At 40.1% G+C, this 68,171-nt stretch overlaps 2 protein-coding genes across 2 annotated transcripts; both read left to right on the top strand.

Annotated features, from left to right (window-relative positions):
* Nucleotides 1-17,350: 17,350 nt before the first annotated feature.
* HSPB3 (heat shock protein family B (small) member 3) lies at nucleotides 17,351-21,439 on the top strand. The gene has a single exon (XM_071802008.1). The coding sequence runs from the start codon at nucleotides 20,684-20,686 to the stop codon at nucleotides 21,125-21,127; it is 444 nt and encodes a 147-aa protein (XP_071658109.1). The 5' UTR covers nucleotides 17,351-20,683; the 3' UTR covers nucleotides 21,128-21,439.
* A 12,526-nt stretch (nucleotides 21,440-33,965) lies between these two features.
* Nucleotides 33,966-55,084, top strand: SNX18 (sorting nexin 18). The gene is made up of 2 exons (XM_065861450.2): nucleotides 33,966-35,750; nucleotides 52,672-55,084. The coding sequence occupies exons 1-2, from the start codon at nucleotides 34,193-34,195 to the stop codon at nucleotides 52,923-52,925; spliced, it is 1,812 nt and encodes a 603-aa protein (XP_065717522.1). The 5' UTR covers nucleotides 33,966-34,192; the 3' UTR covers nucleotides 52,926-55,084.
* Nucleotides 55,085-68,171: the final 13,087 nt, after the last annotated feature.

The raw sequence follows: 68,171 nt of genomic DNA, 5'->3' as shown, positions 1-68,171 counted from the left end.
GATTTTTCTCCTGGTCTCCCTTTTATTGTTTCCTGACATGTTTGTCTGCCCTTTAGGTAACCTTACTGGCAAAATAACAACAGGCACTCCAAAAGCAAAGACTAATGGTAAGGGTATTATAGAAACCAGTTTCTGACTGTAGTTACACTGGTACAAAGCTAGTATAATTTTAATGAATGATTAATTTAAATCTATGGGATATGAATAAAGTAATTGTAATATTAAAGTTGATTTTATATTTTGTACATCAAAAATTTACTGTTGGTAAAGTAATGCAAGAAGATTTGCATCAAGGAATTTAATTAGTCAATAGATTATATTGCTAAGCAGACTGGAAATCACAAATTTTTTCATTTCTATGTCATACTAATGAAAGTTGGTGGTGCTGTGGACTCATTTTTGATTTCATGACTCTTTATTGGAAGGTTATGAAATAGTCCTACAGCAATAAAAACAGTAGTTAAGAGCCTTAGTCCTAACAGATAGGGAATGTCCCTTTGTCGCAGGGGGAGAAACTCTGGAATTTGGAAGCCTTAGATTTAGGGCTTTAGGGTTTCTTCTCAGATACACTTAACAAAGCATTTGACATTTCTCTGCTTGGTTTCTTTTTTGTGAAATGTAGAGAATAGTGTTTTCCTATGGCAAGGTGTTGGGAAGATGTAGGCAGGAGGGAAAGAAAGTACATTTGCGATCTGCCCTCTACTGCTTGGGGCACTGGAACTACCTTCAAGAGATGGATTAGAAGTTGTACCTTCATGTCGCTGCTGAGAATCAAGGAGGAGGCAAACACTAAGAAATCTAAAAATCTAGTCCCATTCCACTTAATATCTGCCTTCCTGGGATGAGCTGAACCTTTGGATTTTTGTGACTTCACTGTGGTACATTTTATGAAGACTACAATTCCTATTCAAGTTTGTAAGACATTTGTTTCTAGTGTGAGTATTGTTACCAGAATATTCAAATATTTGTCTGATGTTCAGACTGCTTTGCCTTTTACTGAATAAATAAATAGAAGCAATACAGTTATACTGTGGTCTTTGTTCTAGTGTTAACATGCAAATACATGTTTTCATCTGTAGACTTTTCCTTTGTTCTTGGCCACATAATGGGAACTCTGTTAGGCCAGAATTATACTTGTGTTCAAAATTTACCCATAAAAGCATTAGATAATATTCTATATAAAATTAGCTGGATTTGGATCCAGTTCTTAAAGCCTTCCACCTTCTCATTTGGTCTTAGAAGAGTCTTCATGTTTTCAAAACTTCTCAAATCATAGTCTTGTGAAGATGTGAAAAAAATGTTGTTGCATTAGTAAAGGACAGTATATCTTACGACCTTCATAATACCTCTGTTGTGTTTGGAGATTAACAATGCTGTCCTATAGGTCTGCCTGTCCAAATGAGAGGAAGGTGGTGCCTCCAGTGCAGCTGTGCTGAGACCTGGAACATGGGTCTGGCTGTTGCCAGCATCAATCCTTCTCTTCACTCTAAAAATGCAACATTCAATAAAGGCATGTGGGAATTGGTGAGAAGAAATATGAAGTCTCAAAGCAAATGAAAGAACAGATAATTCAGAAACAAAAGAAATTACATTTTGCTTATGGTCTTTTATTTTGTGTTTGTGTTCTACATATTAATCCATTTTACATACTTCAGCTTTATATTGTCCTTAATGGTCACCTGTACAACTAAACTTTGCCTATAGTCCAAACATAGCATATATTGCAAATGTGCTCAGCAAAGCATTGCAGCTGTCAGTAGAAATTACTATTTCAGCTCTCTCTGGAAATAATGAACACCAGATACAAAGTGTAAGTGGTTGAAGTTTTTCTACATTTTTAACTTGTTTCTGAATCTTAAATTAAAATCAAAAGGGCTTTTAGCAAAAAGGATTAAATAAATATTCAAAATGAGTAATAAATAATTAGTTGGTATGGTTATACCTTTATTGTAGGAATGACGCCAAGTTTTATCCTGATCTAGGTAGTACATTAAGATAAAGGACAGAGTAGTAACACGTGCCTTAGAGTTTGAACTCGAGTTACAGGTTCACACAGAAGTAATTATTTTACTTTTGTTAATGTTAGCTAATTTAAGCTATGCAGGCATGTGAACACAAGTTATAATTAAACCTACGTTTTGCTATGTAGCTTATCCTTAAGAGCTCCTTTTTTTTCTTTAAAGCACATCCTAAAGTCCAGCTCACTAAGCTGTGCTTGCATGCTTTGCTGCATATTCCTGATGAATTAAAGTATGTACATAACGATAAGGCACGTATATTAACACACTGCTCAAACAGAATTAAAAAGTAATATCGGAGCATAAGACTCTGGAAGCAAATCTGAAGTATGGATATCAGTGCCTCAAGAAATCATAACAAACGTTGAACAATGCCAGCCCAGACAGAGAATCCTATGTCAGTCAGACATGTTTAGCGAAAGGCTTGTGGTTCAGTCGCTTTTTGAAGACAAGGAATAGGGAAAAGGTTATATCAACTGCAGATCATTTTAAGGGTTCCCACTTAGTTGAAAAGCAGGAAATAAGCGCCAATGCACTAATTCTTGAGGGGGAAAAAAAAATCGATGTAGTAAGAAAGAAGAAAAATAGATGTACTAAGTAAGGAGATACTATGAAGTGAAAACAACAAGGTAATTAGAAGTCTTGGAAACAAATCACATCCCTCCAAAGGGTTTGTTTCAATTTTAACTGTTCCTGAGGCATTTTGTGACATTTCTGTGGGTACAGTTCTGTAGTATGAAGCAATGATAAACCCAAAGAATCCACATAAATCAACCACATGCTCCCCCACTAGGGCAGCAGATGTACTTTTAAGATGGAAACTTAATTAAATAGTGCTACACTGGAATATGTGCCTGGAAGAAGGAAAACAAATATGTGTAACGCTGTTGTTTCTTTTTGAGCTCCACTGATCTCTCTGTACAGTGGCTACTAAGTAAATAACTTGTGTTTTTGAATCAGTCAACTGCCTCCTTGGTTTCCAAAAGCAATTCACATGCACAAATCGTAATGAGATCTCTATGGTAGGAACAACGTGAGCTGAAGGTAATGTAAATGTTTTTGAAGCACCGTGCCTTCTAGGTTCTGGAGCTTCCGCTTAAATATCTGTATAACCACTGCCACCTTTGCATAAACTGCTCTTGGAATGTTAACGCATGAAATGTAACACTGGACGTATTCGGGACCTGTTGTATTGCTTTCTCCATACAGTGATTTGGTGGACTGCTGGCCACTCTACAAATGCTGTTATTTAAACAAAGTGATTTCAGTACTGGACCACTTAAGTGGGAAAGGTGGAATAGTTTATCTCAAAACAAGTTTACTTTTGTTTGTTTGTTTGTTTGTTTGTTTTTACGGTTATGAGGAGTAACTAAGTTTAAACACAACAGGCTGTTAAATATACCACTTTAGAAAAGTTTATTTAACAGATCCTTGAGTATGTGCTTCACTTAGTAGTTCAGAAGACCTTAGTTCAAATGTTTATAGAAGTAGAGTAGTAAGTAGGTTCTTCTTAATTTTAAGTTTTTTCTTAATTCAACTTCCTCTTGGAAATCCACAGGTCAAATCTTGCTATTTATTTAATATCACAGCTTTTTAAGAAACTGTTCTGATCATGTGAGTGGAAATGAGAAAGGATCCTCCTGCAAAATGGATTATCTTCATAATGAGCATGGTTGCCCATGCTGAAATCACAGGCAGAAAGTTACTTAAAAACATAAACAGTATTTGCATCTTCTGCAGAATCATAATGTATTATAGCAATAATGAGAACATCTTCTCTTTTGAAAGTGGACTTTCTGTCTCAGGAAAAGCTGATCCTATCTCCCTCTTTACAAAGATCCGGGTGCTTGATTTGAAGACCCGATTCTTGTTCTCAAAAACACTGCTTTCTGTAGGAGCAAGACGCTGCCTATCTGATTTTCACATAAAGAGTTTTGTTCAGAGGTTTTCCCAGTAGTTGAACTGGATTTTCCATTGGCCTTATGCCCTCATTTTTACAGCTAGGCAGACTTGAAGGAAAAATATGTTTCTTGAACTCCTGGCTGTCCAGAATGTGGACAACCTGAGTGTTCTGAGTCACACTGTGTCATTTGTGTGCTCTCGGGTGGTGTATACCCTGTCCATGGCCAAGCGGGAAATGTACAGCCAGCAAGTGAACTAGCTTAGATGTTTTGATCCAATCAAAACTAAACTGCGAGAGGAAATTAGGTGATAGAATTACATGTCACATAACTAGCACATCAATCAAAAGATTGCACATTGAAGCTGACCATGTAGTCTGTGTATTTTATCTTGGAACTTAGGCTAAAATAGCATGACAAGATCTGTGACACTGTTATGCTCTGCATGGAAGATTTTTTAATGAGAGAAAACAAAACATCTGCTGCTGGGAGACAGGCAGCTGACCCTGAAATGCTGTCACACTGACAGTTCTCTTTACTGTATCTTGTTCCCTGCCCAGAAGATCCTTCCAGCAACACTGTTCCAGAATGACTAGAAGCCACTGTCCAAGAGTGAGAACAGATTATAACAGCTTCATCCTTTAAACATGGGAGAATGGCAGCAGATAGGTATTTGGATAAAATGTGATATAACATACTGGGATTCCACTTCTTTAAATCAATTGACTTATAGAATTCCTTAGTAGGAATACAGCTAATATTTTAGCTGTCAGGCCAGACTAGCCACTTGCAGGGAGCCAAAGAGAGGATTTAATAAAATCTCAGAAGCTCAAGACTGATCAGCAATAAATGAAAAAAATCAATATCAGGTTCTGCTGTGGTGAAGAAGTGTCAGCCCTCAGCAAGTGTGTTTGAGGAGCTTGTTCCTTAGAATGGATTGCAAGGAAGAGGAACTGGGAGTGAGTTTAGGGTGTTCTAATGGGAAGGATGACTGGGAAAAGTCATGTCTATGGAAAAGAAGGGGATTATAGAAAAAGGAAGGAAGGACAAAGATGAGAGAAGTTCTGTGGAGTCTCTCCACACTCACTAGACCTCATGCCTTCATATGACAGGATACAGGACATGTCCTTCTGCCTCTCCCACTTCCCAGTAGCCTCTCCTCCCTCCACAGTCCACTCCCATCTTAAAACTTTTAGGCCTCTTCTTCATTCTTCTTCCTCCCATTGAAGGGCTCTCAGGTCCCACCATCTCCAGAGGAAGCATTCACCTGACCGCACAGACAGGGCAGGGAAGGGGTGGCCAACAATAAGTGGATAGGTTGTTGCCAGGTCTCACTCTACAGCTCCCCAACCAGCAAGACATTGCAAAACAGGTAGCAAGGTCACATACTGTTGTTTACTTTGGCTGGTTTTGGAAGTTAAACTTGCCTATTGCCACTGGTACTGGTGAGAAAAGCTTCCAAAGATTTCAGCTGATTTCCACAAGTGAGAACTGAATTATTTGTTACCAAGCCCCTTTTTTTGCCCAGGTTTTTGGAGGAAGGTTAAGGAAGTCTTTATTGCCATTCTTACTTTTTGCAGAACTATTTGGATGGTGGTGGTATTTGTACAGCAGTTTTAAGATGCCTTCATCGCCTGCTAGAACATATAACAGCATATACATTTTTTATGTTATTCTTTATTGCTCCCTGCAGAATAACATTTTTGAGAAATTTTGCTTTCCCTCCCAAACAAAGCAAAATAATAGGGTAAACCATACATAGTCTTTTGGGAAAAAATATGGCATAGCAAGAGTTAAGGACATTATTAACTGAACCAGCTGTACAGCATTACGCTATTTAAATAACTTAATTCTGCTTATGTGCGCTGTGTAAAATTAGGTGTAGAAAACAGCTAGAGGCAAAGCCTGTTGTAACTCCCTAGTATATTAACTATGACATTTAGACTTTTTAAGGGTGTGAAACATCTATAATGATTTGTTCGTACAAAGGCAGGGACTAAGGCTTGCTGCCATTTAACAAATAAACAACTGCTTCTTTGCCCTGGAGAACAGAAGATGGTCACTGGCAGGGAAGGATTTAGTCTAGAAAGAACAGTGTGCTCTGCTGTCATTGACTTGTTTTTACTGGGAAAATGTACCAAATTACTAGAAATGTTAATTGACAATTACATTAAATGCAAACTTGGCCTGACTACGGCCAAGGGAAGATCCGTGTTAACTGCTTTTGTCTGAGATGATCACAATTAATCACCGTATTTAAAAACACAGTGTATTACTACCCTAAAAAATTCATTTGGTATTTTCTAACCAAAGGGATTCAAAGGGACAATGGAGGTACCAAAGAGCTGATTTTAAATATGAGCAAGGAACCCTAAAAAAAATGTTCTGTTGGTGGATGCAAACAAGTTGCCTTGAATCAGGGCATCTTGCAGCATTCCTCACCACTGCTTCTCACTTTTTAGGCTCTGTTAACCTGCTTTGGGAGCCAGGATGCGGAAACATGTGACTAGACTTCAGTCAGGATAAGGCTCCCTCCTGTCCAACTTTCTGCAGGACGTCTGCACCGCTAAATATGCCTTAAGACTTGCAAACACTCAAGAATCAGACCAATTCCATACAGTGTTGCGGTTCACCCTGCAACATAGGTGTCCTGGTTCAGGAACGGCACAGCAACCACCCTCAGGTCGCTCGGTCCATCAGCTCGCAGACACCAATGTGGTGGACGGCAAATGGCATTTATTGGTAGGTAATAAAGCAATATATACCTTGAGTTTTACAACGTCACATCCATCTGCTTAGATAACACACGAAACACTACACCTATCAGGGGAGGGGCCACTATCTTCCGGTACAGCGCGAGATCTTCCAAATGCAAGACCCTAACTACCAACAATACACTTTATAATATAACATAATTACAAACTAAGAATAGGCAGTATGCTTATTTCTTTCATAGTCTCCTTATTTTATACAAACCATCAATGACTAGCCACTACTCTGTGTTATTATTTACAGGAAATTGTATATAATATATAGTTAAGAGAGAAAATAATGGGTTCTACACGAACTATACTTACAGTAATCCTGGATAAAGCACGCTTATTTGTTTTTCACTCTTCAGACTGTGGTCACACTCTGTCTTAGCTGAATTTCCCTGTAAGCCAGATACTACTTAAGTTGTTGTACCTAATTATACACACTGAGCAGTCCTGTTGTTCAGTTAAAGACTGAAATGAAGAAGGACTTTTGCTAACACTTATTCTCAATGCTGTTTTATTGTATAAAGACTTGTTCTTATATGTAAATATCTGAAGTTTTCATAAAGCTAATTAAAATCATAGATCTAGATTTTTAACAAACTTTTGTTGTCTTACCCAGGTCTGGTATCATATAATGTAAATTTCTTCAGGTGATAGTGAGGAGTGTAAAAATCTCTGTCTAGAAGCTGATACTATAAGAAGCACACCCATTGCCTGCCAAAGTACACTATAGGAGTTTTTACTTTAATTTGTGTGAAAATTGTGTATTCCCAGTTGCCTCTTCTGGTTCCCTTGTGTGTCATCCAGAAAAACATCTGGGCAACCTGAAAATTTACAAGAAGGAAGGAAGGAACCTGGCTTTTAAGCATACTCTTTGGAGAGATTGCAATATTAAAAGGTAGTAAATTTTTTACCCTTTGATCCAAAAACATAAGCAGACTCCTATGACTTTAACCTTGAATGAAGTCGTAACTCCTGTAACTTCTTATTGGTTAATGAGGTAGAGTTAGGGATTTTCTAGTACTTGCAGTCTGCTTTATAAATAGGAGCCTGCCTGAACCAAGAGAGAATCTATGCTCCGAATCCCAGTTTTCAATAACTCATAAATTAATTATATTTTAAAGATATTTTTAGTTCTGGATTCTATTTTAAATGAACAAGCAAAACCCCAAACAAACAGACCAAGAACACCCTACCAGCAAGTGAATTCTTACAGTCATCAAGTATATTCTGGGAGATAAACAAGGCTTTTAAACATCTCCCTCTTTCAGTGCAATGGAAACAACTTGAGTGGAACAGGAAAAGCTTCGTATCTCCTGTGACAGAAAACCAGCCAAAAAATGCATAGACTCAAGAAAAAGACAAAAATTTAGATGTAAGGAAAGTGATGTAAGATCTGGTCAGTGAACTACTCACTAACACCAAGGTTTGTTTGGTCAGGATTCTTATTTGAAGTCCACCTTACATGAGTTTTTGTCAGAAACCACAGCCGAAGCTCCTTTTTTATTACTCAAGTGGTAATCCTCACATTCATAGTAATATCTGGGCGTGCTTCATACAAATAGCTTTGAATTTTCTTTCAATCTGTACTCAGAAACTCTCATGTCTGGGATTTACTTTAAAAATCTTGTCTATTTTACTATCATCTATCATGGATGTTTAAGTTATAATATCTATAGAGTGAGCAGCACCTGTACAATATGCACTGTATGAGATTTTATTGCTTCTAACAGTATTTATTGCACCTCAGCCACACAGGGCAGCAATGCCTAACATCTGACATTCTAACATGGTTTAAAGAAAATTTAACTCCATAATTAAATTTACTGCTGTGATTTTGCACTTGCAATTATCCACAAATATTCACTGCCTTTTTCACGTATGCAGTTTAGCACATTAGCACATACAGCCACTTAGCTCACTTATTATCACTGCAACATTTTTTCATATTAATGTGCAACAAGTCTCTGAGGCTTATTTTTTTTACTTTATCTACAGTAAAGGTACTATCAAAATAAACATGTAATAATTTTGTCCCTTTGCCCCTTTTCTGTTCTTACACATGGAAAATTATATTTCAATATGAACTTTGCCCAAGAAAGGTCTCAAAGGTGAGCCTGCAATCGTTAATTTTAAATGGAACTCAAGCAATTTCATCCAGTAAAAGCTCTTTGTAGACAAAATCCATTAATAGTACTATAGTGCAATAAGCCTAGAATAGGCACTCTTTTGTGTTTTCTTTGCAGACTAATATTCTACTGGTGAATAAAAAAAAAAAAAATTAAAAAAGCATCAGCCATACAAACAGGACAGCAATACAATTACTTTACCAAGAGCAGCAAGAGGTACATCTACTGAAAATATCTTGCTTTCTATTGAATATGCACCCATTAGACAAACTTTGATTGCTACCTGCTTTCTGATTTTCTGTATACTTCAGTTGCTGTACCCTGTATTTTCAGTTGCATTATTATGATGCCTCAGCCTGTAGCACTAGATGCAGTCACCCACTGCTATGCTGTCATGTCCTAAGAAGCAAATTACATACTCAATGCCATAATAGAGGAGGTGGGAAGGCTTATCCCTTGCAGTAAATCCAACTCAGTCAGCAAGCTGTTCTTTGGTTTCATCAAGAATATTAAAGGTGTATCCATATTAAGCTCAGTTTCGTCTTTGTCACTAGTGATACACCTTCATACACCTTCATACATTACAATTCTTATGATCCTTGTTCGCTTTGGTCTTTTTCCTCTGAAGGCTTCACATGTTACCTTGTCTCTGTGTATTTGTATACATGCATCAGAAGATACTGTCTCTTCTGAAAAGCTCAATAACCTAAATAGCGCTAGGATCCTGATCCCTCTTCCCCCATTCTTTGAAAGTGGAACAGGAAGATCATGGTTTGCCAGAAGTCAGAGAGAAATGCCTGCGGGAGAGCTAAGAACCAAGACTGGATTTCTCACCTCCCGAGTCAGTGCCATAGCCCCAAGTCCACTCACCTTTCTTGCTGACGTCTTGGCAGCTGGATTATAAACCTATTTTATGAGTAATAAAACCAGTTAGTGATGATCATCTGAACAACACAAACCCAGTAACACTGCAGATGTGCTAGGGAGCAGCTGAGAAGGTCAGCTGCATAGCAATCAAGGGTGTAGGACTGAATAAAACCAAGGGCTTGCACACTTAGAAATGCATTTCCACTCAGGCAGTTTACTGTATGGGTGGGAACTTTACATTAGCTCTGTCCCCAATTTCCCACTCTTCCTACATGTTTTCAGGGTCCTGGTCTAACAACAGCATGTGAACTCAGTCACTTCGGTGTATATTTCAGCTATCCTACATGCAATTACAGCTCCAAAGATGTAGGAAAGCAAGGGTGTGAATATTCTGAGTCCATCTTGAAGAGTTCTTGGTTACGAATAGACTGCATTTGTCCTTTGAGCATCCTTCACATAGTCCTGAAGACGAGAAAAACCAGCAAGTAGCTGGTCCATGAAGGGAAAGGGGAATTACAATTTCAAAGACATTGACAGAGCTCTCAGTCAAACTAAATCTCAGATCAGGAAAAGAGGTCACAATTGTCAGGTTTTTTAAAAGCTCATTATGATTTAGGTGTTCTGTGTGGCAACTGTATAGATTTCAGTTGTGGGAGCAAGTCCAAAGCATGCTTTACAGGGTCCTTTGACTCTTGTTAAAGTGTTTTTCTGTTTTCCCTTGAATGAGAGGCCAGTAGCCTAAGTTTAGGCTTCTTAACCCATCCGAAGAATATGTGAGGATGAATGTCTCTTTTATTTTATTTCTGTTTTATTTCAGCAGAAAGGATGGATGGATGGATGCATGGATGGATGGATGCATGGATGGATAGATAGATAGATAGATAGATAGATAGATAGATAGATAGATAGATAGATAGATAGATTTGGGTCATATCTCATTTTTGTAATCCTGGCTAAATAATAAGCTTTCTGTTTAACTAACATTAAATTTGATGACTTGCTTCTACGTGTAGGGTTTAAGAAGAAAAGGAAGGTGAGTCTGTTAATTCATCAACATGTAACTCTGTTAATACTGAGGTAATTATGGCTAAATATTAGTATTACTCTGAACACATGAAAAGTCATAGGTAGTGGTACTAAAACAACGAGAAACTGGGAGGATCTTTCAAGTAAACTTCTATATATATTGTGAGGAGAAAAAAAAGCACAGGACATTTGTCTTCATGGCAAGTTTTCCTCATTAGTATTGATTAGTATTGATTACTAATTCTTAATTTTCATCCTGTTCAGCAGTTTGGCATGCATATTTAATACACTGTCTCAGAGCCTTGAGCAAAGGTAATGGTTTTTACATTTTCACTGTTTGATATCTAGCTTGCAGAGTTCTAAGACATATTACTTCATGCAAACAGATATTGGTAAAATTCCCAATAATTTCAATTGGACACAAATAGACCCTTCCAACAGAGGCATTTTAACCTAGATCCTACCAGGTCCTGCCTGCCTTTCCTGATATAGTTCCTGCTGCAGATGGTCAAGTTCTGGTTTATCTCTGCTGGGACAGTGAGAAGAACATACCTCACTCGTAATTCTCATGGAGAGGGAGTAGATGGAAGTCACAGTATGGTCATAACTAACTTCATTTTAGGAAACTTTTTTACTATCTGAATTATTTCCCAAATGTGATTCTATCTTTCTGCATATCCCAGATCCTCACAGAGAATTACATATCATGCTGGAAAACAAGGAGAGGAGTAGAAACCTAACAATTGTGGCTATAGTACAGCAAATCTTCAAAATTTTATCAGAGTATGCAAAGTGATTTCAAAGACTAAAGAAATTGAACATCTACTGAGAAGAAATACCAACTTTGTGTCTTTACATAAACAAGAATGCAGAACTGTAGCAGCAGAATAATTAAAAAACACTTTTCCAGCTTGCTGAATGGTCCAGTGTCTTTTTAGAGTACAGTCAGGATGCATCATTGACTCTGGGAACAAGTAAAATAAGAACAACAGGAAACTGAATTTGATCTCTCAAAATAGCAGAGTCCTCTTGCACTATTTAAGTAAGTAACCTTAGAGGGTACTGCTTTTCTATGGTGCTAGACTAGACCTAGGATTACAGAATTATCAGCTGTTTTTATGTTGGTCCCAAATCTCTATCACTGTGCAGTCTGTGCACACTTGTCCTCTCAGAATTATGGCTCACAGAAGAGTTCACTGGTATTGTTTGCTCACTGATTACTAATGGATCTCCATGGCTTCCTACGCTCAGGAAGAATGAAGCATGGCTTGGCAACTGAGGTCCTAACTCTTGTTTCTGAGCAGAAAAGGGGCCTCTCTCCAAATTAGACAGATTCAGGTGGGAGAATTAAACCAAAACCAACATACAAACTGTATCAAAGTGGACCCTTACTTCCCAGGCAGGAACTAGAAAGCATCCCCTCCTCAAGCTGGGTCGTGTGCTTAATGCTAAAATGTTGTACATAAAAAACAAAACCATTGGTGGGACGGGGCGGGAGGGGGGAAGAAAGAAAAGAAATCTAACATTGCACCAGTGGAAAATATGCCACAGACTGTAAACCACTGGTATGTGACTTAATAGTCTGTCATTGTTCTTAATCCTGTTATTGTTTTATTTGCTATTTGTTTCCACAGCAGAATTCCAGCAGTGATAGAAAATGAATAACAGTGATGTAGAATGGAGTCCATCTGAAGCTGTCTGGTGGTTCTTTCTCTCCTAGATCATTGCTATAATGAGGTTTAATCCTGCAGCCTTTCTGTCTCCAGTATCCCCACTGAATGCTATGGGAATAGCAATGCGAGTAGGGAGCTGGCTAATTGGACAGAAGATCACTCGTTATTCAACATCCAGCTACCTTCCGCTGCTGTCACTCAGTATATTTTTCTGAGAGGGAGCTTGCTTGTACACTAGTAATCAAATTCCCTCTGTTTTAGAACATTATCTCTATCCATTTTGTCTTTCACTCTCATTCTTTTCTTCTAACTTATTTATCCATCCATCAGTCATTCTCCATGTAACCAAATATATTTTGAATTGATATAAAATGCCAACAGCACTAACTCCTTTGACTGTATGTCAAAGGCTGCCCTGTGGGTTGTGGTTCTGCTTGTGGTTAAGTCTTCTGAAAGATTTTCCTGTGGTTCTGTTCATCCCTAGCACAAAGAAGCCCCACCGCACTTTGTAAATAACAGAGTCCAGACTCTTTGGCCATCTGTAAGTAGCTTTGACTGGCCCAAAAGAACACTACAATCTATATGGAATAGCTAACACACTTAAAAATGCCCAGTAGAGATCTGAATTATTTTTTAAAACTTCTTTCCAGTAACAGGTAATTGCTTAAAAGTCCAGTATCACAAATATCAATACAGATCTATACTATTAGACTGCACAGATCTAATTTACCTACTCAGTAAAGCAAAAATTCACAGGGAAAAGAGGCTCAACTGTGACTCTAGAGCAGTTTCTATAACATGGCAGTTAAATCTACCCTTATAAACATTATTGCTCTCTCATGGTCTCTCTACAAATATTTTATTTCTTGCACAACATGCTATCTAAACATAAACATTAGCACAGTAAAGTTTAATTAAGGATTGTCTGACCTTCAGTAAAACAACATACAAGCAAGAGATTTTAGACAGCAATTCCACTCTATATTATTATAAAAATAGCTGTATTGATAAACATTTATTGGGAGCAAAGCATTGTAGTAATGGAAAGTGCTACCTTACCTACTAACCAGGTATGTGGTCATACGTTATAAACATTTACATGTACAGAGATCATTGCTTAGAGTGTAAAGACTGAAGGAGATTCCATCAGTGTTATATGATACAATTGTTTTTTAAGAAGAAAAGCAAGTCTCCCATTGTTCTTTCCCAGCCTATGTGGCATGGAATCTTTGAATATAGGCAAGTGCACAAAGCAGGCCAGAAAATATGTTTTCAGATTTTGCAATTATTAACATGTATGAGCAGAAGCTTAAATAAGAGAGAGTAGAAATCAGTTTTAAGTTTCAGGCATAACATTTCATTAAAGCACCCGCTACTTATGTCTGTGGAATATTGTAACTGTCCAAGTCTTGTAAATTAAGATTCACAGTAAACTTTATCTGTGATCTTAAAGAAAAGCCAGGCTAAATGGTGTCTTCTGAGCTGAACCTGTACTATGAAAGACCATGTAATTTCAGAACAAGCGTGGATGATAATGTTAAGTTTAAGCATGTAAATTCTGCACTGATATACACTATGTGTAACTCAAATGAAGATAAAAGGATTATGTGGTTTATATATCAGCATTTGATCCTCAGATTTAACTGAAAACTCTAGCTACACAAAAGGATTTCTAACATTAGGTTTTACGTCTCCAGTCTTTCCGGCATCCCAAAAGTCAGAAAATTAGGACAATATGAGAATATTGTTCTAAATCCAACACCGAAGGAAACAACAATTATGACATTGGAGCCAGATTTTGTTTGACTTTCTTCATGTGGACAGGCAAGGGGAGGCAGTTTTTTTGCCAATAAGTTACTTGCTTTGCTTCTTAGACTGGAAACCCGAGGGAGAGGCTGGCTTTGTGACAAAAATAGGTGGCCCACAGAATGGAGACATGGCTACCAACGAATTTCACATTATCCACTAAGTCAGCATATGGTGACTGTATCAAACTCCTATTAGTCACCCTAAACTTAAGATTTTGTGACAAGCCTTCCACTCTCATTACCGACCCACCCAGTCTCCAGCTGCTCCTCGTCAGTTAAAGATACTCATCATAGAAGTTAGTTACCAAGGCACATTGACATCGAACAGCACATTTATGTAATCCAGAAAGGAGTTGTTCACTAACCATAGCAAACTCTTCCTGTAAATCCTTTGCAAAGCACAGTGGTTGCTCTTTAAGGACTTTCTGGATGAGATTCTTCTACCCTGGAATCAGTAGCTGGCCACTTTCCAGACCAACATGTTGACTCTCAGCCTCAGTGAGTTTAGGGCTGAGTGATCAGGGATTCTCTGCTTGGCTCTGTGGAACTAACCCACCTTCGTGACGCATGGTTGTGTATGACTTTTATGTTATTCAGAGAAATTTTTAGGGATTCTTGATGTTAAAGAATAATCTCACTGATTCCAGGTGTGCCTACAAGACATAGGCACAAAGGATGCAGGCTGCAGCAATGCAGGCTGCCTTTAATCAGTGGTTTCATTTACCATCCAGTGCTGAAGTCGCGGAGTTTTGCTAAAGCCACAAGCCACCTTCATATCACGGGCCATTCAGCTGATACCTTATTGCTAGCAAATACTCAGAAAGTATTGCCCTCAGCTCTAAAATTTCCTAAGTACACAGAACTGTATATTCTATAATGTTTTCATGCTAACATTCATGTAATAATGCAGTATTTTGGTGATAGCATTTAGTTATACCTTTAGTTCCTTCCAACACTTCAACTTAGTAAAAATTTTAATTCATTTAGTGTGTTCAACTATTTTCTGGCAAGTAATTATTTTGACAAACATATCCAAAGCATCAGTACACCATAAGCCTTCAGTTCATTCTAGCTATTTAACTTCAGTCTTAACCTTGTTCTTGGGAAAAACTAAACAAAATGAGATCATGGTGGGGATTCCGCTAATTACAAGTTAGTATGTTTTATGTGCAATTTAGGTCCTAGATTTTCCAGCCCTTACTCCTAGAAGCCTTAGGGAGCACCTGATTTTAAGCAGCAGAAATATTCCTACTCCCAGAACTTCACATGTGAGATTTCTGGTACCTCTATTATTTTTACTGAAGTAGTGAACATCAGAACATGCAAACCTGAAGATCTGGTCCATGGAACAGATGTTTCACATCCTAAATAAACAAGTGAATATTTGCTATGAAGTTTAAACAGATCCAAAATAAATATACCAGCCTTCTTGTATTCAACTGCCTTGAGTTATTCCTACCAAGTATCAAGTCAAGTCTCCAGTAAGGCAGAGGAGGAGGAAATCTGAAAACTGGAATTCTTCTTGGAACACTAGTTAATTTTTAACAGGCAAAAAATAAGAATGTGTCTACAGCAAGAGTGCATTAGATCCTGCCTTTCAGTGGCAAAACAGAGCTTCCAAGCCCTTAGGCGCATTATTCTCTTCTAATGGTTCATTTCCTCTCTACTGTTCTACCTGCAAGAATTTAACAGATTATTATCACTCTAAATAAAATACTATAGTTTACTTTCTATAGGAGTTTCTCAAGAAAATGTGAGGCACAGATGCATTTGGCTATAACAGACATTAAAATGTTTGGAAAACAAGGCATATGAATAACAAAGCAAATTGTTAAGAGTTCCATGACATCACTTTAAAGTAATTTTTAGAGTAACTTGAAGTTTTAAAATCATTATTATACAATTTGCATTTTTATTCCTTCACTGTTCTTTAAAAACAGCAGCTGCTCTGGTCCTTTCATCCCCCATCCTTCATCTGCCCCTCTATCATCTCAACATGTCAAAAAAAGTCTTGTAATAGTGGAAGTAATGTGTCAAAATTATAGTCCTTTCTGTGCTTACATATATTAATTGCATAGCTTCCCAACAAATGAGCAAACATTTGATTCTTAGTGCAAAAGCTGAGATTAGTTTTCCACTTCTTAAGAGGCCCCTAAAATTAGGAGATTGAGTTCATGGTTACAAGTGAGTATCAGTGCCCTGGAGAGATTTTCCAGGAGGTTGGGCAAATCCAGCCTTTTCCAGGTTTTGAAGGACATGACCCACAGGCTGAAGCCTTCCTTCAGTTAAGTTGGCTGTGTAACAACACAGCCTTTACAAGTTGCAAGTATTTTTATTGCACAGCATGTATTTTTTCTGCAGGAAGAGTTAGGTTGTGATTCACTGACTAATATGAATACCATGTGATTGGAATGAAACAGTAATTAAAAAAAAAAAAAATCACTAAATATTTCTTGAAGACAGAATACCTGATATCTGCTGATTAGACACTTGCAATAGATATGATTACATTTTTGATTCCTTCAGAGCTTACGTGTATCCAGATCTAACAATCCAGTTAAAAGAACAACTCATAGCTCTAAGAAGTAATGGACTCAAAATGACATGAGTTGGACACAATAATTTTCTCAGTCTAACAAAATACGTTAAATACCATGTGGAAAATAGCCTTTTACCATCCAGTTTCTGTAAGCGTCACACGACATTCCATTCTCACATGCATTTTATTTTACTGTCTAGCTCTTCGGTAGCACCACAAAGCTTAAGCTCCCAAATTGGGTATAACAGAGCCAGTACCATGAAAATCAACCCTGTCCTACTCTTCCTTATGTTTCGTATGTATGGTGAAGTCTGAAATAACAGCATCTCTTTAGAATGACATGAGACGTAGATCATGACTGGCATCCTTGGATACCCTGGTAAAAGTAGTGGCAGTGCTCTGCCTAAATTCATGTGGATAATTATATGGGCCTCATTTGAATTTAGCCTGTTAGCTTCTGCTAGAAGAGTTATTTGCTTCATCCTGCCAGCGTTTTTGCTTTCTTTATGCCTTTCAGCAGTTACCAGATTTCAGTGGCAGTTGGAGTACATACTTCTCTTTGTGGAATCAAGCATGCAGACAATTGCAACAAGGCAAGCTATTAATTTAAAGTTGTGTCAAACAGGACGCACCTGTATTTCTTTAAGATGTACATGAAAAATGTGTTATTTTCAAGAGTTTGTGCACCTTACTTTTATTTCAGTTTACAATACAGCTTTACCAGGATGGCTACTTTCTACATTTTCCATGAGTTCAATGTGATTGAAGTATTTATTTCTTCCTCGCGCCAAAATACTGAGAAAGGTTATATTGGCTTGAAAATAGCCTGTTGGACGTTAAAATTATGCAGTCTTCTTGCTTTGATTGGACTAGATGATCTTTCGAGGTCCCTTCCAATCCCTAACATTCTGTGATTCTGTGATTTGTCTTTCCATGCAAGTATCTCAAAGACTGATCATTATATCTGGCTTCGGCATGCAGAAGGCAGCTTGTGATTTTTCGGGGATGTTTTCCCATCTCACCACAAGATGTCGGTGTGACACGTTCATCCTGGATACGTTTACACTGGCACCGTGTTTCTCCCAGCCAATTGCTGCAAGCTGCCAATGGATCCCATTTATTTCCTTTAAAAACCCACAAAAGATATTGAGACCGTAAATATCTGCAATGGGAGAAAGAGAGCAAGGACTGACAAGTGCAAGGCCACAATAACTAATGGCCTCACCTCAGCTGTGCAAAGAACATCCTTGCAATGCTTCCCACGCTAGTGGGTGGTTTCCCACCTGTGGTGCAATACGGGACGAGGCCTTCACACAGACAGAAAAACAGGGAACAAAAACCTGAGACACTGAGCTGACAGTCAAGGACATCTATCCTGCTCCTGCTGGATCTGCTCTGAAGGTTTAAAATTACCTCTTAATCAATGGTTTTTAGAATGCATTGCTCACCTGAAGCAAGCTATAGATATTTGAAGAGTATAGCCATAGCAGCATCAAAAGTTCCTCTGTATTTCAGCACCACATTCATATTTAAATTTCAAAGCCTGAAAATATACTCTAAATTGCCAGGATGCTTGTGTTTCAAGGGTGTTTTATTTTTCCAGTTTACATATTCTCCATGTTATCAACAAAGAGATAAGAAAGACGGTCATAATTTCTGATTCCTTAGGTGGCAAAGAGAGATAAAAAAGGGACTGGGACTGAGGAGAGAGCAGAATAGGAGAGCAGGAAGAGGCTTCATTACCAAAATCTTTCCAATTCCTAATCCTACAGAGTAGAAAGGGATCCTGTAAACTCCTGTAGAGTTATGCATATGACATGAATTTAAAGGGTATTCAAAGCATCCTTCATGCTAATTAGGCCAGGCAGACAGTTCCAAGTATATTTAACACAGACATTTGAAATACTAACACAACTGTTTCTGGGAATGGATATAGCTGTCCCACCGCAAGCTGCACAGAGGTGGTGGTTTCTGTTTTCATTTAGAGTGTAAGTATAGGCAAGTTTACCTTTTTCCAGAGAAGATGGGAATCATTAAAATAAAAAATAAAAAATAAAAGAATGCGGTATTCCTGCACAGTACCTTTATTAATGAAGTGCAAAATTGGAGTAAAATAAGTCAGGCTATCATCACAGAATTCAGTAGGGACAGCAATAACTTTCAGCAATTCCTAAAAGCAAATCACAACCAACCAGGCATATGGCTTCACTTCAGGGTTAAAGTTTCCTCATCGAGTGAATCATTGGCTAGCAAAACAGAAAACAGCTGCTGAACAGATAACGGGCAATGCTCCAGGTTTTTTTTATCACTATTTTAGTAAGCCATACATTCAGAATTGCATCTTTAAATTATTTCTGAAGGACAGTTTGACAGGACAAGAACTAATAGTTAAATAAAGTACCATAACTGTCCTTTCCCACAGTAGTCAGTTAAATGGTTGGCCATTAGTGTGAGTTATCCTGAACCTTTGGTCTGCCTTCAAAAATGTCCTTACCTTGCAATGCAGCCTTCATGAATCTAACATAAAATAGCAACCTTAGAACTTTAATTATAGATGTGTCTGCTAATCCTGCTCTACTATCGACTCAATACAGAAGCTCATTTCTGATAGCTATCAAAATTTAAATGCCTCATTTTTTGTGAGTCCACTAGCAACCATCCCGTATTAGTAACAATCCATTTTCATGGCAAGGAAGGATATAAGAACAAGAGAGAGATAAAGATCTCTGAACAACAACAGCCAAACAAGAAGGAATAAAAGTATCTCATTTGATTATTTTTAGCATTAGTGCAACTGAGGAAAATAAGCAGTTTTCACCATCAGTTGCCATAGTGCATTCTGCTTTACATTACCAAGCCCAACTAGAGGGATTTTCTAGCAAACACATTAAAATCTCAACATACTTTCCCTTTTCACTGCAATTTCCTCTCAGGTCTCATTAACCAAGCTATTAGAACTTGTAGGCATTATTTGCCCTGCGATCACAGAGTAGCAAGATGATTACAGCACAGAGAGCTTTTGAGGTTATCAGTCCTGCTCCCCAGATCCATGTGGTAGATGAGATCATAGATTAAAGCTGTTAAGCCACAGAAGATGAAGGCTACTGAGACAACGTGATAGCATTAAGGATTTGGAGTTTTCTTTATTATTTTGCTGGAGACAAATAACTCTGCCCTCTCCTGGAAGCTGTGAAATAGTAGCTTTCACTGTGATTTTCCCTACACTCTTGAGCCTGACTCCCTGACACGCTGGAGAAGGCTCCGCTGTGTTTGTAGGTCACCAAGACTGCAGAGTCAGCCTTTCAGGCATCCCCTCTTTGGATAGGGATGGTTATTGTTCCGTTACCTCCTCCTGCCAATAAGACGGTTAACCTTGTCCATATTTTACCTATGCAGAATTTCTGCAATGATTTTCAATGCACTGGATATTTTTGTAGTTTACCTAACCTGAAATCTGCTTCATTCCTACTTCAGTCTAACTAAATTCTTTCCCTCAGTAACTTTGCATCTCAGTCAGAAGAAATATAGAGTTTGTATCTATTGCCATGTATCCCTTGAAAAAACAGTATCTTTGAACTTCCATTTAAATCAAGAATCTTTCACATTATTTGTCTGCCTGCTATTGATAATGATAAATACCACAATATTGTGATAATCAGACATGTGTTATAATTTTGTTTTTACTACTTATGCATGAAAGCTGTGCATGTGTTGAAGCCACTCAAGGCCCAAGCACTATAAATAGTGCTCTATTGTCAGTGGATAAAAGATGAAACAAGTCTCCAGGCAGTGGAGCACAGTGCACCCTATTAAATATTGAGCTCTGGCTGTGCTAAAAGTGAAAAGCGACATCAACCAATAAACCAGTCTGCGGGTAAGGCATACGCCTGGGAAGAGTTTGCTTTCACTTTGCAGCTCCCCCAAGGCGACACAGGAGCAGCGACTCATCTTTCTGCCTCAGCAATGGCAGAAGCTGTTCTAAGACACTGGGTGGAAACTCCTGTACGCTATCAAGAGCACTTTGCCGTCCAAGAGCTGGAAGCATGCAAACTGGACCACTCTCTATATGCTTTGCCAGGCCCTTCTATCTCTGCACTGAGAAGCAGAATCACAGAAAGCACAGCTGGGGCCGGGAAGAGTGATGAGAAGGATGAAAACACACACTTTCAGGTCTTGCTGGATGTTGTGCAGTTCCGCCCTGAAGATATCATTATTCAGACTTTCGAAGGCTGGCTCCTGATCAAAGCTCAGCATGGACCCAGGATGGATGAACATGGTTTTGTATCCAGAAGCTTCACCAGACAATACAAATTACCTAATGGAGTGGAGAACAAAGACTTGTCTGCGCTTTTCTGCCATGATGGCATTTTGGTTGTTGAAATGAAGAACTCGGTGGGAAAGAATTAGAACTTTGTCCATAGTTTATTGGTGAGATGAAATTATCCTTAATATGAAAAAATAATATCATTCAAGCAATGCTGTAGAGTGTAGTAAGCATGTGGCTATATTTATACATTGCAGTAACTGAAAATCTTTGTGTATATTTTTCAGTATGCTGAGCTTATTGTTTGATGTGAAACGTTAGACTGCTTGCCTCTGGCTACATATGTGTTGGAAAGCCATGGTTTTTGAGCAGTAGAAAATTTAGGCTAGTCACAGCAAGAGAAAAAAATAATCTGTTTGATAACATATTGAGAATAAAGCATATTTATGAGTTCAGTAGGAGGAGTTGTATTTCTAAGGGATAAGCATTTGACATACATAGTCTTAATGATTAAAAAAGTAATAAACAGGTTGTGAGTCTTATGGAAATTTAGATTATGTACCAAAAATCTGTTTTCAAATTTTTAAAATTTAATTCTTCTTCCCTAGGCTCTGGTAAAGCCTCCAAACTGAAGTATACTATAAAAAACCCAAACAAAAAGCAAGTAAACAAAAACACTAAAAAACACTATTTCCACAGCTTGAGCTTGTATACAAAAATCCCTTGAGAAACTACTTTTTAGAATTGTGCTGCATCTTTGAAATTATAGGAGCAAATAATAATCACTGACTGTATTTGCTTGAAAACAGAGTAAATAGAAATTATGTTTTCCATCAAAGGCAAATTAATTTTAAAGAAAACAATCAAAGACATTTAAAACATTGGTTTTGTTTAACATATTTTGCTATCTATTAGCAACTGAAGAAAAAATGTATTGCTCACAAGTACTCACAAGAATCAAATTCTTCCTTGTGAAGCCCTGGTAATACAGCGGCATTACTCTGGCACAGATGCCTTTATTCCTACGTGGCTTAGCTAATCTTGTTGTTCGATCAGAAATTTTTTTTTCTTCATGTTGCTTGACAGTTTAGGCTGAGATCCCGCAACTATGTCTCGAAGAGCAAATTTTTCTGTCTATGTATATTCCCACTCTCCCCATATGAATGCGGTCTCTACATTAATCTAATTTTAAGTGCAGGGGTTCATTACTACAGACATCGGTTTAATTCCTGTAACATCTCACATTTCATGAGAGTGGCAGAGATGAAAAAATATCCACCCACTATAACTAGTATCTGTTCTTCTCAACGTTAAAAAAAATAATGCTGTGAGTTTGTAAATACTCAAACATTTGAGGAGCTCTGCAGCTGCAAGTCAAACTGTCTCCTTTTATGTGTACTGGAGAGGAGTATGACTGCTGTGCTATGAATAGTAAAGGAATGTGGAATGGAAAGTGCCAAGTTAAATACAGACTCTTTATGATAGCCATCTGCTGTTTGGACAAATTAAAAACATATTCAAATGAAACTGAATACAAATACAATTTTAAGAATATGAGAAAAAACATATGAACAAAACCCAGGCTCTCACTAGCTGAAGCCAGAGAGTTCCTTTAGTTTAAAATGAAAGCCTCTGATCTTGTATGTCTGCACATGTCCATTGATTTGAAAGATTTATGTCATTGTTGTTTAGATTTGAAGATATTTGAAGCAATCGACTTTAGAAGAGTCAGTAGTCCAATTCTTGTATCTATTATTTGTGCTAAAACTCACACGGAATTTGTACAGGGAGTAAGGTCTGGATTGTAAATTTCCATCATGTGTGCAATTCCTTTATTTTTTGAATAGAGCAGAAGTCAAGAACCTAATGTTTTCTAACAAACCAAATATAAAGCATATGTCCCTACATTTCCACTCAACCTACATTTTCCCCTCATATTGCCTGCATTTAGTGTATTGTTTTAAGATAATAAATGATTGCGCTAGAAAATCAGATCTAGATTTTCAACACTTTTAGGTCAAGAAGCTTCCTCAGCCAGGAATCTGATGGAAGATGTAACATGGATTTTTAAAAATTAATTCTACATACACATCTGGGTTGAAAGTTTACATGCCAACTTTATAAAAGCTCACAAGTTTAGACTCATGATTTCCACATCACCTTATACCACAACTGTTGGAATAGAGTTCAGGATCACCAGTTAGTAACCTGCTTTTGTGATTTTTGTTTACCGAGGATTTTGTAAATTTGATTACTTAAAACTATAGCTTACTACAAAAATAATTCTGGCTATGATTGCAGTGATGGTATTCATAACCCTAGAGATGAAAAAGCAGTTCTAAAAAAACCCAAAAACAAACCAAAAACAAACAAACAACTGTCAGGGAATCCACGGACCCACCGTAGTCCCCCACAATCAACAACAAAAAAACCCAACCAAAACAACAACAACCCCATAACTGATTTAATTATTTCAAATTAGGTCATGATTAAACTACTGGAAACTTGGCAAGGAATTAGACCAGACAGCCAAAATCATATCATCTGTTCTATATATGTTAATGCCATGGTTACACACAGATCTGCTTATGTACACAGGCCTGCCTTACAAAAGTGGATGGAGCAGCTGGCACTTGGCTGTTCTGTGTTGCATGTCTCTTCACATCATTCTGTGCCCAAATCTGTGCTCACTCAGAACTTCATCCACCAGAAATCACCAGAACGTATTGACCCAAACATGGCAGCAACGTACCCAGGAGGATTTTACCTTCTCTTCTACACAAAGCTTTACAAAAGCCTATGTCCATGCTCCTTGGTGAAGGGGATTTCCCCTGGCCAGGCACCTGAGTGCTGGTGTAGCGGGGACTGCACTGCACTATGCACCTGCCACTGGCGTCCTGCATTTTAGCACCAAGAACAACGCAGAGCAAGGTGATTCTCTCCTGATTTTTTTTAGTGGCAGCTTATTGAAAGTTCTGGGATGAGTGATTTTTATGTTTACCAGAACAGCCTCGAAGCACTTGGCAGAGGGTTTCTGAATTGTCTGAGGAGAGCTGTTTTCACATATTGTACGTGACATTTTGCTTTTATAACCTGATTAGAACTGAATGTCGATGTCATGGAGAAAGCTGCTAATATTGCTTATGGACAGCAGAATGAGAAATTTATCAACAGCAAAAGCTTTCAGAACAGCTACAACTTAAGACAGGTTTAAAACATGCTGATGTGGTTAAATTAAGAACTCTGATATTGTCTGCTCACAAAACCCTGGCCCAGAACAAGCAATAAATGCTGCTGCAAGCCCTGCAGAGCAAGTGTTATGAGTCTTCTCAGTTTCCATCAGTGAAGGATTACTCTCATAATTGATCTGACTGCTCCTGCAAACAGATAAAAATTATTTCATGTATGAATATAAGCACTGTAAAAAATGATTTCATAGAAGAAGAAAAGATCTCAATATCAGCACTAGTCTCCAAAATCTAGTTCACAAACATACATTTCTATGTGATTGCTGTGGGCAAAAAGCCCCTAAATGACTTGGACTGGTTGCCCTTTTCTGGCTTGTGGTGCACCTGGGGCATGTGAAATCTGTTTACACAATCTGATACTTGTGGTGCGGTGAACTGAGGCTGACCTGACACCCACCTGTCACTCAGCTACAGCCCTGAACGCTGGAGAAGAGGAAAGAAAATGCCTGGGGCATCACAGTGGCAAAATTCCTTCTAAGAGGGGTAGGTCTTTCATTCCTTAATCTGTTCATAGCCAGGAATCAAAATGTGCTTTTCATCTGAGTACTGCTACAAGATTTGGCTTTTAATGGGAGTAGGAATATTTCTGAAAGTATTGGGTGCATCTCCGCATGTTTGAAAGAGACACTGACTTCTGTCTTGCCAGCTATCAGAGACAATGGCTGGTCCCTGCCATCCAGAGGGCAGCATCTCAATGGCCCAACACTGTGAATGCAGGGGTTAAGTCTAAAGACTGTGCATTATGTTGGAGAGACCTACACTGATCCCACTCGTGCTAAGTCTGGAGCCAGAAGTGTGTGCCAGCTTAGGTCCAGAAAGCCTGGACTGTCCATTGCTGTGCTCAGGCTAAAAAATCATCCCTTATTAAAGATGCTTTCACAGACAGAGAGAAAGTAGAAACATGGCACTACAGATCAAGACTCCAGGTTACTGCTAGCATGGGGGTCTTGGCTCTCTGCAGCACAGTGGGCTGTAGCCTGACCACAAATACCAACAAGCTCCTTAAAAAGACACACTCTTTAGCCACATGGTAATACTGCTGATGCCAGTGTTTTCAGGGGGAAGTATGTCTAGCAGCTGCTTGCATAGTACAACTCATGCAAGTAGAGAATCATTTACAGTTCCTCTCATGCTCCTCAGTGTGTTTACCCCAGCCAGTACCCCCATTCTGCTGAGGAAGCATGATGTTCCCAAGCCCTTGTGAGCTAATATAGAAGCAGCAGCAGGCAGGTCTGTGCATGAGAGGAGACAGAAAACTGTAGGACCAGGGTGGGCCCCAGCATGCAGCCAGCAAGGCGGCCCACCAGAGGTATCTCAGGAAGGGACGGAGACTATGTATATTTATAGGGGATTATATATATATATATAAAGATTTAAAGGCATAATATTTAAACTTGACTTTGACTTTTTAACAAAATTAGTGTCTTTGAGGGCTGAGAAAGATGTTTCAAAATTTCTTTAAAAATGTAAGTTTTTAATAGAAAAGGAATACCACATGTGGACTAAATCCTTGGAGTGCTAGGAAGAACTAATAAGTCACCTATTATCTTTCACTACACTTCTTTCCAATTGCACATCCCTTCAATTTTCCTGTCCATTAATTGTATATTCCCATCATGCAAGCAGAGATACCATGGCAGAATTTCCAAAAGTTTCATTTGGTCTTAACAGACTGGGATGATATGGGGGTTAAAGTGAGAGTACCTTATCTGAACTAGCCACCCCAAAATTTCTACAGTCAAGTTCTGATCACGCAAGCTGGTTTACTGATTCACTGCAAACCAGCAACACGTGCAGTCACCCCTCTCGTTGGCTCTGCATGGACCCGGTATGACCCAGCATGGCTTCCTTGCCCAGGTGCTGTTGTGCAGCCCCCAGAGCCAGCAAGCATCGTGCTCTCTCCAGTTAGGACACCAATGCAGCGTGGAGCTCAGCTGGCTGCTCCTGCACCTGATGTAGATCTCCAAATGGGACGACGTGAGTGGTTCCCTGCATGTGTGACTCTACACAAGAGGTGAGAGGGGATCAGAAGATGTTTTGGGTTCCAGTGACAATAATTCCTTTGTTATTATTTCCACTCCTCATTTTCCAGGCTACCCCTCTATCCTCTTAGTCTGGAGGCTGGATTTAGGTGTTCCACAGAGGCCATAGCAGTGTCATGCTGTAGGCACTAAGAGCAGGCATAACTTCTGTCTGTGAATGAGCTGATTTTGAGTTTGCATGTTGGATTTAGATAAGTTGAAGTCTTCACTAAAAGTAATAGCATTACATAATAGTTATAATGAAAAATTATGAAGGAAAATGATTTTCAGAGCGTGGTTTGGCAAACGAAAACATAATTCTCATACTCTGTCTTACAAGGCAGACAGAAACTCATGAGCTACCCGCAGAATGACAGCTGTCTGCATTTTAATAGTATTTCAAGTATATTTTTTGTCACTTTACCATAATTATCTAAGTCCTGCTGTCATGATTGGTATGCACCATACAGGATGTACCATAAATACAATCTCTGCCTTAATGTATATATGAAGCATTACAGCTCGATCCTGGAATGAAACTGGTAGGGACTCAAGGCAGATTACAAATACATGCAGAAATACGAATGCTGAGGCTCATTCTATCATACTAGCCATAGCAATATTTATCTGAGACCTTCTAGAAACTTCAGCCTGAAATGGTTAAAGTGTGAAGACAGTTAAAGATTCCAGATTTATAGGTGTAAAGGTCAGAGGATCTGTGATGATCCCCAGTGTGATCCCCTGAACAGAATCCACATCATCTCACTTGCTGATTTTTTCATGAAGCCCATAATATGTTTGAAAAAGAATACATATTTAAGTAAGACATAAAATCCTTAAAGTCTTCACTTGATGGAAGCTCATCACACCTCTCCATAAATTGTTCAAGTGTTATAATCGCTACAGCCAACAAAAAGCAGCTTTTCCCTAGCTGCCTGACATTTGTTCAGTGATATAAATTTTACCCTAAACCTAAAACAGTTCAGAGAGCTCTTGGGACGGTCTTTTTACTATGCTGGTGTTGTGAGTTACAAAGATACAGAAGTTTAACACCTGCTGCTAAACACCCTCTTTAGTCACGCATAGAACACAAAGGAATTCATCAACATGAAAAACTGTGAATATATTTTTCCACATGCAGAGCAGAAATATTTATTGAATAACCATGGATATATTTAACACCTCTCCCGTATCACCATTGGCAGTTTTGTCATCTCCATGCCATACTCATCTAAACTATTGTTAGGATTTTGTTTCTTCCTGAGTAAGTCCTGCCTGTTGTCCCACTGGCAATACAATTTCTAATACACATTTTACTTTTTCTCATAACCATCAATTGGTATTGCTTGCTAATAACTTGTTAATTTTTCAATTTCCACTTTCACATGCCCTCTTATAACACTCTATTTTAAATTCAGTTAATTACACCTACATGGATACAGGTTTGTATTTACGGGTAGCCAATACAACATTATTGTAAATGAATACAAAACATCCACAGGCAGGTTCTGACACTGTCTCTCTTCAGAAATTATCATCTTATATTTTGCTAGTGATATGGGATGCTCATTGTGTCTCCAGCACTGAAACCCCTTCCAAATCCAGGGTTTGATAAGGAAGTGACAGGCTGCACCACCTGTTACAGAGGATTCATACCATTCACATTCTCACCAGTATACAGCCCAAACAAGCGCAGTAGGAACTTCCTTCACTGCTCATGCTCTATATTTACCAAAAGACCACGAAGATATATAAGTCAAAACATTTACCTTAGAGTAACTCACTCCCATTTTCAGCCAACTCAGAACTCTTCACTTCTTGAGCTGACACCAACACCTCCTTTGCCATCCTTTCCGTGGTCCATATCCTCAGGCAACAACACAAGCTAAATTTTTCTCCTTGAAGATAAGGCAGCAATCTCACTCAGAACTTAATGTCACTGCTCTCTGCTAGAAGAATGCACTGTCTCAACTTAAACATGAGCACTGAGAGAATGGAAGACACTTTGGTGGCCACATTGCCATCAAAACAAGTCTGTTGCCTAAGTTAATGAGAACTTGCTATGGTTTCCAGACAGAGACTGAGAAGTCATTCTCATAAGGTTGGACAATGGGCAGTAAAAACTTGTGGACAGAGAAACCTGAGTTAAGACTCATCCATCCTGATCAACTGACAAATATAAGTGAGGAGCTGCTGGTGAACAGTCCTTCACTTTGAAGGCAACCTCTGCCAGCGACCTCTACACAGGGCCAGAGCAACTTCAGGGTTCATGTGAAGCTCTTCAGCCCAAAGGACTAAAGTCCCATGGATTCCTAGAACACAGTGGCATTTGTTTTCCCACGACAAACCCAGGGTTAACACAGGCACAGAACACACCAAGGAGGTCCTCTCCTCAATTTCTCTATCCTGGGTGAGGATAGAGATACCTGTATGTGCAAAATTAATGATTGCTAAATCCTTCATTCTTGCTATACCATACCTTATTCTTCCTATACAACAGGTTTATTGCTGAAATAACTTTATTTTTATGCCACATTTATATGATACATGGGTGTAATGTTGGCCTCACCTGGATTTCCTTACCAGTTTACCATTTAAATCACAGACTTAATTTTTATAAAATGTTTGTTACCATGAAGGGTATTGGACTGCAATAAACAAGGCTAACATTACTCCTCAAGGACTTGTGCAGCTTGGGCTAAAGCACAGCAGGCTCATGCATCCTCTTTTGCTCTGTCTCAGTCTTTACATTTAGTAGGTAAATTCTGTCTCTATGCATGTCAAGGGTCTGGCAGTTGACATATGGTCATTGTTTATAACCACAAAAGACACTCAGCACCATCCAGAATGGCTGTGTAGCACATAACCCCACTGCCACAGCATGGGAAAACTGCACACATAATGGATTTATCTTAACAGCATCCTTAGATGGTTATGAAACATTATCTCTTCAGACGAGGAATGGAGTCAGATTCTCCTTTCAAGCAATACTAAATGGACGGAGTAACAGCCATACTAAATACTAAACACTAAATGACTGAGTAACAGCCACCTATTACACAGATTGGGGCTGAGAGAGTTAATAGGTATCATAAAGGTCAAACAAGAACCTCAGTGTTTCTGCCTAATTATCTTTAATTTTACATAGCCTTGTTTGGGAAAAAAAAAAAAAAAGCCATTTCTGCTTAATTTATGTTTCCAGTTGAAAATTATTTTATTTTCTCCTAAATTCTACTGCATCATTTCCTAAATTGTGTCTCCATTTCTGATGCCCTTTTTATGTTTTAAAGTACGATTCTGCAAAATATTTTAAAACTAATCACATTAAATCTTTTAGAAACTGGGGAAAAACAAAACAAAACAAAGCCACAAAACACTAGAATAACGTATTTGTCGCATTTATTGCATTTCCTTCACTGCTTTGCTAGTTCAAAGCCTTCGCCCGCTTTTACTCTGGTAACTTCAGAGTTTAAAATCATTTCGTGCCCTCTAGTGGCCGCCCTGCCAGGCACCCTGAACTGCTGGTCTGGGAGGACTGAGAATTGGACATTAAAGCTACAGACGATGTAGAAATTGAACACAGTTTATCCCCTTTTTAAGTGCAATTGATTATCCATCTCTACAGTTTTTAAAAAATATAGTGATTTCTAGTTGTGATGAGAAAGCAACAAAAAAATCTAGTGGAGAAACAAACAGCAAAACAAAATCATTTAGAGATACAACACAAATGGCAACAACAACAGAAAATCACATATGGAGTAAGCATTTGAATGAGTCTGCTCTTAGAAATTATATTGATGAAAACTGGCCTATTTGTAGCCATTTTCTTGTACAAGGCACTATTCAGTGTGTTTCCTACTAGGACATTGTTCGATATTAAGACACACACTCTTTTTCCAGGGTCCACAAAGGGAAATCATCACAATGAAAAGGCTAAGTGTCACCAGAGCTTCATCTTCTCTCATGGAAAATCACTTTGCTTTTCTTACTGAAGCAGAAAAGTGATAGCAGAGAGGAACATTAACAAAACAATGAAGGAAAGATTTGGGGGCTTCAAGGAAAAGTTACACAAGGGTGACTCACATTTGCATTATTTTTAGTTCCAAAGCTGCTACTCATTCATTTCTTCCTAATTCAAGATAGCCTAAAATATTTACCTTTTCACCAGAATGTTCCCAAATTTTTTATTTTAAGCTTTTGCACCTGAGCAGAACAACAAATTACGCTGCTTTCAAACAGCTCTTTCAGCATATATTGTAAGGGGTCTTGAGATACCTAACTCCAAATTAAAACAATGAGATACCCCATACATAGACATCAGTAGCCATTTGGCTTTCAGTTTCCCCCCCCAAATTACAAATCCATGGGAACACATTAAATAATTAACATTTTCACTGAATCATAGGTTATCAGTCTCAATAAGATCAAAATAACATTCACTTTGACTCTGCAAATTCAGTTCCCAATGAGGACAGTATAAATTTCTGAGCAAGAAAAGCATTCAGATATGTGCTTCGTGCAGCTAAAATGCTGTAAGTCAATAAGTGCCATTCTTATTTTGAAGTCCTTGCCTCTACTAGCCTGAATGACAAGAAATGAAGCTCAATCAATCCAGCTCTCCTACTTGGCAGTGTAGGTGGTTATCAAGGGCCTAAGAAGCTGAGTTCTTCAAACCCTTTGAAAATCTTTTTTTCAGAGTGGCTTCTAATTTAGCAGGTTGGTTTTCTTGAAAATAATTGTTGAGGTTTTAAAAGTGTTAATTTTAACATCACGATAAAGTATTTACACATCATGGTAATCAGAGTTGACTCACTGGTGGAAGAAAGATGTAAAATGTCATTTACAGCTTTATTATTGTTCCAAGTTATCTTTGCAGTTTTGTCCATTAGGGATATAGTATAACACACTTTTTCCTTTCATAATTTTGCCTTATTGATGACGTTAGTGCCTGAAAAAAAAAAAAAAAGAAAAATGACCCAATTTTATGCAACTTAATTCTTGATAAAATCTCAAGGTAAAAAATAGAAGATTTTAGAGAATAACCACTTCACTAGTTTACACTTACTTATTTAAGAAATATTATTCTCATTAGCTTTACAGATCTTACGCCTTCAAATTCTCCTGATAGCAGTTTTTGCACTTGTTGAACTTGATGGCGTTTGTGTCTGTTTGAGGTGCAAATACTGAGCCAGTACTTACTAAGAAAAGGTCAGACCAGTCGTGCTGAGTGGGGCGGGGAGAAGCAGGGCAGCTGCCACCTTCACCACCAGATCCAAAGACGTAAGGCAGACCACCAGCCCAATGTTGTTCCTTTGTCCTGCTCTGGCTGTGACAGCCACAGCCTGCCAGGTGTTGGCATGACCGCTTGGAGTAGCAAAATCCCATCACTGAACTGGCTTTGCAGCTCCACGAGGCATCTTGTTCATCACTCCAGGTGGTTCAATGAAAGCAAATCTCAAATGTATCTATTTACACACATCTGGTAGCTTGGCATCATTTCCAGTATTAATCACCTCACATGAAAAAAAAATACTATTTCAGATAAAACCATATTAATGATTAAGGACATTAAAATTAAGACAAATAGGACTGAAGAGTTTGGGAAAGGAGTTGGATCAGTAAAAGCAGTAAAATATGTAAAAACCAATAAGCGGTATAGAATAGGCAGATCAGGACCTAATTTTCCTCTAGTTTAACCTGTGAGGAGTCTAATGAATGCACAAGATTGCCCAGATCAATGTTAGGAGTAACTTTTGAAGGAATACAAATCCCCAATCACTTATCTTTGTTCATGGTAGTCAGAATTTGGGGTGAAATCTAAGACCAAGGTTAAACTGATCCACAACTACCTCCTGTTGGGGGTTTTAGTTCTTACTCCAGGTTGGACACACGGGTGGAGGGCAGCACACTGGACTTCAGATCAGGTACCATGGGAATCTCTGCATTTGGCAGAAGAGAACCACATCTGCATCGAAGGCAGATGCTGATGGTGCACCGGCTGCAGTGGCAGAACGCTGATGAACACTAACCTTGATGGAAAATGAGCTTGGGCAGTCCTGAGAGTGCTGACAAATGCTGCTGCAGGGCTTGAGGAGCACTTTAGAGCCTGTTGGCGGGTGAATCATCACCAGGCCAGGTCATCATGCTTCCACCAGTACCAAGTGAGCCATTGGGGAAAAGCAAGAAGCCTGGATACAGAGTTGTCTAAGTCGAAGTCTTCAGCTGCAGCATCCTGGGCAGCTGCCGGCTCCCTCTCAGGAGTAGATCGATACTTCTCATCTTATCACTGATGTGAATATTCTGTATTGTTCTCCATAAAATTGCTGCTGCAAATTCAGTGCTTGGATTTGGAGATGGTGGTACAGGTGACAGACCATGAATCTGTTCCACTGGGCTGGCAGGTGAGGAGCTGTTTGTGTGGTGACTGGTGTGGTTCTTCAAGCACCATTGATAACAGCTAATTAAAACAGATTTCCAGAGATGAGCAAAGAAGGAATCTGAGACTAACATTCTAGGTTGTGATGAGCTGATATATTTTAAAAAAGAACACAAGCCAAGCAACAGCAACAGAAAAGCACTGTGATAATATGTTCAATGACATTAGAAGAATGAAGGTCAGAAGAACAAAAGTGGACAACAGCATAACCCAGGTACCAAGCACAAAAAAACCCAGCAATGAAAGCAAGCAATGGGTCTTGTAGCACTCTGGTGAACTGAAGATGATTCCAGTGATGCTCAGATGAAGGTAAATTGTCACAAAGACATTGGAAAAGCAACGTGCTCTTTGAACTGTTTCAGATAAATGAGCACAAACTGCCTATCTTGCAGGATGCTGATGGGAAAACATGAATAACTGGGGACTGAACAGGCACATCTCCTCCAGAGAACTTATTTCTAATTGTTTGTGGACAGGTAGAAATATTGAGAGAAACTTGTTGTATCCAGGAACCCAAAGAGAGCTCAGACATAATTAATGGGATGAGATTCATACCATTAGACAACACACGACCAGGTGCCACAGGAGTTAGGAGGGGAAATGATCAGGGCAGGGAAAAAAACACCAGGATGGGATTGAGGCTGTTCCACAGAAAACCAACATCATTAGCATTGCCACGTTTTTGGATAGAGCTAAAACGCGTATTATCCACGACTAAAATGCACGCTTTCCTGACTTTAACCTTACTTTTCTTTGTAAGCAACGATCAACTGCAGGAGGACCTCCAGAAATGGTGCAATCTCCGTGCAGCCTGTGCGTGATGCATCTCATGCAAGTGCTGAAGCAGCGATGACATCTGTTGGTCCTGCTCATCACCCAGGGGCCGTGGAAAGAAAACCGAGCACCTGAGAAGGCATGCAAGCTTCTTGGCCAAACCTGGAGAAGTGGTGGAACACCTAGGGGGCAGCGGGGCGGGAGGAATCGTTATGTGACCGAGTTGTAGACTTATGAGAAATCAGGCAACGGATCGAAAGAGGCTGCACGTGCAGGCGATACCACCTGTAAAACCCGGTACGAGACGCTGGAACGGCGGCTGCGGGAAGCGCTGCCCGCGGGGACCCCGCCCCGCGGCCGGGCCCGCCGGGAGCCCCGCGGCCACTCGGACGCCAGGGGGCGGGCGGGGCGGGCCGGGGCCAGGCCCATCGATGGGGGCGGCCGCTCTGCGCTCGGCTCCTCCGCCCTGCCTCTCGGCTCTGGATTAGCGAAACTGGCGACGTGGGACGGTCTCCGGCCCGGCCCCCGCGCCCTGCCGCGCCCGCCGGGGTGAAGCCGGGACTCGGAGCCGGCCGCGCCGCAGTGCAGCGAGCGCAGCCCGGGGCGGTAGCCAGCCGCTGCAGCGTCCCCGCCGGCGGGACGCGGAGGCAGGGGGCAGCCGCGGCGCTCGCCCGCCGCAGCCCCGCCGGTGAGGGGTGGCGGGGAGCCCCCGCGGGGGGCGGCGGGGCCATGGCGCTGCGGGCCCGGGCGCTGTACGACTTCAGGTCGGAGAACCCAGGAGAGATCTCGCTGCGGGAGCACGAAGTGCTGAGCCTCTGCAGCGAGCAGGACATCGAGGGCTGGCTGGAGGGCGTCAACAGCCGCGGCGACCGCGGCCTCTTCCCGGCCTCCTACGTGCAGGTGATCCGCGCCCCCGCCGCCGAGCCGCCGCCGCCCGCGCGCTACGCCAACGTACCCGCCGGCGGCTTCGAGCCGCAGCCGCCCCCCGCCGCCTTCAAGCCGCCGGCGCAGCAGCCCCTGCCCGAGCCCTTCCCGCTGCCCCCCGCCGCCGCGGGGTACCCCTTCCCGCCCGCGCCCTACGGCGGGTCGTACCAGCCCAGCCAGGGCAGCGATGACGACTGGGACGACGACTGGGACGACAGCTCTACCGTGGCCGACGAGCCGGGTGCCCTGGGCAGCTCTTACCCTGACTATGAGGCGGCGGGTGGCGGGGCCTCCGGCCGCTACCACCTGTCCACCCGGTCCGAGCTCTCTCTGGGTTCCCGCGGCGGTGGGGGCCACCCAGTTGGCCACCCACACCCGCCCGGGGGCGGTGGTGCCAAGAGCTCAGCCACCGTGAGCCGCAACCTCAACCGCTTCTCCACCTTTGTCAAGTCTGGCGGGGAGGCCTTCGTGCTAGGCGAGGCGTCGGGCTTCGTGAAGGATGGCGACAAGCTGTGCGTGGTGCTGGGTCCCCAGGGCCCCGAGTGGCAGGAGAACCCCTACCCCTTCCAGTGCTCCATTGAGGACCCCACCAAGCAGACCAAGTTCAAGGGCATGAAGAGCTACATTGCCTACAAGCTGGTGCCCAGCCACACAGGGCAGCAGGTGCACCGCCGTTACAAGCACTTTGACTGGCTCTATGGGCGCCTGGCTGAGAAGTTCCCTGTCATCTCTGTGCCCCACTTGCCAGAGAAGCAGGCCACAGGCCGCTTTGAGGAGGACTTCATCTCCAAACGTCGCAAGGGCCTGGCCTGGTGGATGGACCACATGTGCAGCCACCCCGTGCTGGCTCAGTGCGATGCCTTCCAGCACTTCCTCACCTGTCCAAGCACAGATGAGAAGGCCTGGAAACAAGGCAAGCGCAAGGCTGAGAAGGATGAGATGGTGGGTGCCAACTTTTTCCTGACCATCAGTGTCCCCACAGGCCCTGGGGCCAGCCTGGACTTGCAGGAGGTGGAAAGCCAGGTGGATGGCTTCAAAGCCTTCACGAAGAAGATGGATGAAAGTGCCCTGCAGCTTAATCACACGGCCAATGAGTTTGCCCGCAAACAAGTCACTGGTTTTAAGAAGGAATACCAGAAGGTGGGGCACTCTTTTAAGTGCCTCAGTCAGGCATTTGAGCTGGACCAGCAGACCTTTTCAGCTGGCCTCAACCAAGCCATAGCCTTCACTGCAGAAGCCTATGATGCCATCGGGGACCTCTTTGCAGATCAGCCACGGCAGGACCTAGATCCTGTGATGGATTTGTTAGCGCTGTATCAGGGGCATTTGGCCAACTTTCCAGACATCATCCATGTTCAGAAAGGTAACACCTGTACATGTTTTCTGAAATTATGAAGTTTTATGTATCAGTGGTATGCACGCAGAAGGAGGGACCAGAGTCTAAATTTGCCGCATGTCTGGCTTGCTGAGGTTGGCTGAAGTCTTTCTGTGTTTATTCAGGTAAATTGTTGCTAAAAGTACAAAAAACACATCAGGGGTAATTTTTGTTCTGCGCCAAAGGTCTAGACATAGTTGGGAATTTTGTGGGTTAAGTTTGCTGCGTTTGCCTGTGTATCTCTGAAAGAAACCTCATCTGCCTATACTGCTGATACATTAAAGATTAATGGGCATGTTTATGACCCCTGGAGGTCACATGGTATGAAAACATCTATTACTCTTTGATGTATATTAGGTATCTTAAATCTCTGGTCTAGTTGATAATAAATATGAAATAATCTGAAGATGCAGGTACTGTGATTGACCACCTTGCTTCAGGTGCACAGGTGATATGTGCATTTTGCAGTGTCAGACAGATATTCAGAGCTGCTGGGGTTTCTTAGTTTGGCTGTGCAGTAAACTCTCTTGGTGCCTTTGTAAGTATAATGGTCTCCCACGCTGTTCATAGTTTGAGTTGTTCCTCTTTCGTGCTTATTACCATGAAAATATGTTGCTGACCTGTTAGCCTTGCAGCGTCTTTCTAGCTGAAACATGATTCAGATTGTTGTTTGCATGACACTTTGTGAACCGTCAGAGAATAAGAAACTCCAAAAATGAAAGAATCATCTGCTATATAACTAGTGACACTTTTTCAGATAAATAGAAGTTTGTAGGACTGTATCTGTGTAGATTTCCCTGCTGTGAAATTAATGACTTTCATATACTCTTCACCATTGTGAGAAGACTAGTCTGTCATTCTTTCTTTTTGCTGTAGTATTCCTTACATGTAGTTTTCATCTTGAAGATGAGGGAGGTGTGGGGATTTGAGCTGTAAAAGAGGCCAAGAAAGCATCACATATGCTCTGCAGAAATGGATGTGTGTAACAGTTACCTGAGAAAATACTTGAGCTTCTTTTGTTGAAAATTATTATGGAGGTTAGTGAGTAATGTTCTGCATCCCAAGAGGTAGAGCCTGAATTGTCACTCATGGTGAATCTGTCTTTTGTGCCCTTACATGACATTTTCAAGACTTTTGCATCTGGAACAGTACCTTGAGTTTGACAGTAGAAGGGTTGGAAGAGTTTTTTCAACAGGTCAAAAAGGGAGGCATTTGGGAAGTATGCATTATCGCTGGGAAAATCTGAGGAAACTGAGTTGGTAGAAAGTGCACAATTTGTTGTTGTTTAAGAAAGTAAGTTTTTCATAAAAGCTGCATATATCAAATTCAGATTTCCATTCTCTTGTCGAATCTTGAAAATTTTGAGTGGAAACTTAAATAATGTTACTTTGAAGAGAAAAGAGTAGTGTGCAATTGAACCTTTGAGGAGTTGTTCTGCTAGCTGCTGTGGCATTGTGTTCTGATAACAAATTTCAAGTATTTTGAATTTGGAAAGAAGGGTGGCCTTGTCAATGCCTCATGTTTGGGAGCAGAGCATTTTAAAATGAGTTGTCAACTAGCAATAGGATTATCTGTAAGCTCCTGCAAAAAATAAAAGGGAAAGATTTTTTTATCAGGTGGAAAAAACAGCAGATTACATGTACTAATTAAATAATATATCCTTGGGCTTTAAGGCTATAAAGAGTTCTTCACTGCAATAGTTTTGGAGATAAGACTTGGAGGAGAGGATTGGGAATAAGAAGACGGATGTTTGACTCAACACTGTTTCTTTTATAGTTCTGTTTGAATTTGTGCTCACTGGTTAAGTTTACCTTGCCGAACTGGGAAAGTTCATCTGAATGAGCTTCCACTAGAGCAACACATGAGTATGATGTATGTAGAGTTGATTTTGTGCCAGAGCACTGTCCTGGAACTGGCTGGAGAAATGTGCAGCTGGTTTTCATGCAGGTGTTAATGCTCCAGCACCTCTGGGGCAGTGCTGCCTTCAACACAATATTATCCCTGGTACATAGTGGCCATCAGAAAATGGCATGGGCTTGAGAGACTTGTCTCTGGAGCGTCCACGTTCATGATAGGAACAGGGTTAGAGTTGAATTACATGTTTATTGTTGTTGTTCACTTTACAAAACAGGCAGACTGGAGGAAAACTGAGAGGAAGATGTTTTTTGCACCTGGTAAATTGCTGGTTTGATACTCTTAAGAGCTACTTGTAACAAGATATAACTTTTCAATTCCAAATTGTAAACTTCAGATGAAAAGATGAACTCTTTGGTGTTCTTGCAACGTAAGAGCTTTCTTTTAAATTTACTATCTGGGATAGTTGCCAGTTTTGAGAATTATTGTTGTCTGTATAGACTAAACAAATATCTGTTGGTGATAATAGATCATCTGAAAAATGGAGCTGACATGTCTTTCAAGTGTTTTATTTTCTAGCGTACTACTTCTTTGTGCAGTAAAGTGACCCCAAAGTACCCTTAGAAGTGGTAGAAAGAGCAACCTGATTGATGCATTGCTTACGTGGCCATGCCTTTAAAAAAACCTCTGATGTCTGGAGTAGTTCTCCTGTGTTTTCTACATAGTGCAAATATATTGTCCATTTGGGATAAAAGCCAAGACCTCTTCTAGATTCCATTTCTGTATTCCTTTAGGCCTGAGGAAGACTGAAAAATAAAGGCAGCTGTGCCCAAAACATGCCCGTGTCTGTGGATAGAGTGTTCAGCTGCCTTGTCTTGTTACAAATTTGCTCAACTGCAGATAGTTTAGCAGCTACTGAGTGTGATCTGGAAGTGTGTTTTGTGGTATGGACTGAGAAGTCTGTACCTCCGGGGGTTTTTAATCATTTCTGCAACTTCTGCAAAAAGAAGGACAGAGAATCTGTAAGTCGGAGACAAAAAATTCCCTCTGTTTGGCCTTTGTCTTTTCACCTAGAATTATGAACAAAAGCCATGTCAACCCCGCTGTTGCTTTGTCTGCGCATCAGCAGGAGAATGTGTTGACCGTTGTGTTTTTAATTGCTATGGAGTCCAGGTCTTTCTGCCTCCCATGCTGAGGACATCATACATGGTCTGAAGTCTGCAGAAAGGGATTGTTATTTTGGTCACTTGTGTAAAACATGTGAACCAATGGACTGTAGGAACATTTTTAAACTGTTTATTATCTTATTAGTATTGTGTTTTATGAAATGGCAATAGCTTCAATAGGAGATATTAAATTATCCGTTTCCCTCTGCATCCTTCATCTTGATCACACAGTGTTTAAGGAATGTTCCGTGATGGAAGGAAGCTCCTGCTCCAGAAGAGACAGAGGAAGGGTTTTAACTGTTCTGTCCCACATGCCAGTTCAGGATTAGCTTGTCAGTGCTTTGCCAGAGACCTTACCCGGTTTCATGTGTGTTCCAGTCCAGGTCTGAAGAGTCATAGAATTGAGTGAAGAGCACACCAAACTGGAAACCCCACATTTCCATCTGGAAATGCTTGGTTTGAGAGTCTCACTGAGGCTGGTACAAAGCATATCAGCCCTGAGGCACACATCCCTTACAAATGAGTTCTTGTTTTATTTGAAAAACTAAACATTTAGGAGAAAACTGGCACGTATAGGGGTATATGATGGCAGAGTGGTGTCTAAAGTATCTAAGCATCCAAATACTTCTATGCATCCAGGCCTCAACCCCCAACAGGTGAATGCTTATAAAGTATTTCCATGAAAGTATTCCTGTGCATACCTATGTTTTGTGGAGTGGAAGATCTAAATATGTTAGACAGATATACTTGTACTCAGTTTTCATTAGCCTCAGAAAATATTTGTAGAGGAGCAATATTAACTTCAGTAGGCTCAAAAGCCAAGTTGCACTGTTGTAATTTTGTTTTGCAGAACTGGTGTTTCTTTCAAGAAATACTAGAACCAGTTGCTCTAATTTTGAGAAGAAAAGCACCCTCTCATCTTGATTTGTAGTGGATAATGCCTTCTATTCTGTGTATTTAAGGTCTACTTGTGGAAATTCCCTAGGCATTCCTGGCAAAACTAAATGTTAATTGCTAGAGTTCACTCAACTGATGAAATCTTCGACTTCAATAATCTTCAACATAAATGCTCACTGCAGGCCTGTGCAAGTTTAGATTCAGAAAATTTATGCACATGTAAGAATTTTAGATCGTATATGCTAGTATGGTAGCTCATGTTTCACTGGCTATCTTCATATTTGTTGAGTGAGAGTAGAGAAGTTACAGGTTTTCAGGTTTCTTTCTTTCAAGTTTTGCTTGAGGAATTACAACAATTGGCCTTTTGGGATTCCTGAAAGTAGAAGAAATACTAACTTGCTGTTTAATCTCTGCTTTCTGAATTTCTCCTTTCTCTTAACATAATGATGTTAATACTAGACAAAATCTTGGTTAAGATTTTTATACAAGAGACATGAGAAAGTGGTATAAATATTTTCTGAGATGTATGTAACAATTCTGTTTCCTTGGCATGCTGAGATTTAAGACACTTATTTTAAAAAAATTCCTGAATTAGTTTTTTGCTTCTTGATCATTGTTTGTGAAAAGTAAAATAAGGCAAATGGTCTTATTTACCTGAAGCAACCTTAATTCTAAATACTGGCTTTAAAGAACGTGCTGGTTGTGTTTTTAGAATATCTTAAAGAACTATATGTGAAACATTCCAGCTGGAAATGCATCAAGATTTCCAGCATCAAAAAGCCCCAAACAACACTGAAACCTGGAACTCTGTAACATTTCCAGCAATGCTTTTTTTGTCCGGTTCCCCCCCCCCTTTTTTTTTTCAGGGGGATGGATGGCTATGTGCATTCACAAATTAATCAGACTGGGTAAAATTCACACCTAAAATTTTATATCATAGTGTAAAAGCAGTGCTTTTCTCTCTTGCTTACTTTCTAACCTCTTAAATTTGTTGTGTGGACATGGTTTTTCCAACCCTATTCTTCCTTTTACCCTTTTTTTTTTTTCTCCTCTGTCTCTCAGATGCATATACTTTGCATGGGGTTCGACTCAGGTAGCTACTGGCTGAGACCTAGCCATGTAATCCTAGCCACATGACCGTAACATCAGTAAAAAGAGATTGGTACCTACATTTCGTCTTTTTAAGGACTTAGATGAGAAAGGATGAATTACTCCAGGATGACTTTTTTTTCCCTATCATCCTCCCTGTTACATCAGTGATGCAGCATTGTCTGCTTGCTGCTGAATCATGCAATTTTACCTCCCAGTATTCAAAGGTAACCCAAAGGAAACCGAGACTTTTAGATGGCTAAAATGCAAAAGAATCTCCACATTTAGAAAGTGTATAAAATTTCAGCTTCCCTGCTCTGGCAGGGGGATTGGACTAGATGATATTTCGAGGTCCCTTCCAATCCCTAACATTCTGTGACTCTGTGAAAATCAGAGGACAATAAACAAGGCTAAAATTGAGCAATAGCCTTCTTGAAGAAGACAAAACAGAGAGAGAAAAAAAGGACTTCCATGCCCTGTCTGCCTAAAAGATGCATGGGTCTTTTTAAGGTACGTTGGTTTTATTTTTTCTCTTCCACTCCGTCTATAATCTCTCCTTACCGTAGATTTTTAAAGGAATAAGAATCATGCAGTCATGTCTTTCTCTTTTCTGTTATCTTTTGAAACCCACTAGCCTGATATGGTACACATTTGATGACAGAGAGACATTTCATAGCTCATAAAACCCCAGTGAGAGAGGGAGAGATTTTATTTTTATTTTAATTTTTCAACAATGTCTGGTAACAGAGAGGAATTGCTGAACTGTACCTCCCTGGGAGAAACCACTCGCATTACTGTACACCAGAAGGTCTATCCTGACTGACCGCTTGATCCCAGCAGGCTGGAGGAGTTTTGATCAGAGCTCATCCCTGTTTGCATGTTTGATGGCAGGCAGTGCCTTGTCACCTCCTGTGCTCTTACAGGTACTTGCTCACCACAGTGAGGTCCTGTCTACTGAGAAGACTTTGTCGGCAGCTGGAGAGCAGCAGGACAGTGTAGATACTGAAGAATTAAAAATTATTTTGCAGAATCACAGAAGGGTTGGGGTTGGAAGGGACCTCTGGAGATCGTCTGTAGAAAGATGAAGTAATTTTATTTCAAGGACTATGTAATACCTTTTCAGCTTGAATTTTATGAAGAATCTAGATGGTGAGATGGTTCTCTTGCAGCTCAGAGAACTCCAGGTCTTGCTGGAAGGACTTCCATCCAAACAGGAAAGTCAGGAATTGGTAGACTGGAAACAGAAAGTAGCTCTTAGAGCTCTTCCAAGTTTTTATAAGCGCATTATCGAAAACAAACAAGTTGGCAGATTTTTCTATTTTGCAAGTCACCTTTGAAACAAGGACATGTTCCAGCCTTTTCAGAATCTTTCTGTGACTTCATAGTTAGGCTTTGTTTGAACAGTTAAAACACCAAGTTAATGTGTGCAGACTATATGAACTCATCCACCTGGTACCTTACTTTTTAATTGTGTGGTTCAAATAGCACTGCCTACGTGCAGTTTTTTTGAAACAATGTGAAAAGCAGATTTATGCTATGATTGGGAGTTTACATTGCTTTTTTTGTCCCATGGTAAAAAGCAACTTGCTATTCTAGTTTTTTTTCAGGCATACCATTTTGAATCTTTATATGCATGAATAAATACGCTGGCTAACTGGCTGTATACTGATGAACAGACCCATTTTACCCAATATCATGATAATGACATGAAATTTTCAAGTTGTTTGCTGTTTTGTGCAAGCCCAAACTCAAAGTAGCAGGTCCTTTCCTCCTAAAAAGGCAAACGATTGTCTTCTGCCTTTCTAAAACTATACTATTCTCTATTACAATATATACTATATTAATTAATTTAATACACATATATTTATAATTTTAAATTAATATAATGTTATAAAATATATAGCATTTATTATCTATAATATAAATATAGCATGTTATTGTAATGTTCACATGTTCTGCTTTTGTCTTATATATTTAAATTGGTTACATTAATGATGGTTTACTTTGCATATTTTTCCTGCAACAAAGAGTCTACTTCTTTTTATCCTTACAGAGATACTGCAGCATTTAAAGGGTGCTAGGGATCGTGACTCTCTTCCTAAGAATTTATCTTGAACTGTATATGCATGTTGTATTTCCTTATCTTAAGCCAGTAGTTGATGATGGGCAAGCAAACACTATGAATTGTGCTCTCTTTTTTCCTCTCTTCAACCTTTACAGAGAATGACATCCAAAAGCAGCTCTTTCATAGCGCCCCAATAAAGAAGGGATGTACGAGTCAGTGCAGCCGGCATTTAAGCTTTCTTCTCTTGGTAACAGTATATGGATGTTGATACACAGTGTTATGTGTCTTCTCCTGTCCACCCACATACCATGGATCTTAAGAAAATTTTGAAGAAGCTACCATTTGATATAATAATGCTTAGATACATTTTGACTGTGTCTTATATATGTCTTCTATAGATTCAGAGGAGACATTTATGCTCATGCTATTAACTAGTTTTACTGAAAATAGATTTATATCACACATGCATAGCATAATTTCTGGTTTAGGTTGCAGTCTTGAAGTCAGCATTATGAACAGGGCATTTACAAAAGCCTGTAGCCTCATTCTAGTGGAAGAGTGCCTGTTCTTAGCATCTTAATTGGGAGAAACTAGTGCTCAGAACCTGTGATGGCTGAACTTTAACAGGCCAACTTAAATTCTGGAAAAGCAGAAATTTATCTTAAAAGCTTGTTTGATGCCATGTTTAGATGTAAGCTAGTAAGAAGTATTTAAAACCACTGAAAGGTTTCATCTTGGTACTTCTGCAAATTGCAATGGCTTAGATTTTCAAGTGTGTCTATGCTGAAAAACATGACTGGCTCTCTTAACAGGCAAATGTACCGTGTTTCAAGAAACCAGTCCAGTTTAAGTTTCTTTCAGTCCTTTCTGTAACCCCCGTATGCAGTGTCACCTGAAGCCATACCACAGAAAAACACCTTAAATGTATACGTGAGTGCCAGAATACAGAATGCCTTAAAACTGGGCAAAACCAGCATTTCTTAGCATTTGCCTCTTGGACTGTGATGCAAAACACTATACTTGTGATAACGAACAACAATATACACAATTTAGCTGGATTTTAAGATTGAATTATTCCTGGCAGGCCTCCTTTCAGACATCTCTGTAGGTACCTATGGAGTCAGAACTACTCCTGAACACAGTTGAGGCATGCTTTAGTGGCTGGAAAAGAGTAATTTGTGTGCTTAAAACACTGTTTGTATACTTTACATCTAAATATACGTTAGCTTTAAAGTCATTGTATTCAATATCTGAATAGAAAATTTCCATTCCAATTTTGAACAGTTTTTACATGCTGTTAAAAGCACTACAGGCTTTTTTTTGTTTGTTTTTGTTTTCTTAATGGGATTAGGCAGGGCAGTAGTGCAATAAACTGATAGTTTTTAAATGTTTCTTTCATTCTTTTGGCATGTTGCTCTCTCCTCCTATTATCAGCTGTTTCAGGGGCAGACTGAGGTGTGTTGGTTGCATAGCAGTGTGGTGGAGCATGGGCCAGCAAAACGCTCGTGCTGGAGGTGCTGCACACCAAAGCTTGTAGATTCCCCTGAAGGATTCTGGAACTGAAATGCGCATTGTCAATGTGATCATTTAAATATTTTTCATTAACATGAGTGTTTTGAAGCCTCTGAATATGCCCAGCTATGATTGCAGTCCTCGTAGATATGGATAGATAAGTTGTATGCTCATCCTACATGTGTGTACACCAGTTGGCAGATGTATGCACAATGAGTCTAATCAGGTCTTAAATATCACATTATTTAATTTTTTTAAAAATAGTTAGACGTGTATAGTATCCATTTACCCTGCTAGCTCTTTAAAATTGGGAGACATTTGACGCTGTGCATTCTAATGTGTTCATTAATCAGTTATATGTTGATTAAATTAATGCGTATGTTAAAACCACCAGATGAGATTAATCAAGTTTCTGAAGTCTTTTAGCAAAGACTGTTTTATTTGTGTGCAATCTCTGAATTGTGTAGATTAGAAGGTGATTTGATTTTTGAACTGAAGAACGGATGTCTACGTGGCAGCTTCCAATCAGCTTTGCAACAGGATAACTGGAAGAAAAATAATTCTGAGAATCCTGCAGTCAGTCAAAGTTAACCTAGATGTTAGCAGAGTACTGTAACTTGTGAGCCTAGGTTTATAGGATAGTATTTTATTCTGTGGGTTTTTTTCAGCAATGGGCAACAAAATAATAAAAAATAAACCTCACTTTTTAAACTATTTTTAGGCTGCAGATTCTAGAAGATTTATAGCCATTTTCATATCTCTATATAAAACACTGTAATACTAAAGTAATTATAATTCAATTTATTGTTATATTTCTAACTTTCCTTATGGAAAATAGAATTTTTTTAAAGTAGTTTTGCACCTATAAGAAGAAGAATATAATCTTTGAATTAGAAAGACTGATTTTGAAAACTTTGTTTTGTTGACACTTTCAGAAAGAACAAATGACTTAATCATTTTGTCTTTGATGTTGGAGATGAATTGTTTCTTTCTGTTTAAAACTGTAAAACCAAATCTTAAAGTAGCAGTCATTCCTACGTTAATTACTGTAATGGTCCTTTGTGACATTTCTTTTATACAGTTCAGTCCCTACTAGAGAAGTCTTCTGGTTTCAATTTCAGGCAAATTACCATTATGCTGCTTTCCATTCTAAATCTTGGCCAGAAAATGTAAAGAATTTGCAGAATCTTCATGTAGGCTTCTTTTGTTAATCTGCGCTCAGGGCATTCTTAAGCAAATAATCTGGCAACATAGTAAAATATCTATTCTGCTAAAAAAATTCTGCTGTTTCACTTTGAATTGAGAGAGGGAAGTTTGGGAGCTTTTTTCGGAGAAGGATTTCATGCTATGTGCAATCTCCTGTGGTGCTTCTGCAACTTCCCTTGTGTTGGAACTGATGATTGTGTAGCCATGGGCTGAGCTGGATTGCATAGCTCAGCCATTGATAAAACTAAGCCACCCTCCCTCCCCTCCAGGCCAAATGCAGTTTTTTGTTGAATTAGTCATTTGAGTCATCCCCTAACGTTTTTACTAGGTCTGGTGCAAGTGGGACGGCCATGTCAGCAGGCTTGTTCCTAGAGCAGGCTGCTAGATCTTAGGTAATGTGGTTTCCTCCACGGTTGTTTCTTTCAGGAAGTAGCTCAAAACTGTGCTACATGCATGTGGAATATCCAGGGTCTGCCTTTTCAAGTCTATAAGCAAAGAGCTGTAGTTAAATAACCTCACTATTAGGTACGGAAAAATAAAACTTACTTCTAGTTATAATTTCTGATTTTGCATCCTTTGATGAAAGCCATGTCATGAATATATTTTCTCCCTCCCTTTTAGAGATGGTGTCTTGTAATAAAAGTAAAGCCAGGGGAGTTGTTACGCTAGTTCAAAGCTCTCCCTTCAATAGCCTGTTTTGAAGGACACATCACACCTACTGTCAAACCATGTCTTCTTGCAGTCCCTTGCAGTTGTTTTACAATAATTCTTTAACTCAATATATGAAATAGAGTAATAAGAACATGGATATTTGCTGAAAGAAAGAATCACAGAATGGGGTTGGAAGGAACCTCTGGAGATCATCTAGTTCAACCCACCTGCTAAAGCAGGTATACATGTGGTACTAATCATAACTGACATACATGTAAACTATTATCTCACTACTAGTGAAATAAATCTATTTGCTTTGTTTTAGCATAATTCATCACTGAAGTGAAACAAATATTTCAATAAATGTAGAGATAAAGGCATTGCAATTATAGGATCTAAAAAATTAACTTGTTGGCTCCTGCAAGCTGGGTGGGGTTTAATTTCGGTGTGAAATACTGAAGGCATTAAAATATGGGTGACTTAATGGATGATACATTTTCCTGAGAGTGACTGTCAATTGCAAACCTTCCTGACTTCAACAGACACCACTACTTCAAGTAGTATATTCTAGCAGTGTTTAGCCAATGCTTCTTTGTGTTTCATCCCATATGGAGTATCACTGTATGCACTTAAATAATTGCTGCTACAGCAGTGACTTTTCAGAAATAGTGATACTGTTCTGAACAGTACCAGTAATTACTGTTTGTGTTTTTTAAGAATCAGGTAAGCGCAGATGTGAAATGGATGTTAAGCACTGTGCAAATACAGACCAAAAAGGGCTCTTCACCCGAAGAATTCACTTTCTTTTGGCTTTTCTTTATTGGATTAGTAGCTTCAGACACAGCTGACGTTTCACTCTTGCCTGCTGTATGCCACACTCAAAAGCTGATGTTTGGGTACTTTGAGGAGAGGGGGAGATGGGACACCCTCAGCAGTTACTGCTGCTCTTTGGCTTCTGGTTGCCTGTGCTGACAGGTGCAGGACAGACCTGGCTTCAGGTAGAACAAAGGAGTTGAGTGAGGAGCAGACTTTGATGGCAACCTTCATGAGCCAAGCCTCAAAACTTTTGCATTCTGGTCACGTTGCAGGCTGCAACTTGGGCTTGTATCATGTACACAGAGTGTGAAGAACCAGCATAGGGCTGGCTGCTGGTAAGCTGATGATACCATACAGTTGAGGAGCTTGGAGACACACATGCATTAGCATGGGTTTACATGTGTATATGCATGCTTACAGTGTGAAGGGGGAGTGAGTACAATTTCAAGTATAGATTCAAACCCACCCCTAGCTGACCTTTCACACAATCCTAAAGCCTTTATTAGTGTAATAAAACTGCAGGTGATAGGAAAATCTATTGTTTAACTCAAACCTGAGACCTGTCAGGTTCAGGAAACATTTCTTTTTAAATTTAAGTTTCCTGAATGTATTTTACTCTTTCTGCCTCATTGTAATGAATGTTTGCATGGGCATTCTTCTTTTTTTCCCCGATGACTCTTTAACTCCCATTTAAGTTGTTGTTTGTATTCTGTGTTTTACAGCTTGGAGGTATTTATTTCTAGCATGAATTTTACATTGTCTCTGTCTTCTCAGCTGCCAGCATATTACTATAAATGTTCTTTGTTAAATGTGTTTATATCATCTTGTGTTGTCTCACGCTTCAAAACAAGTACTGAAACCTGGGATTTTCTCTGAAGCCCTTAGTTATATTCAGTGAGCACTGCGGTTAACATCAGGCTTTGGGCAATGAAAAGTGGCATTCACATCTGCTTTTCCCCACCTTTAAGAACAAAAATAAATGCGGCATGGCTTTTTGCAGTGTCTTTGATCCAGGCCCTCTTTGCTGTTTGAAAGCTAGTCCTGATCACTGGAACGTGATCTTCTGACAGAAGGTCTTTTCATTAGACCAAGAGGTTTAAATGCATGGACATTAAGACTTCACTGAAGCTAAAAAAAGCAAAGAATTTCTTTTTATGTGTTCCGTCCCTCTGGGAACAGTACATTGGCAGATATTATCCTGGACATGTATTCTGCAGGAGGTTTCCTTAAGCTGATATGCATTAGGAGGTGGCTCCTTCTATTTCTTTTCCCTAAAATTCAGGTGTCACGGTTTCTCTTATCTTTTCTCCATACAGGCCACCAATAAAATCTGTCAAAGTTTAATTGCAAGGCGACAATAAACCGTGGCAGATGCTCTCTGTTACCCCACCCCGCATAGGAAAGATGATAAGGAGGAAGGAAGAGAGACTTTGCAAGTTAAAAAAACATTTTTAAATGCTTTACTAATGCTACTAATAAATAGAGAAAATAATAAAAAATATATAAAACCAATCTTGAATATCCAGGGGTATCACAGCTCTGCCCCTGCTAGGCAGAGGATGGAGTTGGCTGCAGCAGCTGCAGGGCAGGCACTCGGAAGTCCTGGGTGGGACTCCGCAGCAAACTGGTACTGGATTCACGGATGCAGGGTCTGGAACCATGCCTTGGATCGAAGGCCGCCACAGGCAGGGTCCTCCTCAGATGCTAGCCATGGTCAAAGAGAGTGAGACCCTCGTGATCTCCCACTTTTACAGGGTGTACGATGTGAATGGTATGGAATACTCACTTGGTCAGCTTTAGTCACCTGTTGTGTTCACCCCTCCTTGCAAATACGCCCCTCTTGTGATGGAACATGTGGAATTTTATCAGAATTCTTGGTTGTTATAGCAATAAATCTAAACGTGAGCTTCTTCAGCATTCCCTTGGTCACTCCTATCAGTCTGGAGCAGTGTCCAAAAACATGTTACTTAGGAGAACTTAGCTGAAAGGAAAATTCACTAAAAGAGAACTGGTCTTGGTTTTAACAAAACCAGGACATCAGGTTAGCCTTTTCTAGGGCTGTCATTATTCTGTGTTTGTTTTTTTACACGTCTTTTTTAGGTTGTCCAAATCAATACTAGATGTTCACGTCATTAAATTCATAAACCAGGAGATATTTCTGTAGGTGAGCAGAGGCCAGAGGGGGCTTCCAGCCAGTGAGGGTGGCAGCAGGAGCCGGCAGTTGGTGGATGAGGTGCCGAGGGCAATGGACAGAGGAGTGGGGATGAGGTGAGGAGTTCATGGTGCACAGCCCGGGGTGAGACCGGTTAGGCATTGTGGACTGGGAGACATTAGAGATTACCATGAGACCCATCCCCTGCTTGGGAATCTCTGAGCAAGAGCCTTGTTTTTTGGCAGGGATGCAGACAAGGATCTGCTCTCTGCTCCCCAGTTCCCTCACCATGTCCTCCTCCCCCTTTCACCATTAGAAACCTGCATGTGTCATTGCACTCTCTTAGAGTTCTGCTCATGTAGATTCAAATGGGAGGGCTTTATGCTATGGAGAAGTGTTTGGAGAAAGTTTAGGATGAAATATGTTATATTATTGTTAGTAAAGCTGCGTGCAAAGCCATGCAAACTAACACTTTTTTCTAAGGTTTACTAAACTAAGTCTTGCAAACCTTAGCAGATGCTGAACAAATTAAAAATGACATTGTAAAACAAATGATCATTTGCTTCTTAAAATAAAGTATGTGTGCTGTGTTACTCTGTGTTTGGGGAAGGTTCTTTGATTGTCCTAAAGTAAGCTAAAATTTCCCCACTCTAAAGTTATTTGAAGATTGTTTGACTAATAATTAAACACTTCACTTAGAGGCATTTAAAAAAAAAAAAAGGTAAATTTGTACTTAAGCATATGTATAAATTCTTGTCCTACACTGCTGACCTCTGGTTATAGTCTGCCCAGCTTTTAAAGGAAATTCCACTGTAGGACTCATATGGATCCATATGCATTAAGAGAGCGGTATTAATTGTTGCAAGTTTTCCCCTCTGATTCCTTTCCCTATTTTTTTATTTTAATGGTAAAAGCACATAATACATAATATGTCTAGTCTGGAGGAGTTTGGTGTTTGGTGTGGGTTTTATTGATATAAAATAATTTGAAGATTGTGCATGCTCCAGAACTTAGTTATGCTTTTGGTTGCTGATGCTATAAATTTCAGTATTTTTCTTGAAGTTTGGTCATTCTAGAAATAACATCTAAAGCTGTTTCCCACATCACAACTGAAGAGTTGTACTGTTTATTTAACCAGCTCCATCTGGCTTCCAGTAAGTCCCAGATTTCAGTTTTTCACAGCCATGCGTGTATTCCTGCCATGCCCGCTGAACTCAGAGAAAAATTCTGCTAAGCCTGGTTTTGTTTATTGAAAGAAGTGTCCTTTTTGGAGAAGAGGGAATTAAATATTTTTCAGATTGTGCTCTACCTCGCAGATCCTTCTCTCCTTAGAGGAGAAAATACAGATCTTCTGGCACAGTCCCACGGCTGGCACCACTGCATGTGGAAAAGTTTTTTCAGTGTTTTTTTTTTTTGTGCTGGGTTGAAGATGATGAGGGCAATCAGCTGCAGCAGATGCAGCCAAGCATTTAGCCGAAACGCCAGTGTGCCCTGGGGCCCTGGAGAGCAGGAGGTGGGAGCCAGGCTGTCCTGCAGCCCTGAGGAGATCCACTGCCCTTTGCCACTGGGCAGCTCTTCTGCTGCTTGAATATTGTCCTCGGCTGTGCAGCCTGTGGTCCGTGCTTACCTGGTAAATAACCTCCCTGCGACAGTTTAAAAAACTGGAGGGGAATTTCTTCTGCTCGAGGCTGAGAGCTCACACCAAGGCTGCAGGCAGGAGATGGCATGTACAGCACAGCCAAAATGCAAATTAAGCAGAAAAACGTTATTTTCCAGCTGTTGGCAATTAGAAACATCCTGCAATAGTTAACAAGTTGCTGTTAGAAGTTGAATGGAGCAGTCACGCATGATTTTGTGATTTTAGGAATTATCCACATTTCACTTAAAAAATGCAACAAACTCTCTTTCCCCAAGTCTACTAAATCATCGGTTATTTTAACTTGCTTCTAGTAAGGGTGCACCTTGACCCTCCATTCTACCTGTCTACCTGGTGGGGGGTTGGAGACGGGCAGGGGATGAGCTGCAGCAGGCAGGGAAACGTGAGAAGCACCTGCACGAAATGCAGCAAGCAGTGGCCATGGCCCCACTGTGTGTGCAGCGCAAGGTCATGCTCCAGATCCAAATTGCAGAGATGTGTCAGGGCACTGGCAGGAGGCTCATTCAAGATGGTGTGTTGAACAGGCACAGGAAGAAAAGGACAAAAGATAGGATTACTACTGATGAACTGTGGTTTTGCTGTTCAATGGTGTTCACTACGCACGTGGATTCAGGCTGATGAGAAGACAAACCTGCTCCTCCAGCAGAGAGAGTGGATATTGTCCCCCTGCAAGATACATGGTGTATGTATTTGGGGGTTATCATATACAGGAACAGGATTTGGACTTGATGATCCTTGTGGGTCCCTTCCAACTCAGGTCTTTCTATGGTTTTATGCAGACAGAGAGGTTTCTCTGTTAGCTTACTGGCTGGTATACTGTACAGAGTACAGAAAAGCATTTCTTCAAGGCAAATTAAAGAGAGTTCTGTCAGTGAACTGTAGTCATGTGTACGGTAAGAACTGTAATCTGAAAGGAGGCAGTTAAGACCTTACAAATAGTTGAAGGAACAAGTAACTTAAGTGTGATCATAAAGGATGTGAAAAATGTCTTTCACTAACATCTTGTGAAAAGATAAAAGCTGTACTGATCTGACTGGTTTTAGTTATGTGAATAAAATATGTATGTAATATTTAAAGCAAAAGTAATTGAATCTGAGAAAATGAATGTCTAAAGACACATCTTGGTACTCTGTCACCAGGTGAGTCTCCTTTGAGTAGGTCTGTTTGCGTTATATTTTGGTTTTGTAGGATGTGTGTGCTTTAATTAGCTATTTGGAGGAGGAGGACTGTCAATTCTCTTGCTCTGTTTTTCTTCTAGCTCTTATAAGACTGTGTTGGGTCTACCTGGGTGTCTGCAATTTTGGAATAAACTTTTAGATTCTCTAGCAGTCAATAATTAATTTGGGGGTATCTGTGGTGTAAAGGCAAGATTTGTGTATCCAGATCTTCTTCTGACATTTCACAAAGACTGGGAAAAGTGATGTTTCACAAAGTCCAGTTTCTTAATGAAGTTGTTTTTCTAGTGTTTATATGGGTTTAAATTGATCTGACTAGTTTTCTAGTGCTTTCTTTTTTTCTCCCTGCTGGTATATTTATTAGTTATTTTCTGAAGGACACCATCTGACTTTTAATATTGTGAAATACGCATGTTTTGCTAAATTTTGCAAGCTAGAGTCTTAAAAAAAATTGATTTTTTTTTGTTTGTTTTTCCTCAAATAAGATTCACTTTTCTGTGATTTTTTTTTAATGTGAAAGCTTGTTTTATTCTTCTGTATATATGCACACATATAAATACATTTAGAATGAGCCTTATGTAAGTCCTTGTTGTTATTAAATCACTTGTTAAAGTGGTCAAGTTGAAATTGTCCTCACAGTTCAACTATTTTGTTTTGTTCTTTACACAGGAGCCCTTACCAAAGTAAAGGAGAGTAAGCGGCATGTGGAAGAGGGGAAGATGGAGCTCCAAAAAGCTGAGGGCATTCAAGAACGCTGTAACATTATTTCTTTTGCGACCCTCGCAGAAATTAATCATTTCCACAAAATTCGTGTGAGGGACTTTAAATCGCAGATGCAGCATTTCTTGCAACAGCAAATACTCTTTTTTCAAAAAGTGACACAAAAGCTAGAAGAAGCTCTTCACAAGTATGACAGTGTTTAATCTCTGGACTCTGATCTGTGGACTTCCCTCACATGAGTGCGACTCAGGCGGCAGAGCAAATGCTTCTGCTGCTGAAGAACTGTTGCCAGTGGTAGATGGTGGTACGAGGATGGTTTTGTGCTCACCTGGAACCCGGGTTTAATCTCCAATTATGTAGAAAGGAAACAGTTATAGGGCTATGTAGTAGAAACAGTACCAGGCATTGTAACTAAGTTATACTGTGTATGCCTACACTACCATTGTAACTTTTTGAAACAGTTAGTATACTATTTGCCTTATTGCTTTTTGAAATATGGTATTTTAGTGCATACTTTGTAGACCTCAAAACCCTTTGGGTCTTTAAGGAAGCTGGCTAGATGAAAGCCTGCTTCAGATGCCTTTTTACTTTCCTAGATTTGGATTTCCTAAATTCAAACAATTCTCTGTTTACAGACTCCTACTAGAGCAGCTATGTGATTCTGTGCCTTTAGACTCTACTTTTCCTTTTCTAGTAAGTCACATTTTTATGATTGATTGAATGAAGGGTTGATGCCTATGACAGGAACTGATTATGAAACCTCACATTGACTGGAAAAAAATCAGCTGCCATCCAGTTTGCACATCAAGTACTGTCATACAACAAATGTTGGCTCCAAAAGGAAAACTTAAATCTCTTCACGCTTTCCATGAAAATGGAGACTACTTGTTACATGTACTAGAATGTTAAGCACATATACAAAAGTACACCACTTATTCTGCTTTCCGAAATGCATAATACAGTGAGGGTTGTTTTTTTTCTTTTTAGCATAAAGCATTATTGTGAGTGGAAATTTGAAGAGCTGGCCTAATAAAAACTATATCATGGGGATATGAATGCAAGCTTTGTGCCTGCAACATTTTTTTAAGTTTGAAATTATCTGCTTTTTGTTCAGTTGCTGATTCAGTTTAACTTCAGACTTGCATATACATTGCCAGTTGTCTGAGTTGAAACTCCACTGTGATTCATTAGTTTACTAAGTTACGAATTTTCAGGGATGTTCAGTAATATAAATGATCTAAAATAAGTCTTGGCTGAACTGACTTGGAAAACAGGTGGCATTTTTATGTTTGTAACACTTAAGAATTAACAATTGTCTTAATTTTTTTATAAATATTTTTGACAAGCAGGGTGCATTTATATATACACATAAACACTATCTTTTGAAGAGTTTTCTGGCTTATTTCCCTTGAATTAAGTCTGAAGTCTGTGTTTCTTACCTATTGGTTTTCTTCTTATAAGTCAGTATGAAAGAGAGGTTTATTTATCCTATCATTTTTCTCCTAGACAAAAATAACAAAACCTTCCAATAGAGCAAAATGTTTACTTTTTTGCTTTTAATTAAATTAATCAAACAGCTTAAACAAATGAAAGCCTGGAAAAGGAAGTTAAGCAACAGCTGCATCTAAGTACAAATCATTCCTCACCTCTGCACCAGAAATGTGCAGTTCTTTTGCTTAGTTATGTGGGTTTCTGTAGCTTACACCCCCACCTCTGTTTTAGAGGAATAAATGTAAGAGTATAGTTTTGGTTTTAAGATTCATCCGAAAATGCTTGGAGATTGCTGTTTTGCACAAGTTGTGTTTGGCAATGCTTCTAGAACGCATCCAAAGAAGTAAAATGCAGAATACTGAAGAGGAAAAAGCAGTATTTGTGAAAGAAGTGACAATCAGTGAGGAAAGACTCCATTTCCAGGCTGTTAAAAGAGTGCTGGAAACACCAAGGACCATAGTCATAGAGCTGACTGAGGCTATATCTTCTTCATAGTGTCTTGTTCTATGTTCAAAACTCGCCACTTCCCTGAACATCTCTTCCCAGCATTACTCCAGCTTCCTATGTGTTGATTAATTATATGAAATAGTGATGAGCTAGGTTTGAACTGAGTTCCATGGCTTACGTTTGTTTAAGCCAGATACTGTTTTATTAAGTGTCTTTGCAGTAACTAGATCAGACTACAATCAAATTAATTCTACATGGAGGTACTGCGACCTGTTTGGAAATTTATCTTGGTCCAGTTGAAGTATTCTAGGAGGTTAGTATTAATGACCTGCACATGTCCAGGAGGAAATTAAGCTGTGATATATATACATACAACATTTTCAGACAGGTACAGTTTTCCCAAATAAACTGTTTTGGCCTTCAACTTACTTTCTCAGTTGTGAATTTTTGGTGTGGGGGGAGAGTGGGGGTGCAAATTGGTTAAACTTGAAGTACCTAGAGAAGCTTGATTGGAATCCTGGATCTGAGTTTTTGCAAAGTTTAGAAAGTTTCAAACCTGTAGTCACATTAGCATCTTCCTTTTTTCCTCACTCGTTATAGAGTTGGAGTTAAGCTGATGCAGGGAACGTAAGTTCCATTAATGCTTAGTGCACTATGTGAGAACTATGGTTTTAATTTTATTTGGAACAAGTATGACATGGACCACTCATAGCTGACAGGCTAATGGATGGTGTGGTCTGAGATCCAAATGTGTTCTACAGTGAAGTGAATGTATATTTTTTGGGACTGTGGAAGCATGAAAGGAAAGCTAACGGAATCCTTTTAAATAAATAAATGTGGAGGAAACCAAATTAGCTCTATAGCGTAATGTTAAATGCCTCTGGTTTATTCCATTCCTGTAATGTCTTTTAGATGTACCACAATTTTTGCATTGACAAGCAGTAAGTGTCTGGCATACTTGTTGGGGGTTAAAGAGGCTGAATTGAAAGCTGCAAGAAGATCCACTGAGGTACTGGTTTCTGTGAAGGTGCTGAATCCAATGGAAACTGTGGAGTGAACCTATTGGGGGAATATATCTACTTAGAATCACCAGCAAGTGGAGTGTGAATAATGTTTCTATTCAAATTGTAGGGTTTATATTTAGAAGTTAAAAACCTGCTAAAATTATTAGATCAGTTTGCTTCTTGACCCTTTTGTCATCCAATACTTGCAAAGAAGACAGTTTCCTCTCCTTATGACTTATGCATGTTTTCTAGATTCCCTCTACCAGTTTCAGGGTCCAGTGGCAAGGTGCCCTTGATTTGGAAGTGTCGTAAGGCTCAGCTTAGAGACATCATTAGGAAAATTATGTGATGATGAAACATTCAAGACAAGAACCAACAAAAGCTAAAGAAAAAAAATTAAAACAGAAGAATAGGTTTCATTTCAAATTGATATGTTTCTTTATGAAATGTTAACCAACTGCCTACACTGAAAATACCTACATTATTTGGTGAAGCACAGGTATATTTTTGGTGGGTCATGAGACCGTGTTTGCAGTACCTGATTTTGCCAGACATTCACTATTCCAGCTAACATCTGTGCTGGTTGTCTGCTCCAGCCTGAATTCTTCTGGGAAACTTAAAAGAAAGTTGTTCAGCTAGTTCTCAGAAGGAAGTAATAAAGAAGTTTTTTTCCTCTTAAATTCTCTAAACAGGTTGGCTGGAAAGGTTTAGTTCTTTCATACTTTGAAACACGCACTTGAAATAGAGCAAACTTGTTACCTCTTGCATCCTTAGATAGTGCCTGCTCCACTGCCTATGAAAATTCATCCAAGTATTTCCAAGTTAAACTAAGGTTTCTCCAGGCCTTACTGTGTTCACGTTTGAGAGATATTTTCTGTAGCTCATTTTGCTCCAAGCCATCTTGGTTCTAACCTCAGTCAGCAGTGGCTGAGACTTTTTCTATAGTTGTTTTTCCCTTCATTCAGAAGGTCCTGAACCTCCCAGATCAGAAGCTGAGTAAAGAAGCTGTTGGTAGGTCCTGGTGTTGCTGCTCTTTGAGCCTGGCCACCAGAGGAGAGAAGCAGCAACCTGGAACACAAATTTGAAGTTGCACCTGGCAGCTACAGCAAGGTGGAGGTCAGAGAGGAATACACGGGGACAAAGACCAGAAACGGGTGAGGACCGAAACCCCTGTGGCTGCAAAAGTCTGTTACTCCACTTATTGATTATACCATGGCCATCTAAAGCATCCATGTCCTTTTGCTGTTACTAAATAGCCGTTACTCAGCAGGCAAAAGTGGGTTCTTCTGATGCTGAAGTCAACAATGTTTTGTTTCTCTCATTAGAAATTACTTCCTTAGTTCAATGGGCAAAGGTCTGATATGGAAGTTGAAAAGTTTCCACTCTGTTGATGAACTTCAGATTTCAGGGCTGAAGGAGATGTCATAACGTAGGCTTTGTGAGGCACCCCCATGGGTATTGGTACAGCTTCAAATGTTCTATTATCTGTTCTTTTTCTTGAGGGGGGGGAAAGAGAATTGATTTGGGAAGTTGCACAGAACAAAAGACTATATTATAGAATGTTAAGGCTGACCATTCAGTATAAAAAGTTACAAAATTTTAGAATTGAAGTTGCCTGTGCAACTTGTATGTCAAGGTGTATCATGATACAGTCACATAACTGGTTTTCCACCACTTCTCTCCCTGATTCAGTGCACAGGTTATGCAGTAGTCTCCTGATGAACTCACGTCTTTCAGGGAGGGTGTTGTCTGTATGATCTCTACTTCTTTTGCAGCATCAGGCAATGTGAAGGTCAGGAAAGGGTCTCCCTCAGCCTGCAGAGTGGTGCTGAGAGAGCTCAACTGTCCCTGCCTGTACCCAAGCTCTTCTACGCAACATAAACCACACAAAATGAATGATTTGTATGAAGGATGCGCTCTCCACTTTGTGTAGGCTTGTGTTTGACCCTTGGACTTATTCTGAAAGAAGTTCTGGGCATTCACAGTTGTGGACATTCTGCTTTGACTGGTGAATATGCTACAAAAGGCAAAGGTCTCTGAAAAAAAAAAAAATGAGGAATTCATTTATTTAAGTAGACCCTCACAAATTAGAGGACACTTGTAATCTATCAGCTGCAAAATGGGAAAAATAAACCCCAATCATTTGGATGAAATGTTGTGAATATAAACAACTAGAAATGAATAGTTTTCAGATGCTGCTTTATTAGATTTTAAAAAATAACTCAAGGCCTCCTAAGGAAATGAACGCTTAGTCTTCAGAATGAGGTGTGAATATTATTTGAGAAATAATGGATGGGGCCATGTGTAGAGCAACAAGGTAAAATAAGCCTCTAGACGAAGCTTAATCAGGCACTGTTCATTTAGTGAACAGAAAGAGAAAATCCTTCCCAGAAAAATCATGTGATTGCATCATTGGAGTCCATTTTTAATGCATATTCACATAAAAGCTGAATTTGCCACGTGGGCTACCTCACTCTGGCATCTCCTAAGTTTTGAGATACTGCTTTTGTAATTTCAGTGATTTCTCAGTGTAGCACAGTAGCCTATGTGCTATACATAGAAACATAAATTGTGTAATATATACAAGTACTTGCAACTTAAGTATACTTCAGACTCGCACAGTTAGCTGCAGAGCTCAGGCATGCACCAAGTTAATTTCAATACATAAGACTTTTAGATACAGAAAAACTAAATTTTCTAAAGTGAAAAGGTGTCTCCCACACCTCCTGTCTGACAGATTTGCTGCTTGGCAACTCCATTTGAAACTGAGCACTTAATTTGGTTCCACTTTGAAATCAAGGGGAATTTTTTTTGCTTGACTCCACTGGGAAGAATATCAGGCTCTGCGAGTCGAAGTCACATCCCTCCATCAATCCGGTAGCATTCAGTCCAAAGTATTCTCCGTCTGTGCTGATTTACAATTAAATCTAAGCTACGGGATTTTGAAGCTGCCTGTCAAAAAGCTCTTTCCCGTAATTTTAATCAAAATCTACTCCTGCTGGTTTAGAGAATATGACATTATCATTTGAAATAAATGATCAGAAGGAACATGTGGGTTTTTACTGGTTTTAGTTTTAAGAGGCATTTCCAAGGAACCTGAAAACATTCTGTGAGAAAATCAGGAATTTTTAATTCTATCTTTTTTCTCTTTTGATCCCTATAATTGACACTAACAGCTAAGTTCTTATTTACAAAATAGTGCTACACTTGAGGAACACAACACAAATACACAAAAAGTTAAAGAGCTGGGTGAGACAATACGAGGTTTTATTTGCAGTGTGTTAAGGCAGCTGTATTTCTCACAGTTGGTACTGATTCACCCTATGCTATTTTTTAAGGTTTTCATTTGGGGGGAAAAAAAAAAATCAAGAGTAACTTCTTTCATTAAAAATGAATTTAGTGAAATAATATTGTAAAAGTATCCCCCCTCCCCTCCCCTCCCATTTTTAATCACTAGCTCTCACGTAAGAGTTGTAGGAGACATCCAGTTCCTTCTCTGACCTTGACTCAGCTGTCTCTCTCTCAGGAGGGTACCATACCCACCACCACCACCCCAACTCTTCCTCAGGTGATGAGGGGGAAGAGCCACAAGTGTCAGTTTCAGTTTCTCAGGCAGTTTCTTGTCTAGTTGCAAACACTCCAGCAATGTTGCACAACATCACTTGCAAAATAAGAAGTGTCAAGAGTCCTCCAGTGCCATCCTGGCCACATTGGGTGGCTTTCATGTTGCTTCAGAGACCTGTTGCAGACAAGAAAGAAGACTACCCTAACTTTGAATTGAAGAAACTGAGGACCATGCTGCTGATTCAACTACCATGTCAAATCTGGGCCAGTTTTGATTTGTCATGGGTAGATTTCACTTCATACAGTTGTAAGAAAAATAAGAAGGGTTTTCAGAGCTTAGTAAGCAAGGGGAATGCAAGAAAACATCTTGTTTGCTTGTCTCCTTGTTCAGGATCTGTGAAGCTAGCTATATAGCAGAGGGAAAGTCCCTGCTGTGGGACGGTTGTACCAGTTCTGTGTTGTGCCCGTGTATAGCTACAGTGTTGAAACACAGTCTGTGCACTTGATTCATGCAAACAAGACTGAACATGCTAATGAAGGATTGCTGGACAGTAAAGAAAGTCTGTGTACTCAAAATCAATTACCTTCATCATCAGAGTCTTTCATTTCAAAAATTTAGGGTATGCGTTTTCTTTTTTTTCTTGTCCCCTTCCCAGTGTCTCCCGGGGACTCACTTGTGATTAGGCACAGGCAGTTCTCTCAGGCAGCTTGGCCTGTTCCATCAGCAACATCCATTCACAAGCTGTGTGCTCAAAGGCAGCTGAGTGTCTGCTTTGGTTGAGGTAAACAATGTGTCAGGATGCCTTGAAGCTGAATTTTGAGTGGCATGAAAGTCAGATGGAAAACTGAAGTTGTGATAATACATATTAAACCCTGAATAAAAATATGGCTGATGCATCACCCTGCCGAGGTGAGCAGCTGGAGCTGATGTCCCATTCTGCCTATATTTTCCTCCGAGTGGCTCTAAGTAAGGACACGTCAGTCTCACAGTGTCTCAAACAGGTAATTTTCCAAGCTGTCCATACCCCCGAAATTCACGTAGTGATGGAGCGTGCTGTGGGTCCAGAACTGATTGCTCACACTTTAAACAACAGTTAAGGAATGTGTTTGGCCAAAAGAGTTGAGCAACGTGAATCCCTCTGCCTGGGGGTGGGGAGGAAAGAAATTTAACTGCACACAGTAGTAACCAGATAAAGTGCGGACTCTGCACCTTGGAGCATTGCTCAGTGTACCAAGGTGGTGAGAAAAGCCTGTCTGGAACTTGTTAGGGCTGGGGGTTGGGAAGGAAGGAGGAAGCAATTGTCTCTTTCCTCACAATCCGAGCACAGTCTATGGACCTATGTGTTAACAGCCAGAGAAGGAAGCTGGAGGATGCTGCAGGTTTCCCGCTGTTCATAAGTACAGATCCAAAGGATGAAGTATCCCACGGTAGGCAGTTTGTGGCCACTTTAAAATACATGATTGCTTGATGTAAAATACAGAAGCAGCCACGGGAGGAGGAACGTCTGTTGGGAAGCACCTCCCAGTCTCAAAGCAATGAGCTTCAAGGTCGTCTCACAACCTCCCTTGGCATTCTTCTGCTCTCAGAGGCGATAAGGCAAAGAGGAGACCTAGCTCACACAGATCACAGATGCCTGCTCCCAGGAGGTGTGCACCAGGACTGCTGAGGCCAAAGGAACTGGAATTGCCCTCCACGTGGGTGAAGCTGCTTCCCTGCCAGCCAGTGAAGTGTGCAGGAGACAGTGACAGTCCCACCAGCATCTGTCAGGGCCGAGCTTCAAGGGGACAAACTGAAGGTGCCCACCCACCAAAGAGGATGCTGGGCTGTATATCCCCAAGTTATAAAAACATTAATCTGAAGCTGTGTAGGAAAGACATGGGATCTCAAATGGCCTGTGCTGCCCATAACCCCGGTGCTCATTTCTTCACAGGCTGCTTCTAGATTTCATTTTGCTTGTCTCTCTGAGAACTGTGCACATAAACTATGCAGAGAGCCAAGTCATCCGACACAGAGGTCCCCTCTGCGAGCCAGGCACCTTAAGCTAGGCTTACAGGATCTGCATTCCTTATAGGCTCTAGCCTTAAACAGTTGTCTACTTGGAGAGACAGGAAAATGTGTCCGAATTAGATCTAAAGTAGATTAGCTAAACCATGTTAAAGCCTTGTGTTTATGTACTCGTTCAGGATTCATGTTATTTCCATTTAGCTTAATTTATCCTGCTAATGAATTAAAGCAAATCAAATTGAGTTTATTTTAATTCCGAACAAGAATGCCCAGTGTTCACATAGGGAGGTATGTAGCTCTAATAACCTAAGTTCCCATACCTACCCAACACATGAAAACTAGTCTGAACATTCCTACACAGAAAAGCCCCCAAATAGTTTTCTATGTATTCTGGGATTTACACAAAATCTGAACACCTTTTCATACTCTTAACACCTTTTCTAAACCAGGATTAGAGGCTAACATTGCTTTAGTCCAGGTCAGACTCCAGCTGGCAGCTGTAGCTGCAACTACAGGTATTCCCCAAACCAGGAAAGTCAGGGGCAGAGAAAAATGGCAGCTATCACTCAGTACATGCTCTTCAAGAAGCTGTCATGGTTCTCAGCATTGCTACGAATACAAGACTACCTTGTGTGCGAGGCACGACACCTTCTGACCTTTGAACCTGACATGCTGTACTTCTCCTGACAACCTTCAATCCCACAGGGCAGTCACCATCCCCAGTGCCTGGAGCAGGGACAAACCTAACAAACAAAACCAGGCAAAAATGGAGTGATAGAACTAAACTGGCCTGTAAGGTCTGTGATCTGTAGCAACTGGCAAAGTTAGCTGCATGTTTGTGGGTTGGGGAGACTCAACATTTTCCTTATTATTGGTGCATCAGGCACCTTCTGTTCAAAACAACTCTATTTTTTGTATAAATTTACAATACATATACTCCAGTTTGGCAGAGTATGTTCTCAGGACTTGCATTAAATATTCATGAAGTCTTTTTTCAAGATTTTACCTGTCGGATACTTTTTTGTCTCTTGTGAATAACTGTCACTAAGATATTGTTTCAGTGATGAATTTGAAGTCTCTCTTGGCTCATTTTTAACTCCTGTTCAAAGGTTTGTAATTTGAAAGCAGTTTGACAATGAGCAGAACCTAATCTCTGTCAGTAAGTTGGGAGATAACCTGGTTAATTTTCTGTTCTCCATCTCAGAGTCCTGATGAACACCAAGCAGCCCAGAGGAGAGCTGTGTCCCAGATTGCAATGAAGCCAATATACAGGCTGCCGCAGTGAGCTGCAGAATGAGAATGTCTGGGACTACATTCAAGGAGACACTTAGGCACCTAATTCCCGAATTATGTACTTCAAATACCTCCATCAGTCACTGCTGAATCCTGAAAGTGTTTAATTCCTTAAGTACTTACCCTTTCAGGTTTATGTTCTTGGGGCTGTTTCAGATGCACTTTGCACCTCAGGTGCTCAGGACTTTGTAGGTTCAAGCAACTCATTGGTTAACATGCATCTGAAACTCACTAGCACAGATTAACTGGGTGTTTCTCTACCTTAGTCTCTTAGACTTGTAATGGTTATGATTGGGGCCACCTAAAGGAAAACAAGGTATAGATTAAGGACCACTTAAGTGCCTGCAAGGTGATCTCTGACACACATTTTTTTTTTTTTTAAGCATCTGGTCCTAAGTGCAATGCCCGGAAACTGAAATCCTAAAATGGGTTTAGTTTGCTGTAACTGACCCTGCAGGCTTTCCTCTGGGAGGAAAGTTCATGACTCCAGAGGGATGAGTCCCAAGATAAACATGCCAAGGGTGAGACCCAAGACCTACTGGCTAAGCCTAGGAAATTCAAAATATAAGGTGCGTTTGAACTCATCCTCAGCTGGAAAGGCTGATTATTTGTTTTGCTTTAAACTGCCTTTGAATTGAAGGTAGAAATAACCTGGAAAGCAGTGAGCAGATGGCAAGAAAGCAACCCAGTCAACAGCGAGAATGTGAACGATGGCATGTCAGGATGTGTGAGGTGTTCTCACCCAGGGGACCCTGTCCTGCTTCACAGATCCCAGGTGAATTTTAAGAGGGTCTGAGAACCTGCAGGCTGAAGGGCAGCTGGTTTTACGTGCTGTGGAGGTTGAGTAGCCACTAAGAATAGACGAGTTTGAATCAAATTTCCAGGCTACACACCTTGTCCTGCCAAGCTGTGTTGTATTTCTAACCATGGACAACACAGGGAGTTGCTGAGAGAAGAAATAACCCATTGATTTTTAAATTCCTGCTTTGAGCCAGTTTTTGGTCCCGAGTAGTCCTGTGTGACAGCTGAAGTGAACATCACACGTCACCAATGGGTCACCTGTGGCTGCTGCATGAGCTCACATAGATGCTGCGGCCTGGAACAGACCTCTGCGGTGGCCAGGGACTGCGGCTCTTTAGAGGCTGGCTCTTCACAGGTGCTTGTATTAGCAAACAGGAAAAAAATGAAAAAAAAAAGAGCACCTTTTTTCTGCTTTTGGTATTTATAATAAATAAAATCTCCTGTGGTATGAGCTTTATAGTATCAGATTCACTCCCACTCTTTCAGTCCCGAGAGAGCAAACACTTATATCAGTTTTTTACTCCCTTCCCAATTCACCTCCTTCAAGATAAGTCTTGGCCTAAGACTTCTTAAAATCATCTTTTAGGATCCAGAGAAAAAGCCTTTAAAATGAAGTCATTAGTATCAATCTCTTTATCAAATAATTCTTAGAACTGCCAAGTACAGTATGATAAAAACAAAATACTCAATATTTTACATATGAAATTTGGTGATCTTGCATTGTGCTGGCTCAGACAGTAAATACTTCTGAAACCAGTGGCCAAAGTTTCAAGCGTTCACAACAGAGAATTTCCTCTAGAGAGAAGGTCTCCAGTCTGCCAGAGGGTTAGTTCATGTTTGAAATGTTCTTACCGAAGCAACATATTCAGATGCACTATTTGTCTGCTTGGTTACTGATGTTAGGAAGAACAAGTCATGGGCATGCAGCAGAACATGCGGATCTGTTCTTCATGGAGTTCTCCTTCTGCTGCCACCACTCATTGAGGTGGAGATAAAATTCATAGACTGAACAAATCTATAGGACATTGGATGGCTTACTGGCCAGGAGGTCATTAGAAAAAGAATCTGGATTAGGGTAAAACACGGACTGCAACAAGACTCTGCTTTCTCTCTTTCTTTTAGATATGTATTTTTTAAAACAGTAGAGGGTTAATTATTGTCATGTTTTGGCTTGGTCGTACGTCTGCGTCCGTGCTTGCTGACCTGAGCGTCACTGAGCAACCTGCCAAGCCTGCTTTGTGAAAAAGGTTTGTTTTGCCCTCTCAGCAGCAGATAGTATCTCTGTTTTAATGTTGGAAGGAAATGAATGACGGGGATACACTTGCTCAGCGCTTGAGCAGATTTATTTAGCAATGTATGTTAGGAAAGTGGCATCCTTTGCTAAAATGAAAGTATTAAAGTCATGTTGGCAGCAGGATCTGCCAGCTATGGCTTGTTGGATATTTATTACCCACACTGCTGGTAGGCAGCAAATGCCTACGTTTCTGTTACTGACAACTCCCTGCAAAAAAAGACAAAAGCGCTTACATGGGATGATCATGTGCTGAAGCATCTCTTCACTTAGGTGGTAATTCTTGTCCTAACTGGAATTCTAAGCATCAGGCAACATGTCAGTATACCTATTCACCCAGTTCAGTGCTGAATTTTTAGGTAATTTTATTATTCTTTTCTACTAACTGGTTTGTGACTAGTAGGCTTTGAAGTAGTGTATTTTTTCTCTTATAGTACAAGCTGGAAAAGTACCCAAAGCATATTAGCTCATCAGCCAGCCATTTGTACCTGCTGCTCACTGTCTGCTACTCCTAAATATATGCTAATGGTGCTATCTGAATCTTGGGAGAACCAGGATGAATTTGTAAATTGTGCTAATGCCAGGAAAATGAATGCTACTTACAAAGATGATAAAGAAAGCAGCTGCATTTAGATGAGATGAATCACCACATTATGTATTACTCTGGGGTAATAAATTATATTTTCTCTCTTGAATTCATTTTTGGAAGCATGTGGTTAAACGGCAACTATAGAATGTGAGAAACCTTTCAAAGCCTTCTGAGATGGAACAAAAATACAATATCAGATTTATTACTTTTTAATAGACTTGTGTTTAAATATATACAGTTCCATTATAAGGTGTTTTTTTAAGAGGTCTTTTCACATACTGTGCCCTAATTAGAAAACTGCAGCCTCTAAATATTTTATAAGGGTTTTTTCCTTTCTTTTACTTATTAATTACAAGGGTCTTTTCAGCAACAGTGAACAATGTTCAGCATGTCTGAAATCCTTGTGTATAAAATATATCTAAAGCAACAGAATAATATGAGAGCAAATCAAGCCAATTTAAAATTCCAATGTGGTGTAAAATAATGCAGCCTCTGTTAAACATATTCGGTATGAAAGAACAATTTAAGCTAATTTTAAGTACAGCTGGAGTTTGAATTTGTTTTAACATTTATGAAAGATGATTAAGACACAGAAACAGTTGGGTGAAAACTTTGGTACTTCATTTGACAAAGATTCAGATAGGAGTTAAACTGAGAGGTGTAGGTGGGGATTATTTCAGAAAGCACTGCAGTTCCCCTGTCTTTGGTATTTCTGTGGTGCCAGGGCAGGAAATGCCCTTCCAAAGTGTTTTTTCCTGCACTATCCTATCCTATCCTATCCTATCCTATCCTATCCTATCCTATCCTATCCTATCCTATCCTATCCTATCCTATCCTATCCTATCCTATCCTATCCTATCCTTTCAAACTAAAGCAGGAACAGAAGAGGTGAAGAGAATCAGTCAGTCTGGGCTGGAGGGACTACTAGGGGTGGTCTGCAAAAGGCCAGCAAACACAGTTCTGGTTTTCAAACCCAGTTCCCATGAAGTGTCCAAAACATGCTAGACCAGGCAAACTGATCAGACAATCTTGTAAAACCCTTTTCTCCAAAGCCTTAATACTTTCTGAATAAGTCATAGGGTTTTCTTTCATATGATAAACCACTGGAATTAGAAACATTTTTATTTGTCCTTGCTAGGGATGACATAGGATGAAAGGACCTTAAAATGTTTATATTTAGCCACCAAAAAAAAAAAAAAAAAAAAAAACAAACCAAAAGAAAAAAAACCTTATCCAAAAGGAATGGCCTAAAATACGTGCAGGAGGTGTGACTGAGAAATGTGAAGAACATCTATTCTGAAGGAGTAAACTTGGCACACCAGGCTCTGCAGAGGCTATTGCAGCCCCCTGAACATCCCAGACCACAAGAGCATGGTGACGGCTTGCGGTCATCTCAGCCCACAGTCATTCTGGCCATAGGACCTGTACTTAATCTCTTAGGCACAGCACTGGCATTAACTGCATGGGTTTTAGTACAACCCAGCAGCTTAAAAAGACAAATCAAGCTTCCCCAGTCCCTGCATGCACGTGACACCCTGTGAAACCTTTCAAATCCTGGGTGAATGTATTGCTATTAGTGATTACGGAAACACAGGTATTTCCAGAGACAACAACATTTTGCTGTGTAACCCTGTAGCCCTGCAAGATAGAATTGCAACAGGCCACGAGCTCTGCCGTGAATTTGCAAGGCCTCTGGACTGTGGCTTGTCGGGCATCTTCTGTCTGGACATCTCTTGACCTGCCCACCGCTCTGTTTGACTTTATTTAGGCATGACAGCAATTTCTCTAACTGACCAGGTGTCTGGCTAAATTGTTCTACTTTTGTTCATCCTTGCACGGTACAACCGTAATTTTATATAGCTGGCCACAGCAAGCGGTGATGCTGTGTCAAATGAGATGTTTAAGACTCTGACACAATGACGTAGGGAAGAGGGGAGGACTTGAAAAACAGAGACACAGGGTGAGTTGCAGAGGCGTACAGGGATGGAGCCGTAAGAGACGAGGCACAGGCTTGGCACTGGAGACAGCTCATCAGGGATCGTGTTTAGAAATATGGACCCAGAGCTGGACAAATCTGATTCTAGGGATAACAAAGAGAACCAAGATATAGTATCTAACACACATAAATGGTACCTATATATAGGGAATATATTTGTAACATGGAACTGTAGACCAGTGAAGAAAAAAGAAGGTGTATAATAAAACTGTGTTGGAAAATGTTAAAAATGGATGCCAAGTGCATCTCAGGGGAGGCTGAAGAATGCAGCACCATGAACATCACATTCCTCAGAGTCAGGGACTCCAGGGTCTGATGGTCAATGCTGTTGTCCTCTCCAGTAGTCCAAAGCTCCTGGAGGTCCTGAGAAGCAGTGGAAGGGTGAGCATAGCAGCAAAGAAAGGCATAGAAACTAATAAAGTTATACATTACAGTTTTTTTATTGCTATTATTGACACTTTTTTTGCACAAAAGTGCTCTGATCTCATTATTGGTCTCCCTTTTCCTGCAATAGTAACATGTAGGCTCATAATGATTGTATTAGACTATGAAGATTTACATTATAGCAACAATAAATTCTTGGCTTTATTTGTATAGATGGCATGCTTCCTCTTTGCCCACAAAGAAGATTTTGAGTGTGATGATGTGTTATTTCCTGCATAGAAGGAAAGGAAATGTTTATTGGCATCTCAGGAGTGCCTAAGCCAAAACAGACAAGCCCTCCGAGCTCATTATCCCAGAACCAGCACTGACTGCATGGCTACTCTGGAGCTAGCACCTTTTAAAAGTCGTTTGCTAGGTCACGTTTTTCTTTCATAAATTCCTTTGCAGACACTGTTTCCTGAAGAAAAAAGATGTTTCCAGTCATGAGCTGCCCTGGAAAGCCATGGCTACCACTCAGTTTGGGAGCTGTGGAGTGAGCCCCTGCCTCTTGCCAAGCCCTGCCAGTCCCACCCCTGTTACAGGTC

The sequence above is a fragment of the Patagioenas fasciata genome, chromosome Z, assembly GCF_037038585.1.
Source record: "Patagioenas fasciata isolate bPatFas1 chromosome Z, bPatFas1.hap1, whole genome shotgun sequence".
NCBI classification, from domain to species: Eukaryota; Metazoa; Chordata; class Aves; order Columbiformes; family Columbidae; genus Patagioenas; species Patagioenas fasciata.
The sequence above is the reverse complement of the archived record's forward strand: the minus strand, read 5'-3'. Positions and strand labels throughout refer to the sequence as shown.

Coding starts and splice junctions, on each gene's coding strand:
- HSPB3 (XM_071802008.1), top strand. CDS start 20,684: ATGGCAGAAGCTGTTCTAAGACACTGGGTGGAAACTCCTGTACGCTAT.
- SNX18 (XM_065861450.2), top strand. CDS start 34,193: ATGGCGCTGCGGGCCCGGGCGCTGTACGACTTCAGGTCGGAGAACCCA. Junction 35,751..52,671: donor CATCATCCATGTTCAGAAAG/GTAACACCTGTA, acceptor TTCTTTACACAG/GAGCCCTTACCAAAGTAAAG.